Raw genomic sequence first — 72,089 nt, 5'->3', positions numbered from 1 at the left:
ATATTATAGTATCTTCACCGTGTGTGACGCGCTTTAGTCAATTTGAAAGATCTTTCATTATTATCTCTTCTAAGAGTATCGTGGGTTGCTTTAAGATGGTCGAGTTTGGTTGAAATCTGTGCTATGGAGTTAGTTATCGATCCATCGCATTGATGACATGTGCGCGTTGAGAATTCGTCAGATTTGAACGATCTGAAAAAAATTGGTTGAACGTGACAACGTCCGATTGTGATTCTTGGTAACGCTGCATGAGTCATGATTTTTCGCGCGTGCAGCCGGCTTTATCGAATTATAAGACGTTGTCACGTCAAAAAATTATAAGTCAAATGAAATGATTTCATCTACAAGAAAAATTGTTTGTTGATTTCACTTTCATGATCATGTCAAAGTTGGGTTAATAATGTCTTAACGTCAGACAAAATTGCATTTACTTTAACCAGCCTACCAGCCAACCAGCTGATTCATGATAACTAACGCTCACTCAAGCTAACTCACTCTCACTCACGCTCACTCAGGACCACTCACGCTCACTCGCGCTCACTCAGGCTAACTCACGCTAACTCAGGATCACTCACGCTCACTCACGCTAACTCAGGATAACTCACGCTCACTCACGCTAACTCACGCTAACTCAGGACCACTCACGCTCACTCAGGCTGACCCACGCTCACTCACGCTAACTCACGCTCACTCAGGCTAACTCACGCTCACTCACGCTAACTCAGGATCACTCACACTAACTCAGGATCACTCACGCTAACTCAGGACCACTCACGCTCACTCGCACTCACTCAGGCTAACTCACGCTAACTCAGGATCACTCACGCTCACTCACGCTAACTCACGCTCACTATGGCTAACTCACGCTCACTCACGCAAACTCAGGATCACTCACGCTCACTCACGCTAACTCAGGATTACTCACGCAGACTCACGCTAACTCAGCATAACTCACGCTAACTCAGAACCACTCATGCATACTCACACTAACTGAGGATCACTCACGCTCACTCACGCTAACTCACGCTAACTCACGCTCACTCAGGCTAACTCACGCTCACTCACGCTAACTCAGGATCACTCACGCTCACTCACGCTAACTCAGGAACTAACTCAGGACCACTCAAGCTCACTCAGGCTGACTCACGCTCTCTCACGCTAACTGAACCGATTACAATGAAATTAAGCACACATATAGAGGGTAACTTGGATTAACACATAGGATAGGTTTTATCCCGCAAATCCCATGGGAACGGGAACGATGTGGGTTTTCCTTTGAAAAAGCGGGCGAAGCCGCGGGCGGAAATCTAGTATTTACATATTATGATAAGATGCTTTATCCTAAAAATATTATAGGTACTAATCATGATGGCGTGATTTATGATAACTAATTTGGATAAACAGTTTAAGTTTGAAGTTGATGCCATTTCCAATACTTTTTTTCCTTGATCTTATCAATGAAACGTAATACATGTTAGGAATCATATTTTTAAGTAATTTATATAAATCAATATAACTACGTCGAATAAAGAATGTGCTACAAAGATAGGTGGGTAAATGTAACCATACGAATTAGTGCTTAAGAAGATAAATCTACTACTACCTACTTCCGATACTGCGTTTGTATTATACATATTTTGATCGAGTTATTTTTAGCAATAAGTTTGGACAGCGTACGTTGCATGTCAGATATCGCCTATCGCTTGGAATTCATTGTAATTTGAACATAAACAATACAAATATTGCAAATACATAAATATCTACATACTAAATTGCCTTTACAAAATATATAATATGTGTAGAATAAAAATCCTGCGCCTAATTCGTGGATTCAAATGATCGTGCGTTAAATGCACGAAATACGCAATAAAATGTATGGTTTATTAAAAAATTAACGTCAAGGTCGATGATGTCACTTAATTGATAGAGCCTCCTGAGGTCGCCGGTAATTAGACATCACACGAACGCTTGTTTGTGAAGCAGTGATTGGGTCGGATTGTGACAGCTGATGCTATTCATCACGATATGCTTTAACTTGCTTATTAAAAATACTAAACGTAATTGTTAATTTTAATTTTATTTAAGAAATGTACAACGATTACATTACTAGTTTTATAGAAAATTAATTTTACTACTTCTCTGTTGTATAGACATACAAATTACAATGTGTAGGGATTTTTCACAGAAGGTACCCTAGAAAGTGTTCGGAGGAAATAATTATTTGTCCTCGTTACAGCATTGATCGTAGGGATAATATAATATTTCCTCAAACAATAAAGTAGGTAAGTAATTTAAACTCCTCGACTTGTTATTATGTTTACAGTTTAAGGAGAATTTATTGAATGAGTAAGTTGAAATCTGTATCTGTATGGAATATTCTATAGGTAGGTAGTTAATCTGTAATCTGTAATATAAGTATTAAATATGGACTGATTTTTAATTGTTTTTACAAGTATCTCTACATGATCTCTACAATGTAGGTATACTTATCTAGGTACTATGTAAGCATTAGATATATCATGAAGAATGGGTTGGAAATACAATTTATGCTAACACACTGCAGATGCACGTCTTTTGTCTAAAGCTGAAGAGTTTGTTTGTTTATTTGTTTGTTTGAACGCGCTAATCTCAGGAACTACAGCTGATCCGATTTGAAAAATTCTTAGGTGTTAGATAGCCCATTTATCGAGGAAAGCTATACTATAATATCATCACGCTAAGACTAACAGGAGCGGAGCACTGCTGGTAAAATCGCGGGACACAGCTAGTTTCTAAATATGCCTAACAAACAACTAACATATCTATGATATCTGATGTACCTACTCATTCAATTAATACGGTCATGTAGTAAGGTGTTTTATTATTATTTATTAGTGTACCATATTATGCGTAGTTTAGACTTTGTAGTGTAGAGTGTGTACTGTGTAGTGTGCTGACACCCGATACCGCGCAGATGTGACATGTGTTACAATAAACGATTGTTGCGACATCAGACCTCGCTACACATTTGTGTCACAGAAGGACAACTTAATGATTAAATATTATTGCCCTTAGCCCATTATGTATTAAGAACCACTAGAATTAGAGCAATAAAAACCTGCAATCTGAAAATAATTTTAACATACCATTGTAAAGGTGTTACTGTGATTGCGAGAAGAATACATAATTTCTGTTATTCAAATTCAAATTGGCTCAATTTTAGTTCTTGTTAAAATTACAAAAGACAAGTAAATTATTATCGTCTGCATCAACATTTCAGCGAAATTATAATAAACGCTCAAAATAAACAACTAACGATTCCTCGAAAGAAGCGCTGCATGCAACATCAATGAGATGTGACGTCATCGCTAAATACAGAACAGAGGATGTAAATGTTTAACGCGAGATAATGCAAGCAATACATGTGCTTCATGATCCGCAGTCAGCGCTGTGCAGTCACATACGATGCGACGGGATGGGTTCCACTTCCGACGCCGAGTCCCGGCCCTTGCGCACACGCATATATTATGTATATTATGAATCACTTGTTATTCATGTCTCGCATACATTGATCGTAAAATTACATTATATTCGTCAATTACGCTACATTATTTCAGTAGTTTTACAATTAGTTGAAGTACCATTTAAATAAAATAAAAAATATCTCTACATTCTTAACTCTACTGAAAGTCTGTCAAAAGTAACGAGCATTATAATATGTGACTTGCTAAATTATGAAATGGCATTGAATAACCAGATATAACTGGTTACCAAAGTATCATACATCCGATCATAATGGAACAATTGACCCATTGAACGACACGAGTCTTACCATTACAATAAATGAGCGGGCAACAGACATTACTATGTATTTTTAACAATTGAGTCATAGTAGATAAGAAGGAGTACTTTGAGATGGAAACATAAAAATAGTACCGTATATTAATTACAATCTAGCCCACAAGACTTATAAATAATTTAACTTATTCTAGGAGAGTGTTTCATTGTCTCTTGCTTGATGTCTGTTCAGAGGAAGTTACTTTGATCATGTGCTTTGGGAATACAGATATCTGTCACTGATGTAGAGTGTACTCGCTAGTATAGTATTATATTATCTGTGGTACTAACGATGTTTTGGTTGCCCTACATCAGGTACATCGACAGCAGTAGGCGAGTCTCGTCTAGCGACTCCTACGCAGCCTTCCGGTCAGCGTAAATGTATACCCAAGTGATAATAAATAATAGTAAAGGAAATTATGTACATGAAAGTTGATATTTAGGGCGCGTTCCCACCGTGTCGTGACGACAGATAATCGTGTAGTTTTAAGTGTCGTGGCTTATATGTTTAAATGGAGGTGTTCACATTTAGAACGACACAATTTACTGTCGTCTACGACAGTTTTTGCAGTGACGACACTTTGTCGTGACAGTGGGAACGGCAAGCACGACAGTCGTAAAACGATAAAAAATCGTGGACGGCAACTCTATGACGTCCATTGAACTCAGAAGAGTAAACGCACTAGTAATCACCAAGCGAACGCAGAGGCGACTAGATTTGTAGCTTGCTGATGATGTGTAAACGACAAAGCGACTGCCAGGAAACGATAAAATGTCGTCGCGATCCAATAGGAACAGCTAGATACGACAGTCGCTAAACGATAAAAAATGTTGACGACAAACAATCGTTATAATGGGAACAGGTAAAGACGACAGTCGTCGAACGATAAATTAGTCGTTACGACATAGTGGGAACGCGCCCTTATAGTTGTCTTTTTATTATTATAGTCCTTTCCACCTAAGATGATTTCTGTGACACATCGATTTTTGACACGTGTAGAGATGTCTTTACTGAAATCATATCAATTGTTTCCGATAATCGATAATATTTTATATGGAAATGAAATCGATTTGAATAAAGTACCAAAATTAGGTTTTTCGGCATTTCGCCAACAATTAACTAAGGAAACTTAGCAAACAACAGCAACAAAAAGTCAACGATAACAATTAGTAACAATAACAGAATACCACGTAAAGTATCAATATAAAAATACAACTTGTATACAAGGCTCGCACTCGTACTGTGACGATTTACTCGATTGACAAACGATCACAAGATGGGCGCCGATTATATATTTTCCAACTCTATGATTTTTCAACGATCCATTTCATGTACACGATTTGCGCATTTTGTGTTATTTTATTTTATTTTTCATTATATTAAACTAAACAATACTGTTTTGTATTTATAAGCTTAAGATGTTTCATTTTTATATTTTTGGTAATAATGCCGCCATAAAATAAAAATATTATGCACTAAAATTATTTTGGCGTTTTAAACATAAAATACGTAATTCGGAACACGATGAAGTGTCACAGGAATCATCCTAGGTGAAAAGGACTTATAGTTATTCATTTTAATTTTTATCTGTTGTTGTATTGTATTAATTTTATCTTATTTCGTAGATTGTAAGTTAGTTTGTTTATGTTGTAAGTTTGTATTTGTATAGAATTATAGTGTTAGTCAGTACCGCATTGGGTTTATCCTGTAAAGGTCATTGATTTATGTAATAATAATAATAAATAAATAAATAAATAAATATTTCTCAATTTACTTTATTCTGAAATATTAATTTCTTCAAGCGTAGAGTGAACAGGTACCTTCTAGGGAAGCGCGTACCATCTTAGACCACATCAGCTTAACGGCGAGATTGTGGTCAAGCTCTTCCTTCTCGACAATTAAAAAAAAAAAATTCGAAGTAGAATATGGAAGTTCAATTTAAACACAAATATATAATTAATTCATACATAAACTTAGATTACAGAAAGTTCCATACGACTTCTTTACAAGAACTAAACTTGTTTGCCATTGGCCATTGCAAAAACATGTGATACTTATAGCTTTTCCGTTGATCGCTGGCTTCCGGCACACCGCGGCGCGGGCGATCCTTACCCTCAAGTACCTCTGCTTGATGACGCGGAACTCGAGGGGAATTATATTAAATGCTCTATAAAAAGTAAAAACAGAAATATGATAAGTATGTATTTAGTTTTAAAGCGTTCAAATCACTACATACTATAAAACAAAGTCGCTTTCTCCGTCTCTATGTGCCTGTGTATACTTAAATCTTTAAAACTACGCAACGGATTCTGATGCGGAATTTTTAAATAGATAGATTGGTTCAAGAGGAAGGTTTTAGACTTTTAGTGGGTATTTATATATGTATTAGGTTTTAGACAAAGTGAGCGAAGCCGCGGGCGGAAAGCTTTATAAATGAAAAAAAAAAATTAATAGGAAAATTCTATCGATTGATTCTTTTCTATTCTTTACAAATTTCTCAAAAGCAGTTTATAATTATGTACTTATGCAGCAGCTATTGGTATAAGATAGGTATTAAACGTGGAGATAAAGCTTTTCTTTATATTTTAATATTGCATGATATTGCTCATCGTGGATGTAATACATTATTGATTATACATATTACATAGTATAAAGTCTAGAAACATGCCTGTACAGTGTACACATTTAAATCTATCAGCCAATACATTAACCAATAGCTACCAAGGAGTTACTATTTAGTTTTGTAAATATTTTTTTACATTTCATGATATTTTGCATTTTAAACATTTTTTTTGTTTCTGATCACTGCACGGATACTAATCAAGTCAAGGAAAAACATGTTTAAAATAGAATTTAATAGCTACAAAATAAACTGCGTAATATTATGTTACAGACTCAATATAAAGTGGACATGAATTACTCGCTCACTGCAGCAAGCCTGTTTAGGTTTCGTCTCGAAATAGGTGAAGACCAACCGGTCTAATCTGCAATCATACTAAATACTTCTTAAATATTACAAAATGCAATAATACTCTATGTCCTACGCGTGAAATTATTATAACTTAGAATATATCTAATAATTTAGTATCTATAATTTATAGATTTTAATGTATTTTAGGCACGCATATCTACTATTTAATTCGACGCAAAATTATAAATGGCAATAAAAAAATTATATAAATCCATTAGCAAATGATAATATTACTACTACATTACTAGTAGTGTCCTTTATTTATTTGTTAAGTAAACATTCTAACGATGCTAACATGCCATAGAGCAAAGTATTAGTGTATTCTCAAAAGTAAGAATAATTAAAGCTTCATTCATTATTTTAGTAGTAATCGTTCTCATCTTATAATACTATTTGAAAGTTTTCAATGGCCACAACTGTAAGATTAGCCATGACGTGGTGAATGAAATCTTTTAGTACAGCTTATAGTATTAGCAGATAATCCACAAGGCTTCAGGATTAGTGCGCCGCGAGCCGGACGATTATCGGATTGTGGGTTTGGGGATCAACTCACCACACTTACGGCTTCACATACATTGTTATATTTTTGGGGATTAATTTAATATGGTAAATTCAAAGTATTATTAAAATATTATTATTGGATATAATTCTTTAGTAATTATTTACTAATTACATTGTATTTGGCCAACATTTTTAGTACTACATGGGTGGAACTGGCTTATTAGTATACTGTATAGTACATATTATATTATTATCTGTGGTTTAGCGAAATGGTTTGCATGCTGCAATTACCTAGATATACAATTATTTGTTTTTGTTATGACTAATGAAGCTTAAGTATAATTAACAGATAATAAATTCAATAAATTCATTAAGGTTTATAACCAAAATATAACAATTTCGTTAGAGCATTGAAATTTGAAATACATAAGATCTAAATATAGAGAGCTTTATATTTTGTAATGTATTCGAATATAGATACCTTAGAATAGATACTTAATAAAATACATATATGTATTATTATGTCTCTCTCCATAATACACGGGTACCACCAGAAGGAAGATACCCGGTCCTTTGGAAGGCTTACGTGGGGACACAGGTCCAACACGCAGAGGCCCTTAGAGAATTTAATGTGTTGTGGGACACCAGCCGCAGCCTGCCCATGACTGCACTATAGAGATACAGCCCTGGGCAGTCCGCGGCCAATGTAGGACTATTGCAGAAAAATGGAAATGAACAAAACTGGGTTATGGAAGGGGGTGTTAGATGGACTGGTATATTGGTTCTATGGGGACTATGGACGTCTGCCTTTTCAATATTAAAAATTGAAAATAATGGCAGACGGTGACTCGCCAGTTCGGTCGATGGGCTCCCAAAAAGGTTACCGAGAATGGCAACAAGGGGGCAACATCAGCTGAACGGCTAGGGGTGTAGAGAGGTGCGGCACCGGTTTCACCATCACGGGCCTTAGGGCCCGGAGCGGGTTTCCCCGCTATTACGCCATTAGACACTTCCACCCCCGAGCATATAGCTCTGGCGGCTCCACTCTGGACGGCCAACAAAGGCAAGCCAGAGGTGGGGGATCCTGAACCTCGTCATTGTTCACTCCGAACTGCCACTGGGACAGTCCAGAGGTGAGGACAGGGACCTCCCCCGGGAGCGCTCGGTTCCCGCGGGGTCGCTACTCCCCGACACCTCGCCACAAGGTGCCCTGCGGGGTGACTGACTGCACGGTTGGGATATCTATTGTAGATATGCCAACCGGGGGCGATGGGGTCGTCACATCCCTACGCCTGTATTATTATTATTATTACACGAATCACTAAATACTGACTATCTTTTCACCCAGCACAGTATCCCATGAAAAAAACGCATCAAAACCGTCGCGTTCCAACCGCCCGTGTGCCCTGCAATCTATTTACTAATTAAACCGCGTTACAACCGCGCCGACCCAATTAGCAGCTAATTGCGTGCTATCTCTGCATCATCTCGCGCCTGATAGCAACGCGCAACGGGACCGCAGACTCTCCGACGAGAAATCATTGCTATATTGCATCTAATTCTGCAGTGATCAATAAAATAAACAAATAGGAAGAAACTTATGTCATAAGTACACGAGCTTTTTGTGTTTACTGTGGAACCTTAACAATAACTGTATTTTGCTCAAAAAGTTTTTAGTTACCTCATACATGCAGTGTGGATCTGGAAGACATAATAAGAATAATTTGGAAAATCCAAAAGTGCACGCCTCATAATTTTTTTTAATAAATATTTATTAATTATTATTTTTGTTTATTTAATAACAATTAAACCACATCGAATCAGACCCTGAAAAATGAAAGGGTTCTATTCCTGAGCATACTCAAGCGTAAGAGAAAAAAAAAGACTCGATTAGTAAAGTATTTCGGTCGCCATCGTGTTAACAAGAAAAAGGATCCGCACATACAGACACACGGACGTCCAAGACAGAACTTTTTTAAACTGTTTTTTAACTAGTTTAAATAACAAAAATGACATCAAAAATATCATGAACGTTAAAAATAGTGTTTTTTCTTAATATGTATGTGTATGTATTATCTTACAAGTGCAATGTATGATACATAAAGACATTTTAAGTTTGAAAAATCAGATGTTTTGCGCGAAGTGACAGTAGTACCCACCTCAACGCTTCGCTTATGAGGCGTGCAATATGAAGACACCGAACAATGAACATAATTATCGTAATACTAGCATCAAAAGTCAAAACCATACTCTCTCTACATTAAAAACATAAAACTTAAAAATTAAAATAATACAGCTATAAACATGTATGAACTACAAATATGTTTAAAATAGGGATGTAACGATACATGATTTTGCCGATACGATACCGATACCGATATTTGTAGTAATGTATCGGCGATACCGATACCGATACCGATATCGATGGCTTGGTAGAAAAATAAATAGTGAATTATGCATAAAAAGTTACCAACATTTAACAGAGACAACTGTTAATCGTATTCTTTTAAATAAAAATGCCAAATCAAAAAACAACAAAACCATTTATTTTAGTACTAGCGGTCCGCCCCGGCTTCGCCCGTGGTACATATTTACGTTTTCTCTACATAAGAACCATCCTCGTACTTCAAGGAATATAATAGAAAAGAATAATCGAAATCGGTTCAGCCGTTCACACGTGATGCCGTGACAACGCGAAACGGGTGCAGACCCGCCGCCTTTTTATAGCTCAGGCCGCGAAGCGCGTCGAACGCGGCAACTGATACACAAAAATAATCCTTATGGCATGATTCTGTATTCACGCGCGATGACTTATAGCGTATTTCATGTATAACTTTGGTGTTTCTACACCGATTTACATGATTCTTTGACAGACAGACAAAAATTTTACTGATTGCATTTTTGGCATCAGTAGCGATCTCTTATCACCCCTTCATAGTTTTTTTTTTAAATATATTTCATGTACAGAATTGGCCTCTCTACAGATTTATTATAAGTATAGATTATTATTTTACGAAGTCAGTTAAACTTTAAGAAATACACATACAATCAGTACCTAATAAAAGTTTACTATTGGTAGAGTTTTTTCAGAAAACAAAGTGCACACGCGCGGGCGGCCTCCCGCATCGTTCATTGGGCGCGGGTTTTTGAATTATTTGATATCAAAAAAATTGGTTGTTTGTAAAGTAGGTTTACGATCGAGATGTTTACGTGATAACATAATGCAGTGGCAGCGCTCGAGATGAAACGGGAGATTGGTCCGTCTCTCTCTCGTTATACCTGCGATCGCGCTCGTGAGGTTTTGGTGTGACACAAGTTTATGAACATGTCACCCGACTAAAACGATTTTAAAAACGTTATCACGTTAAAAATTAAAAATATTCAAAATTATTTATATCTTTCCTTTACATAAACAAATTTGTGATTGGAGCACTCCTAGTAAGCAAATAAAATGCTTGTGTCAGTAGGTTCCGCTCTTCCTTAACACTATTACAGAAACAGAAATAAAACAATATGAATGAATACAATGCAAAAACATAAAAGAAAAGAAAGAATTTAGTAAAAAAATATCGGTATCGGCTGATTTATTATCGGCGATACCGATATATCGGCTTGCCGATATATCGGCCGATATATCGGTGTCGGTATCGGTATCGTTACATCCCTAGTTTAAAATAATATTATTATGATGTAAATGGAAGTAACACAACGCTAATTGCAAGCGAAGTAAGACGCCTATCAAGTGTCAGCCAACTGGACTGGCAATGCACATTGCACACTGCTCCACAATTACTCAATACAAAACTATTCACATTCATTCATTATTTAAGCTCATTTGTACGGATAATCTAGGCTTTATCTCCAATGATACAGTTATACAAAGTAATTTGTTCCGTAGCATAGATAATATAATGCTATACTAGGATCTGTAGCTATCGAGCTAAATAAGATTATGTATTATTATGTCTACATTTCAGAGCAAGTAGTAGCAAGTATAAATTAATAAAGAATAGAAATGTATAGTAGCGTGTATCCTTGATACAGTTCGATTTCTTTATGTACATATAATATCTATGATGAAGATTTTATTTTCTTGAAGATATTTTGAACAAAAATTTTACGAAAAGTAGACAGACTTAAAATTGGACACGCAAAATAAATGTAATGAAATACTTTGAATGTAACTACTTATATGAGAATTACTTGATCATTACGGATTTCATTCTTCAAATGCTATACTCAAAAATCAGTTGAGTAAGTGTTGTTGGTAAGACTGTGCGGCGCGTGCGCTATACATAGCCTCGGAAGTGGGTCACCCACCTGCCCACACGTGTCTGTTGCTAGTTTACTTCCTTTTAATATTTCTATGGTACATATTATAATCTATTTATCTAAACTCATATCAACAGAGAAGAAAGTAATATAAGTGAATAGGCTCGATCGAGGCAGGCATGCATAGACTGCATCACTACTTACCATCAGCACCATCAGCACAGACTAATAATATACTACGTATACAACCATCAGGTAGGAAAAAGTACCTATCTTAAAAAAATAAACAAATTGACTTGGCGCATCCAAGGCGACACCTGCAGCTGCGCCGGGAGCACAGTAAGAGAAACGCATTTACGGCGGCTATAATTTTTCGCAATATTTTTTTATTTGATAGCAGAAACCATCAGAAATATAAAAAAGCGTGTAAGTTTGTCCATCATTTATCATGATTTATTATATTGACTGAAGAAATAAAATTAAAATGGTGCTATAAATAACGCACCGTTATTAATTGTTTATGAATTAAATATAATGACCAACACATGAAAAATATTTGTATTCACTAGTTCATTCACATAGTACCGCTAAACTAATTTAAATACGTCGAGATGAATGTGTTTTGGACAAAAAATTGTTCGCTATTATTAGATAAGTAAATATTTCTTTTCGCCCACGTTAATTTTGGCAACGGATGTTCTTATTAAGTTTTTATTGAGCCGTTGCTCGGTAGGCGAACGGATAAACGCGTCATTTGCTGGTAAATAATATACATCACTGTTTTGAAGTGATTACTATGAAAAGCTTTGAATATGATGCTTGGATTGGAAGCGGAAGAGATGTGAATATGGGTCACACACGCATCGTAAGAAAAGCGATCATTAAATGTACAAAAATAGTATCTTCTTTCAGTGCGAGATCGTTTTCGGCGAAACTTACGCCACTGTTGATTTTGAATAGTCTTCAACTTTTCAGATAAATGTTTTATACGGCATATTTATTTATTCTATGGTCATAATATTAACCCGTTCATAGATTATAATATGTATACTATGCTGTGATGAAGACATTTTAAAGATATACAAACAACCTACTATTATTCAATCATCTAAAGCGCGCTACAAAAATCAATTTATTTTGAAATAAATAGAGTTGAGATAAAAATAAAATTAATATAAACAAAAACGTATACAGTTACCATGGCCCTGGGTGGCAACTGGATGCTTCTTTTTAAAGCTAATCTTAAGTACTGATTTACTTTAGTTTGTGTCTCTACATTGATAAAGCAATGTAGAGACATGTACGTATAAATGTATACTAGCTTTCCGCCCGCGGCTTCGCCCGCTTTGTCTAAATCATAATAAATTATATACTAAAACCTTCCTCTTGAATCACTCTATCTATTAAAAAAATCAAAACGCATCAAAATCCGTTGCTTAGTTTTAAAGATTTAAGCATACATAGGGACATAGGGACAGAGAAAGCGATTTTGTTTCATATACTATGTAGTGATTAATCAGAATATACTATGCTATTTTACATATTATAGAAAATTTTCAAATTATCCGAAGTAATACGGTATTCATTCAATTGATTCTGTGGAGGCAGATTTATAGGAATAATACATATATTATATTTTTATTCTTAGTAGTCGGAGCGCGGACGATTAAACTAATCTATTTGAAGCCGCTCTATTTATGAAGCATTCAACACGCTGTAATATCAATTGACTGTGATTATATACTTCTAGCAGTGCATAATAGAATTTAATGTCGATTAATTGCCATTTTAACAATATTATGAGAGAGGATATATAATTAATAAGACAGTTCGTACCACTCACATTCATACTATACATATACGACGGTAATAAATATATTTCAATTTCTGTTCTCTTATAGGACTCGTAATTGGATATTTGGGAGTAGCGTTATTACAGCAAGTCAATAACATCGAGTGTGTAACGCTATAGCTGCCGTGTTTGACACAATATTGTGTTCACGAGAGCAAGCGAACATACAGTTCGGACATGGTTGCCATTAAAGCGTGTCGGATACGCACTGCTTGTTGCAGCAATACGTTCCAATATGTTCCCGCTGCAAACAGCGGACAGCGCGCTCAACGCGAGTTGGCCAAGCATAAGTGAATACAACACCGATTCTTGCTTATCACAGAATACAAGATAAAAGTTCGAAGTATCATTTCTCAAGGTTTACAGAAACTGAAATGACTGCAAAAAAGTACAACATGGACACTTTCCACTTTCGAGATATTAGGCATCTAAAGATACATTAATAGGTAATTACCTACCAGCTGAGATCACATTACCATTTCCCATCAAGTGGCACAGTGACCAATACCACCATAGGGATATGAATATTTCATGAGAGCACCTGTAGATTCTAAGGTACATTCTACACTGGTTTCTTTGGGTCATCTCGGTTCTTTATTCATATCAATTTCCATGACAATAGAATTATTCCATAGTGGACATCGAAGAGTTTTTGAAGTGAAAACTTCTTTAGCGGCGTTGGGTATAAAATCTTAAACTCGCGTCAGGACACGTGGCCTGATCGAAAAAGCGTAAAACGGATTTTTTTTAACGTGATAACGTTTTTAAAATAGTTTTAGTCGGGTGACATGTTCAGAAACTTGTGTCACACCAAAACCTCACGAGCGCGATCGCAGGTATAACGAGAGAGAGACGGACCGATCTCCCGTCTCATCTCGAGCGCTGCCACTGCATTATGTTATCACGTAAACATCTCGATCGTAAACCTACTTAACAAACAACCAATTTTTTTTAGCCCTTATATTCCATGCGTAAGACGGATAGGTACCATTCCAAAATATCAAACATGCTGAACGTTAATAATCAAGTTTTCACTTCTGCCGGCACTTCCGGAGTGCAACCCGTCTTTTTTTTAACAATATTATGTATTCAAAATAAGAAACAAAATATAAGGGGGTTGATAAAAATAAAAACAAACAAGTCATTCCCTTAAATAAATGACATAAACATAACTGCCAAAACTGAACTAAACTGACAAAAAATAAATAACTGCCGATAGACCTGCAAAAGTTTATCCAGCAAAGCATAAAATATGTATTAGTAAAATATAATGTGGTTTGAAGTCCCCATATTTGATAAACACACGATCTGTGTACAGTCGATAACTGAATGTAGTTATTGAACCCGGGGTTAAGTCGAACCCAGCTGTATCGCAAATCCTCCGCGTGAGCTCATCCCGGCTGGCGGCCGTCTCCCGCCTCCCGTGCTGGGTTGTTGACCGCTGCCACACGAAACCGCACGCCGCACGCCGCTCCGGGATGGCAATTATTCTATTTGTGGTCGCGATTCTCTCAACTAATTATTATTACAAACAAAACACACTCGAAATCCAGCAAGGGCTAGCGGCAGATTAACTTAGTGTGACGAGATGTTATCATTTCATAGGTACTTGTGTATGTCGTGGCCATATCGTAGATTTGCTCATTTCATGAAATGGCCAATTTAGTTTAGCCAGATCGTTAAATCGTCAACGTTTCACGATTTGGTCATCCACATTTGCGTCATCCACATCCACAAACGTGGATGTCCATTTCACGAAATGCGACCATTATTGTTTCTTTTTTAATAAAACCGGCCAAGTGCGAGTCGGGCTCGCGCACAAAGGGTTCCGTAGCAGCAAATATAATAAATTACAGTTAAATCAACCTATCTCAAAAACTATAAGAGATACTTTGATCAAACCAAAAATCGTTGAAAGAGTTAATTAGCATGCATCACCTCTATTTTTTTTAGAATTTTATACCCCGTAGTTATAAAAATAGAGGGGGGGGGACATACTTTTTACGACTTTGAGAGCTGATATCTCAAAAACCGTTCACTTTAAGAAAAATGTTTTTTAGAAAACTTTATATCATTTTAAAAGACCTTTCCATTGATACCCCACACGGGTATGTACATCGAAAAAAAAAATTTCATCCCTCAGTTACATGTATGGGGGGCCCCACCCCCAATTCTTTTTTTTACTATTTAGTGTCATATTTTTGTAGCGGTTCATACAACACATATTCCCATCAAATTTCATCACTGTAGTACTTATAGTTTCCGAGTAAATCGGCTGTGACAGACGGACAGACGGACAGACGGACAGACGGACATGACGAAACTATAAGGGTTCCGTTTTTGCCATTTTGGCTACGGAACCCTAAAAAGCGATTCGCTTCTGGCACTCGCCGGCCGCTGCCGTGGCACGCTCGCTTTGCTCGCTCGACTCGTGCGTTGTTTATTAAAGTCTAACCTAACCTAACCTAACTGTTTTCTATTGAAAAAACCATTCGCTTCTGGTATTCGCCGGCGCTACCGCGGCACTAAATAAATGACAATAAACAAGTTCTTAAAATATACTGAATTTTTTAATGTTTTATGGACTCTCTAAGATATTTTATACGATCTGGCCAAATGTCGATGACCAAATCGTGAAACGTTTAACGATTTAACGATCTGATCAAACTATGTTGGCCATTTCATGAAATGAGCAAATCTACGATATGGCCACCATATATACGTAACAATGTTTTACCCAATTTAATGATATATGTACTTTATTTACTCCGATAATATGGTACTTCACTATGTAATATTTAGCTTATAAGAAGTAAACGACGCGACGGTAGTAAACATAATCTTACGTCAGCAACAGTAGAGCTGTCTGTTATCAATATCGATTGTAACCTTACTTTTTAATCCAAAATCAAAGTGTAGATATGTAATAGTATCACCTCTGTTTATATTGAATTGATTGATTGGTTTAAATTCATTACAGTTTATTCTGTTGCCTATTTTATTTTAGACTTATCTATAAATTGTAAAATGAATTATGGACTATCTGTGTTTATTACGGATCTTTTATAGTGTAGCACAGAAGCAATCAGCCCTGACTGTAAAGCTTACACATAAAATCTGTTTCCGGCAAGCACTTAGCCGTAACCGCGCTTGTTCAAACATATTGTATACGTTCCACGACTTTATATACGACCACCGGTCATTCACAGTGTGCTATTGAACCCTGAATTACAAACTTATAAATACGTTATATGGCAATCCTTTAATTTGATGAGAAACATAATACAGCGATGAATGAATCGTCAGCTACTAAAACTGTCTGCAGGCAACTAGCAATCAGTCCGAAGAATCATTATTGTCAGTGTGAAGCTGCTAAGTACACATTAATTAAATTATTGAGTACGTTTTGTTAATTATAACAAAACGTACTCATTTCACTTCTTAATTAATTATCTTGTCTTAGTGGCTACAAATAGTCTTGTAATTTATTATCCTTCATACTTTTATTTTGTCTTATCTGCGAGACAATTTGGGTATTTATATGGGCATTTTGTATGAATAGAAAACGTTACATTCTCATCATCAGGTCAGCTTCGTGCTCGAACATCGTCTCCTTCCTCATTACCATTGGTGACATAATACTATGATAAGGTTAATCGAAGAACATCGTGCAAAACTGATTCACGATGTGCGATTGGGCAACACGCATAACTCTCCGGATTGAAAAGTGACAATAATAGATGATTTTGATTTCACATCGCGTGACGTAAGATACAATCAGTCACATTCACAGACGCGTCTTCGCTTTGATGACGAAACGCAAGTACAATAGCTTTAATTAAATAAATCGTTGTAGGACGCGGCCCTGTGCGGCTCCGCCGACCGGTCCGCCGTGCGCGAACCACCGCTTTCTATTTACCATAATACTATCAGGGGAATTGAGCACCAAACGCTCCACACTAGGAGATATATTCGCATGCGACTTATTGTTGTTTTTATTTACTTGCGCGCCGCGTGTGCAGTTCTCATCCGAGCGCGGCGGTTGAAACACAAAAAGTGAAATAAAAAGCAAATCCTTGTACAGACAAGGAATTTCCTGCTTCGGGTTAACTTGTTATGAGGATGTTATCATTTCTTTAATGACAGTAGTGGAACTATAACAAATGTAAGTGTATTCTCTCCAATTATTAAGATTTTCCGGAAATTGCTCAGCTAAAGCGGTAATTAATAGTTTATTGATGTAGTGAGGATCATTAAAAGTTGATATGTATCAATAATTAGCAAAGGCTTTAAAAATTGCATAGATTTTTTATAACCTGCCTCAAATATGTTCATCTGACAATATTTTGTTTTTATAATAAGTATTCCAATAACCCAGAAGATACGGTCAATAGTTCCTAGTCCTGAATAACTTTCTTTTCCTTCTTAAATAATAGTGCAACTCAATAGTTAATTATTATGATGTAAAACAATTTTCCAGTTTTCTTGCTTGTGCTAGTTCAAGTCGCAACTCGCAACGGTTCTGTGACGCTTGCGTTAAGCCAGCTCCTAGTTATTGCTCACTAAATCCGTCTTGAAAGGCAGCTCTATTAACTACACTGTTAAGATGGCGAGTAAAAACTTTATCTGTCCATCAAATAGCAATGGGCCAATTACTGGGATACAGGTTTCAAATTTAATCACCCTGCCTTTAATTATTGATGGCTGAAGGGTAGAAGATACCGAGAAATTATCAACTTATCTGATCAATTTTTACTGTAAGGAAGAAAAAAAAAGTTTATGGCTTTTTTCTGGAAATGTACAACATATCAGAAGCAAACATTATATTTAAACAATAGAAGATTCAGTTTGGCAGGTTTGTTTTTTTAATTATTTACTTATATTAATTATTTGCTTTTAGTTGATGATTATTTAGCAAGAGAAAAATGGTATATCCTGTCCTTTATCCATAGGTCAATGGTTCAAATCCGGCTCGAAGGACCAGAATGTACATGCTATACGTTCTTGTGTATAGATTAAATAAAATAATTATTTATTTTTTAAAACACTTAAAAATTCTTCATTCTTGTATGACACGGAAACTATAATATGGAATGAGTTATGCGAAGAGCTCTTAATGACCGTCGGCGATGAACTAACAAAATATAACATATTGATATAAGTTTGGGTCATGACAAATGCAAGCTAAGCGCCTTGTTGCAATATGTTCGTGCTTGCTCGTACAATCCGAAATAAAAAGAAACAGTTAATGCTATGATCCATATTTCTACCAACTAATGCCGGTACATGTGGTGGAGCGGTACTGCGCCTGTCCCGCTGCCCGGTGCCCGCTGCCCGCACTTTCGCCGCGCTAGCTCAATGCCACCAGCATTCGGCACTGCACAAAAACAATAATTTTATTGTCTTAGTTCGCTCTCCATTTCGAAAACGTGTCGTCATTCACCTTGCCGGTGGTAAAGCTTTTATTATCTCTCTATTATCAAGTGCCCAATCTCGTTTCCTTTCGTCCTTTGCCTTTCTAAAGAATTCTCGTGAACAATGTCCTTTCCTGGAACTTGATAAATATTATGTTACCCAGAATTTTAGGAGATAACTTACAATCAAGTCGTTCGTATACAGGTACCTAATACGAGTACACTAAAGACGTCACAACGCAAAACTGAGGGCAACAAAAGGTGTCAATTAGGCATATCGAATGTTATATCAATAAATTCAAGTACAAATACAGTTCTAACAGACTTGCGGTCTGCAGAAGAGTTAATGATATATTCTACTTACAAAATACCTGGGTAAGGATGAAAAACTAGGGGGTGTGTGAAGATGCGCCTGCGCCGACGGGGTTGGTTCCGAGCTGTTGCGAGGTGCGTGCTGCAGCGCGCAGGGGCCGAGGCAGGGCCGCGGGGGCCGCGGTGCGGGGCGCGGGGCGCGGGCGGTCAAGGCCGCGGGCGCATGCGGCGCTAGCGACTAGTGTTGGCGACGAGAACCAGTTCGCCGTGCGCTCCTGTGCAAATCAGACGCGTCAGTGGTGTCAGTGTGTTCTGTGCTCGCTTGCTTGCTGTACAGTTAGCTGTCGGGTCGACGACCGCGCGAGCATGATCGCGCGCCTTACCTGTTCCCAACTCTGACAGAAACCCACCAGGTGAGTGCCTACTCATCTACGGGACGGCAGATCCCCGTCCCATCGAACGGCTGGTCGTGGACGCTAGTCATATTGATTCACAATTGTCCACTTGGAAGTTGGAACTGGACAACAAAGAACGGTAGCCGTAAAAGTATAAATATTATTGAAAAGAAACACATCCATGAACAACTTTCAAAAATAAATCTTGAAATCTTTCAACTTATGCAAATCATTTAAGTAAAGCACACACGGTCGCATGAATATTAAAATTTTATTAGTGTTTCTATTCGTTACAACCATTAACCAGTAATAGGATTTTAAATAAACATTAAGCGAATGCAAACTGCGAAATGGGTGTCTGATAATGATCAGGTTACAGATAAGATTGGCCATTTGTCCAGTGTTCGATAGGACCGCATTTACAAAAGCTAGCGTCACCCGCCCGTCGACATTCGCCATATCAAATCTGCGAGAACTCGACAAGGATATGAGTCGGTATTGTAACACGAAGTCGTTACACAATAGAATTAGGCTACAAGAGATAGCATCGGTGATGTAAGTGAGGCGTGCATTGAAAGCTGCGGCGAGGCTCTCGAGAGCGCGGCCGAGATAAGTGCTCTCGATCGCACTGCAGCTTCTTCGGGCCAGCCAAGCGCCTGCTGCCGAGCGCTACATATTGTTTCAAGTCACTCTTGGTACATCAAGCTACGAGACTAATAAGAACGAACGTTAAACTACTGAACTGGTATCAAATTTGATCAATAATAGGTTATTGATCAAACAACGTATGAAGTGTAAATTGATCGCTGGGACGATACATTTAGTCATTTGATACACAAGATAACAATGTACACGCAGACGAGGACGACTTGTGATATTTATATAAAGTTTTAAGTCATTGTAAGACTGTTACAATAATATGGCTGTAATGACACGTAATATTATAAAACAATGACTGAATAGGTAGTTACCAAGTAGTTACCGTCACTTCAAGCAACTACTATAAACGTAGAGAACATGTAAACTTTTACAGATGATGGTCAATCCATTGAAAGTACCTTTTCTTGAGATTATTAAAACTCGCAAGATCTGTTCATTATATGTAATTGCATAAGCATTAATGATGGAAGTAAGGCCCTAAAAACTGTTACAATAGTGTAAGATTCGATGCTAATCGCAGGCAAAACAATCACATTGTATAGTGGGATTAGTGGTTATCTGTCACTTATATTAGGAAATAACTAAGTGTACGGAGAACAGTTCCCGATGGTAGATAGCATTGTGGACTAGAGGCGGTCCAGTGTAGAGCTGACATGTATATTTTACCCAGTAATAAGCAGTTTCTTTTTACAAGATTTGCAGCTCGTAGAGTAGAAATGAGTCGATTTAGATGATATATCTTTATACCCCTTAATTTAAATACATAAATTAATTCGAAAACACTTATAAGTAAGTTTACTGCAATTATTAGGTAACTCGTACCATAGATTAATTTTAAAGCATTTTTGTTAAGTAGTAAGTTGAGTAGATTATACGTCAGTAACCTTCTGCGTCAAAAACTACTATTTGAGAAAAAAATGTTTGTGAGCACCAAAAAAAAATTTAACTATCGCTTACATGTAAATGTCACAGCTATGCCGTATGCGGGTGATGCTAATATATAGGTTTGATAAAAAGTGCGTAATTAAGTAAAAGTACACTCGATATAAGCGTATTTATCAAATCACAGAGCTTTATTCATTTCTTCAATATTCAGCAATATAAATAGTTAATTATCGCGATGAATCTTTAACAAACCACTAATTATAGCTTCATCTATAGTTTCCATCATATTATAAATCTAAATATTATTCAAGTAAAGCATAATAAAACTAAAGGATATTAAAGAGACTGCTAAAATCTTATATCATAATCTGCAATTAGATCCTATTATGCGTAAAATATTTTATAGACGCTATAGTTATAAAGACTCGTTAGGCTGAGGCAGCAGATTGGGTTCTAAACGAGCCTGTTCTCGGTTCAGGTTTTGATTTAAAATGAATTCGTACATAATGGCATATTGGCCTATCAATTATATTACAATCTATTTGAAGCTATAATTGCTTGATTTTGTTTTTGGTCTTCCCACCACGTACCTAATGGAATATTTTAATCCAATCAAACCAAAAAAATCTTTGGACATGACATTTACCAATTTAAATTGTCCAGTTTCTTGTTAATAATAATGATATGGGCTTTTTATTTGTAAGAGCTAGTGTAGCTAGCAAATCGTGACTCTGTACAGATCAGTTTTCCAGCAAAGAGTATGAAATATGAATCGTGTTTATTATAATAAATGTATTCCGAAATCCGAAAGTCGGCGCGCGCACCGCGCGGACGCTTTGAAATCATTTCACTTCGTCTTTGTACATATTATGTATTCTCTTCGTCATAATAATTACGTATAAATGTTATAAAAGTAATGTTTTTGTCAATATAGTATAATTAATATCTTTTCACTATTGTACTATTACAATTTAATGAGTTTCTAATTCGATTCAATTCGTTATTTTAATATTAAAAATTAATTCGTTTTAAACGTTTCATCGATTTTTTTCTCCGAATAATAATAAATAATCATAAAATATAATCTATCAGGGTTATCAAAGTTTGATACAAATTGATATTTTGTGATAGCTGTCAGTATAACTGCAACACGTACTTTTGCTAAATATTATGTTAAAAGTTGCATAATCGAAGAAGCGCGACTCACGCTTGACCTGTCGCTGACTTTACAAATATGTCGAATGGCATTCGCTTCCTAACCCGATGCAAATTGTGAAAATGTTATTTGTGAATATGTCATGTGTGCTATTGTTTTAATAATTAATTAGATTCATTTGCAAAACAATCACTTGGAACTTTCTGATCGAGTGAGTGCTAATACCATTTTAGAAAACCGCCTCGTCATATTAAATAATCTATGAACACCTAGCATTAAATATAATAGACGTAAATTGATTTATTTCTATCTTCTTTGAACAACTTAAAACAATCTTTTCGACTTCCGAGACAATAAAATTTTCTTGTGTCGACATAATTTTACACAAAAGGCAAACTGTAATTAATGTCAGTAGTCAGTACTATAGAGAATACTTGAGAGATAAGTCAAGATTCGCTGATATCGCAGAGATTTCGCCAACACAGCGTTTGTTATAAGTCACCATCTCATCGCATCATGCAGAGAGAGAGAGCGGTTGTGTAACCAAGATGTTTCGCGGTGACCCGCACTCTGCACTAAACACTCCACACCACACACTAACGCATCTACTTCACGGAATTATTCATTAAAATTTAAAACACTTGGAGGTGGATAAATCTTGCAGCTTGTCAAATTAAAATTGATATAGCGCTTTCACCTATTATCCTTTCACAATTTATAGTGATTAGTGTTCTAGTCTTGGGTAAAGAATTGATTTAAAATGTGAGTGATTTAAGCGAGGAACTTATTAGTCCTCTCCTGTTTACATTCTAAACAGATCAAAGATTTTCTTTACACTTGCCCTCTTCACGGTAAATGAGCATTCACAATCCGGGTTTGCACATACGTAACTGTTTGCACTGCCAACCAATCATAACACTTCATCAGTCACGCAGATTTGCCTGACAGCTGCATCTGATGACTGCGATCAATCTGTTGCATTAGGCAATACTTCCTCAACAAAAGTGACAGTAAGTGCCGTCTGAGATACAATGACTGTTGTCATTTAATTAACACGTGACATTGAACCTTCAACACAATCTGAGTTATCATTCAACAAACGGCGATATGTTATCTCATATCTCGCACGTTAGATGACGACTGCACGTCTTCATTATGGTTATATGACGTCACAGGATTGTACACATGCTTCCTAAAGTTTAGTAGTTGTAGCTGTGTAGATACGCTGCAGCTGCGATGAAAGCTGTTATCACTCAAAGGATGTCCTGTGACGTGATGTAAGTTTTACAGTTTCTGCTATAATTTTAATTATGTCACTTGATACGCCTAAACTGGAGCAGGGTACTATTGATTTTAGTCCTCTATGAATTAATAATAATATTCTACAAATTCTTGGTGGTGTTAATTCATATAAATCTTGGTGACAATTGCAACTGCGGCATCCCAAGGTTGAGTCATTACGTTTGCGTTTCCAGCCAATATTATCTCAATTTGCGTTTCACGACGCGCCTAGTTCCCTACTTTCTCTGATCCTGGGTGACCTTTAGCGGGCCCTAGACTAGCTCGCGGGTTAACGACCGACTTTGTGCCAATCTTCCGGGACCTTTCACGATCTTGCTTCCCTACCTCTATTTACTTGTTAATAAGTCAAACAAATCCAAATAAGTCTCTCTTATAGTAAATTTAGTCTACCTTGAAAGGCATCTGGCGACCTATACGGCACCTTATTTAGACCTCCTCCAATATTTATTTAATATCTTCTGAATATAAAAATATTTGCCTTAGGGCCGATTTTTCAATGCTTGGATAAAACTTATCCGTCCAATAAAGTATAACACGATAATATTAAAAAATAAATGTCACGTAAACTGTCAAATACGGGCAATTTGAATACGTTTTTAAAATGGTAGTTTTATACATTATTCGACGAATAAGTTTTATCCAAGCATTGAAAAATCGGCCCTTAAGGCTTATACATGCGCTAATAACCTTGACCATACTTGACGGATCTCAAACCTCTCCCGCTGCACCTTCTTTTTTCCTCGCATTTTGTATTTAAAAAGATACCAATCAGTGAAACAAAAAATCCTCGTCAGGGACTGTTGTGTAACTGATAATTTATTAAACATAAAATTTTCAGAGCTCTAAGTCAGCAGGTTACGAAGTTTATAGAGTATTTGCGGAAAAATCGATGACCACGGCACTTTTTTTTTCTAGAAATCTATTAACTTTGGAAAAAATTCCTCGCGAGCAATTAAAGATCAAAGACCATCCTATTTTATATATTTTTTTCGGTATTGTGCTTTATGTTGTACCAGACTTTATAGAGGTTGAACATAGTCGAAATTGCCGGGTAACGCCTTAAATACAATATATTTGGATAGTTTCAAAGGTTACCAGTGCAATCTGCTCATCCTGCGGTGATAACGGTTAAAATTTTGAGATTTTTTTATCTGCTCTCTATATTTAATGAATATCCTTGTAAATACATGTAGTCATCACTCAAACGCAATAGCCGGGCTCACAAGTCACAACAAAAAGTTAATTAGCGGCTATCTATCGATAGTCGTGATCTAAAGCGATGTTGTAGCCGTTATCAGATCAGGATAAGCAGTGATAGTGCAGAGCGACGTGGCGAGGCGCAGCGCCAGTCCGCGACCGACCGCCTCCCGCGCACCACACGCTCAGTCATCAGTGCTGTCTCCTCACAGACCACGGCCCAGGCCATAGACCACACTTGACAGTAACCGGGATTTTGTGACAGTGACACTGACATTAAGTGATATGTTCAGCAGCCCTTTTCATGTAAGAACTTTTTGAATCGTGTTCGTTTAGATCTAAAGTTTAGAATAACTAGTTTTGTGTTGATATGCGTAACTTTCGTATGTAAGTTCTAAGCTGCTATAATTTAAGTTCGAGCTTTGAACTTGAACTTTGAACTTGAATTTAATTTCAAGTTCATGAAAGTTTAAACTTTCTAGTTTAAAAATTGGGATAGTATATTTTCTTCTAAAATGTCAATTAATTATTAATTTGGAAAACTTTCACACCCAAAATAGATTTAAATTAGTAGAATATGTTTACAGCAGCTAATTCGTGCAATAATTCGGACATGGTTCTATACTTTGTGGTTTTTACTCTTTAAGCCGTGAATTTCAAATTTAATGCGTGTAGGCATTCTTTGTGAAAACAACGTGCAATTATTGTTATACAATAGAAATTGGCTTAATAAATTGTTTATTGATTTCCGTAAAAATCGTCATTTCATACATAATAGTATTATTTTTATGTACATACGAAACTAGTATTTTATTTCCGCGTTAATATGATGCTTATATTTTATGCGTAGTTTATTAACATAGATTTTCTGCACAATTGCGAAGTGTTTGTAGTTATCAAATATTAGAACGCAATTATAAGTAAGTTATTTACACTATAATCGTGGTTTTTCATTGTTATATAATAGGCATGACGAAAGATTTTGAAATTCTCTTCCATAATGTGTGTATACGTTTACTATACAAGAAAAACCCTATATTTCGGTAATATACTTAAATTTAACGAAGATTAAAGCCATTTTTCAAAAAATATTTAATATCTGTGCCAAAACAGCTCGCAGGTGTCATGGCGTAGGTGTGACGTCAAACTTTGGTAAATACGTAATTATTTGTACGCATTGCGAAGAAAATTAAAAAAGTCTTTATTTAATATGTGTTATAGAAACGAATTACAAAGTTTATAAGTGGTGTGCAGTATTGCAGTGTGAATCCACATAAAAATAATGCTCAAAAATGTGTTAGTAATTATTTCAAGCGAAAAAATAATAAGAAATTATTGTATAAAGTTGGCGCGGAGAATCCCGAACCATGTATTCGTGAATTCGCAATTATATTTCTGTTCTGAGTCGATAAAGCATACGTGAAACAATAGAAAATAAATAAAAATGCGTATTCTCAACATATTCATAACAACAAAATACATCTGACGTGAGTTGTTTACTTATGCGTGACGTCACGCGTGTTTTAGTCAAAATGGCGAACTTCAGAATTTCAATGTTTTATTTTATTGATAATCTCATTAATCTTAATGTTTTTAAGATTTCTAAGTCGCTATATTTAATTTATTTATTATACATTTTCCCTTAAAAACACTAATACGATCATTTATGGATACTGTCGTCATGCCTATTATAATATTTGTCTGTAAACAGAAAATCAGTGAGACGGAACAAATACAGATAACACAATCTCGTCGGAAACTGTTTATTTGAGTGAGGTGTCTCCATAGAGGGTGTCTCGGTATCAAGCCTTCTTGCTATAACAACGTTCGCGTTGTTTTTATGGCAGCAAATTAGTAACAAACACCACGTTGATAGTACGTTCTAGAGTATAATTATTATGACGATCAGCTAATCTATACTAATATTATAAAGCTGAAGAGTTTGTTTGTTTGTTTGAACGCGCTAATCTCGGGAACTACTGGTCCGATTTGAAAAATTCTTTCGGTGTTAGATAGCCCATTTATCGAGGAAGGCTATAGGCTATATATCATCACGCTACGACCAACAGGAGTGGAGCCACGGGGGTGAAACCGCGCGGTGTAATTTCCTTTATTGGCTAAATGTGTAACGTTTTCAGCGCGGTTCGTAATTTGAAGTTTCAAGTTAGCACCAACAACGAATGTCGTAAAAGTAGATTTTTAATATTATGTTAATTGGATTATCGTATCGTATTCGTTGATATTGTTATCTAAATTACCTGTAAGAACAAATAAAACCCCATTATTATATGCTTAATGGTTGCCTTTGCCGTTCGGTTGATAGGTACCTAATACCTATGCTTTCCAGAATTTTCAGTTTGTTACGGAAAACATAGTTTTAGTAAATAATACTAATCGTAATTAAGTTAATTAGCGAATGCGAGTAGAATCGATTAAATTTAACTAGGTATGCTACTTTTAGATCATTATCTGAACATATTTTGTTCCATTATATTTCACGGTATAAGTGCATAATTTTCTAAACCATTTTTAAACATGTTTTTTTATAGAAAATAAACGTTACAGAGATATAGGTACTCAATACACATGTACCTACCTATGTCTATAATTAGAAAATTCTGAAAAATCATTTCATACACAACATAATATTTTAATATTTATGTAAAACTTTCCTATGTGTCAATCCTTGTTACCCTCCGCCTGTGGCCAAACATGAAAATAATTTCGTTTCAGCAGTTTTTGCGTGAGGCAGTAACAAATAAACATACCAACTTTCGCATTTATAATACTAGTATGATTTCATAACCTGTGTAATATGAAACTGTTCGTTCTGTAAACTGCGCCATACCCTGTAGCTTGCATCAAGTGATCTCCGTGCAATATGATCTGGCTGGACCGTACGTAGCCACGCGTGCAGTACTACTTGCTCATTCAAGCTGACATATCGGCTGTTTCGTCATTATTCAATTAACGCTCTTTATTTTTACATGAATTGATATCGACAGTTAGATACTTAAAAGTATTAATATTTTTGGTTTAATATTTTTTATAAAACTCACCTCACAAGTCATTTTATCGATGTGTATTTGCAGCAAGTGGTTCCTTATTAATATACAAACTTGAAAATACCCGCAAGGTGTTACGTCTCTTTATCAACTATATTCTAACTATAAGTATCTATTAAGTGCACTAGAACTTAACAAAGTTTTTGACTCGCAAATTTAAAGGTATAATAATTCGAATGTTTTAAAATAACATAATGAAAATGTCTGTTTATATGAAACAACCGAGTCTAATTCTGTGCGCCCGCGCCGGTGTCAGCGATCGCGCCTTGATCGCGCCCTTTATTTTCGTGTTCCATTTTATTTTTGCACGTTTGAATAATACCACGATTCGTGTATTATTAACAATTTTATATCAACATCTTTATTTTTAGACCACTTTGCAACGAGCAGTTTGACAATAGGCTATTTGACAGTATAAAAAAGAAATTACTTTTTTGTGTAATCCATATTTATATAAGGTTTTTGAAGCGATTTAAATTAATAAATGATATAAATAATAACTTATTTATTTATAAATCGTCGAGAAAAAACATCATATTTTTTAAAATGACCACGTGACCGAAAACATCCATGATTGGCTGCATCTGCCATGACGTCACAGCGGCGTAAATAACAAGAGATCCCAACGTTTACTCACGTCGTTGCTGAATTTCGCTTTTGGTTTTGTTTCTTGTATAACTTATTTCTTGTGATTCAAGGTGTCTGTAATCAGTTTTGTTCTTTATGTGTTATTTTTGTTTGTCATGGAACCTTATTTCGAAAAAGCAGACAGTAGAAATCTACCTAAAGTGGACGCTATAATTAGGAAATAATATTGTAATACTGTGCTATAAGCTATAATGGTTGGCATGTTCTTTAAAAACAACCAAGATTTTTACGCTCCTCAATTGAGAAATGTGAAAACAGCTACGTAAGTTAATATTTCAATCGTCATTCATTACCTTTTTAGTTAATTGTACCTACAAACATGAATCACAATAGCACAATAATTATGAAGTACACATTTTTTAGATTAAGTCCTTTATTTTTCATTTCAGCCATTCAGTTTATAGGATTTTCAATATCAATACAAACACGTCATCATCAATTTATATATATCATTATCTTACCTCAAGCAGGTAAGTAATGAGACGATTTATACTATGTATTGCAAATAAAATAAAGTGCCTACTAGGTATTCAACACCATTCTTACATCGAAGTGGTCTTCACAAAAAAATATAACTGTTTTAATTGATATTATATCTAATATCACTTGGATTTCTGCGAGCTAACTGCAACCACTTTCTACGCATTTTTATATCTTTTGGAGCACATATAAATAGTTTGTCAGGGGTTTTAATAGTCGTATTTCTGCATCCAGGAACTACACACAACCTATAAGAACTCATTTTCTGGTTTTTAAACAGATTAACTTAATTATACTATAATTAAAACAAAAACGAACAATAAGTACTAGGAGCAAGTTGATGTTTACGCCGCTGTGACGTCACCATGGTCGCGAGACGCCATATTCTTCAAAATTGTGTTTTGGCGGCATATTTGAATATCATGTTTTTATTTTCCATTTTCTCAATGAATAACTACAAAAAATTAAGAAACATGTGTTTTGTGTGCTCTATAAACGTATCTTAATAATTTGAGACAGTTTTCAAAACCTTGTCAAATAGCCTATTATTAATTATTGTTACAATTATCATCACATCTAGAAATTACCTTACAAAATGCAGGCACCTCAAAAACATGTAAATTAATAGATCTCGATAAGCTGATAACGAGCGACAAACTATAATTAGCTAATCTTATCGTATTGTTACGTCTCTTACTTCAATGTTACATTATAAAGCTCGTATTTACAACCAGTGTGATTCATAAACAACTATAAAACAAACATACCCGCAAATCTCCCGTATTTAAACTTGCTCGCAGAAGCTGGAGGTCAGCTGGTCAGCTGGTCTTTAATAAAATATATATAATATGCGTGATTATCTTTCTAGAGTATTAAAATAAACATACATTTCTGAACTTATATAACACTTTTGAAAATCAATTATTATAATGTATACCGTAATCGCACAAAGTATATTAGCACTTATTTTTTATATACTAGACATAATATTATGTTGATGGGATTATTATTAGTTCCTATATTTAAGGTTTGGCGTATACCTTTAGCCATTTGTTATGAATTATTAGTGCCAGTAATTTATTTTTAAGAGTGAAAAAAACAAGTATTTCTGTAAGTATTTCTCAATTCTCAGTCGCGCCTATTGTCTGAGGTGATAAACTTATTTTCATTAGTCATCAATACACCGCAGCAAAAGCTATCATGGAGGCACTGAACATTGTGCCGTCGCTATCAATGCAAATATTGTGTAAAAGCATATAATTGTTTGATATAAAGACGAGAAAGTTTAAACACTACCTTCCTCTAGACGTAACTACACGCTAGCCTGTGCTCGCGTCAATTAAACTGTTTAATTATGTAAACGACACGCGTGCGACCACTAATCGCTCTGCAGTTCTTCTAACGTCGCTATCTGCTCCTTACGTAATTCATTTGGTTACAATGAGGCTGTACTGTGTACATCTAGTGACGATTCCGCAGAAGACAAACAAGAAAGTTTCTGCGGATAATAATTATACACTCATACAGCCGCGGCTGCTCGCCTCGTAAGCTGAACCACCAACACAAACACACGGACACAATGTCCATGTGTACAGTGCATTGTATATCAATATCATGTGATTCATTGTTGTCATTGCCGATTCCAAGAAGTTTTTGGTTCCCTCGCTGAAGGTAACTTAGTATCTGCTACGAAAAAAAATTAATGGAAAATGATATCTGTTTACACTGCAGTCAAATAATTACTTTCTCGTAGTAGTAGCACAGATTACTAAATAGTTACTAGTAGTATGTACAACGTAGCTTTTGGTCGGTGACTCGGTGGTATGTGTTCCACAATAAACATGGCCTTACACTTTATTATACTTGTTATCCTGTAAAGTTTACAACCTGATTCATTTTAAAGTGTCCTATCAATTATCATGTGCCGTTATCTTATGGCATTAGCATCAACGACGCATATTCATCATTGTAAAGTGGAACCGTCTGATAATTTATAACTTGCCAGGAACAGTTCGATGCTGAATACTAAATCGGGTGAATATATGAATATAGCGTACTTATATAAATCATGAAGTTATTGCGTATGTCAGAAGCGCCATTAGCGATTCTGGGCGCGCGCCCTAATGAGGCGGAAGCCGGAGCGCGGTGCGGGGTGCGGGGCCGCCGGCGACCCGCGCGGACGTCCTGCCGCCTGGAAGTGTCATCGCCGGCCCTAGCTGTGGCCGTTGCTCAGGTTCCAGTACTGATTAGTGGCAACCATTTGCAACAATTTTAGGCCCTTTGCACTGGGCAGTGTTTTTTGTCGTCTACAACATGTCTCATGCCAAATTATAAGAGATAGATTAAAATATAATCCTAATCGTATAGGTAGTAGGTTGAAAAGGTTGTAATTTTTAATTTTTACCTCGGAATGAAGCGAAACTTTGGTATGTTGAATTTTCATTATTGAAAGAGACGTGTATGCGTTTATTATGGACAATTTTAAAAGCCTACAGTACGTCTTAACAGAAAATATAGTATGTATGTATCATCACAAACATCTTATAACTGCTTATAAAAAATCTTTAGTCATTCAGGTATCTTCCCAGTGAACATACTCAAGCACACGAACAAGCGCAAAAAGTGGATCAATAACAAATGAGTAACTTCAATCTCGATAGTGAACAAAAAAATTGACTCATGTCTACGTCAGAACGTATCAGAGCCTATCGGCATGTATCGGGCTGACTGGGCAATTCTAACGACCAGAAGAAAAATAAAAGTTTAAATAACCGGCTGTGGCTCGAGGGGCTGTGGGGGGGACAGCACGGGGAGCGGGAGGGGTGTCGGTCGCAGCTTCACGGTCAAGTCGCGGTCGCACAAATATGCAGTCAAAGCTTTTACCCTAGAACATTGACGCACTTCCCTAATCTGTCTTTAAACTTCAATACGCTATACATTGCTTTCTTCGTGACAACATTTAAATGTTGCGTCATGGTAAATGATCAATGTATAAGTCATTCTACGCAGAGTCGCTACTACGTTATGTCATTAGTACCTGGCTACTTATTTACTAACTCACGAGTAATGAGCGAAGTTCGTGAGCGGTGACGTGTCGTGGCCTTACGAGCCACTGCCATTTAGCTTTTACGGATTAGAAATGCAGCGAGAATACATTTAGTTTTATGTGAGATTTAATATAAAACGATTTCCAATGAAACACCTACGCGAGTGATAGTAATAATTTCAGATTGTAAGTTTCGCAATACTTTATCGCTTACTTAGGTAACTACCGACCTAATTTCTTATGCCGAATCAAAAGCACAATTCAATTTCAGTTGGAAATATCCAAAATGTTATGACAGGGTTTGTATGTTTGTGACGACTGACGATAGTGTATTTAAGCTGTTTATATCGCTGAAAATTATTTAAGCAGCTTCATAAACGGAAACATGATTATGAAGTATGAACCTTATCGCAGATATTATCCGAACAAATGTTTACAAGAATTATTAATTTTCCGTTTCCAATAAGTCGGGTATTTTTCGTGGCGATAGCAAGAACTTATCTCTGTGATAAAAATCAATAATTATAATGCGTCTGTTATAAATAATATTATAATAATCAAATAACTTTCATGGACTACCTAATTTTGACTAATCGGATGTCCTTCAAAAATCGTGCAATATAAATTAATAATGCCCATATCTCAATAATACTTTATTTTATGACAACATTAGATTAGAATATATGAAAATTAGCTATTAATTAGATGTAAGTGATCCAGAATTATATTAAGATGAAGGTTGAAGGTTGGTTGTCCGACGGCGCCTGCGAGGTCGCGGCAGTGTTGGTCAGGCTACCTTTATAAACTTTAATTTGTTTACTTTTTCTAGTGTACCAATTGAGATATTATGTAAATAGAGCCTAATCTTTTTGGCATTATAAACACAACCTATCTTTAGTGTTCGAATGATTATTCAGTCTTTTGATTTATGACCACGCGCCACGGACAGATGCTTGTGCTCTAATTAAATACAAAAAACGAACGACCTTATTAATTAGATGAATTTGTTAATGCTAGTAAAACGATCAACCTTTAAACGAGGTAACGGCTTTGGGCGGTAATGCTCATTAATTCATTATACAGCTGAATTAGAGCGCGTCGCTGATTCTGATTGACTTTTCCAAATGTCACCCCTCCTTCCGCGATCATCATTTAAGTTATGACCCAATAAATCTTTGCATTCATTAAAATTGGTGAATTATTACCGCAATCGACATAAAATATCCTCGTCGATAAACATTAACTCGTATGATCGATATTTAAGGAAATAAAAGATAAAAATTTTAGATTTGGACATTTGAAGTGAAGAAAGCATATAAATAACAAGGCTAACGCATGGTTTGCGAAATGAATTTACATAATGTAAATCACGCACTTTCGACACTGATCGAAATTGCGAGACCTCAGGGAGATTATACATTGTGTGTGTAGTTTCAAAACTCCATATCTGTCTTACTATTCGCATTCTCAGGTCTGTTCTACTCGAAATTAAAGGCGCCGATAATAACACATTTATGGTGATTGGTGAGGCACCCATTAGTTCTGCTCGAATTTTTCTGGAGCAACATCGAAAGCTACGTACTCACTGGTTGCGAAACTGCAAGGAGCCGCCCGGGCCCGCCGCGCCGCCCGCCGCATCACACGCCACCACACGCCGCCTGCACTCGCTCTACACCCTCTTACTTTTATTTTTGTATCGCAATGTCCAATCTTGTGTTACGGACCAATTGCAGTGATGCAATTCTTACATTCGGCTGTGGTCTAATCGCATATAAATACGTTTAAACCGATTGAACTCGAGGCTGAATCCTTTCTACTTAACTTTAACAATAATTGTTGACGCGCTTCAACTGAACAATAATAATTATAATATAATGTAATGTTAACTATAGAAGATAAAAGAACAGTAGTTTGCTTGTTAGTTTTTAACTAACCCAGTAACATAATTCTGAGTTCACTATCCCCGGCTAAGATTAGTGCGCTCTATGTAAATATTTGCTCCTAAAATAATCTCGGTAGTTAATCTGTTGTCTCGATGATTAAGCCTTGGATAGACTACCTGGTTTTTCACGCTGATTTCTTACCAACAATGTACAATGTCTTAATAAATATAGTCATGTCTCAGTCATGTTCACCAATGAAGTCTTGTCACAAATGCTCTGAAGGCGTCCCAGATATTCTAACAACACTGATTATCTTGGTCGTTGGAAGTGATTTCATAGCCTGTCTCAACTCTGACGAGATAAGCAGCCGCTGCGTGAGGCGGACGCAGATGACTGACAAGTAGAGCGTTGCTTCAGCTTTAATTGGCGTATTCACTCATCTAGGTTATTCAAGTGAATAATATATCACCTTCAAAAACGATGAGAAAAAACAGGAGCCAAACTTGTTTTCGAATCAGTCTGCTGGTTATTACAGACTATTGTCGTAGGTAATCAACGACGATAACGGTATTGCAGAAACAAGAAATCCAATAGGACAACAAAAGACGAGATTCTGTCTACAAACAAGTACGTGTCCACACAATGGAAGTGGACAGTGGTTCCGTTGTGTCCCCGCCTCCCCCGCAGCACGTCCCCCCGCTCGTCCCCCGCGGCGCCTAACTGTACCGGCTCGGCGAAGCTCACGAGTCACGTCGCAGGAAGTGGCTAGTGGGTGAGACTCAGAGACCATTGTCGAGACCTTGACTTCCAAAATATGTAACCGATTATGTAACTGGCGTGATCGACGGATATCGATAGCATCAATCGAAATTTATGACCGTTTTATGCGATACACTTTTGTTTAATGTTCCGTCGGTTATTTAATTTGCATATTATAATTAATATTTGAACGGCCTGTTAAACTGTTGATTGCGTAAACGTTTACCTGCTTCTATAAGATTTGTGCATATTATGGTGATATCCACTATTGATGAACTAATGATTAATGCGAACTTATTAGCTGTTATTTACAATAGGGAAACCTTACGAATGGTGTCCATTATTAACTGATGGGTTTGTTATTCTTTCATTTTGAAATCAAGAGTAAACATATTCGATTCGTTCAGACTCTATGTCGTTCAGATCCAAACCCAGATAATTAGATAAGTAAGGCGGATATAGTAGTAAAGAATTACGAAAGTTATATAATTTTAGTAACAGCATGATATGTATAACAATTAGCCAGTTGAACGAGATGAAGGGCACAATAAACGAGTGCAGTGAGAAAGCCGAGCCGTCCGAGCCGCCCCTTGCACAACGCTGTGACCCGCTTCACGTCAACAAAACGTAACATTATGAAATATAATGCAGTAATGCACCTTTCCACAACTACGCTGTAAAGTGTAAACACTCCATAGTACCGCACGTTTGTCTTTCCCCAAAGAGACTTGAATGTTATAAATTTTTAATTATCCTTGCCACATCAATGCTACGAACGGGTTTTTAGAAACTTACTTTCGATTGTATCGTTCTAGATAGACTAATTTTAGTTTTAATAGCTGTATGTTTATTTACAAGCGGTTGCAATACCTAAAGAATGTTTCGAATGAAAAACATATTTACTTTGAAAATTATTAATATTTTTTATTTTTCATTTCAGGTAAACAAACACGGATTGTTTTATGCAGTGAGCGGGTAATCCCCTGTTCTAGAAGTTGACGAGAAAATGACTCAGGTTGGAATTCATTTATTAACATTGTAACTGTATTTTCGTATTGTCTGATCTTCCAAATATCCCTTAGTGAACAATGACGCACGTATTACGAAGCTCAAACTCGTTTACATTCAATCATTCCACACAAAGGCTGGTCCCTTCTGACAACACCGAATTCCTATTCATAAGCCAGCACTTACTGGGTAGTTGGTATTAACTGAAGACCTTCACTCGATGTACACAACAGCTATAAATAGCTAACAACCTCTTCCCGACTCCCCACTCGTAACGCACGTGTTCAAATTTCAATATATTCATGTGCAGTGTGTTCAAACGACAATTTCAATTAATAACAACTTCACTCTCGACTGACGATTGTGTCTAATATATTAATAAAATATTAATTTTGATCATGTCAATAATGTTATTACAAAAGTTTTACAATGTTAATGTAATAAACACTGTATCAATACTCTTCGATACTATCATTTGTAACGAGGACTAATCGCTATTTTTGAAATATTATGTCCTTCCAAGCGACAACTACAATTAACGCATCACATTCGATGCTCTAATTGCACACCTCGGACAGGTATTTGTTTACTTCAAACACAACACTAAAAGCTCGGAACATTAAAGTGTAAACATTATTATGTAAAACGATTCAGCTTACGACTTGAACATGGCTATCGACTCTGCATATATCGCAGTCGTATTATGTAAAACTTATTGCGGAAATGTGTATCAAGAAACAAAAATTACATATAATAAATTAATGATTAACGTAAGCAGTGTAAGTTACTGTTTTAAAAACAAATTGTCACGGAAGTTGCTGATATTCGTCCGAATGTGTTTAAAGTGCGTTATCGATATATTATGCGAGTTGAAACACTACGGAAGTATGAAGACATCACTATTCACTAATTTACTACAACTACGTAACGATCGAGTGCACTTGTTCTGTTTGACGTCACCACTCACAGACGAACACTAACTCATCACTAACTACACATTATTATTATACATATTATGTAATAGCAAGAGAACTTTGTTATCGTCGCGTGGATCGTGTTTTTTTTTTCGAAAACAGGAATTAAAAGAGGTGTAAGTACTAGTTTTTAAACACGTTTAATCCAAATAAACTATAAAGGCGGCAGTACCAGTTCTGCCGCGTTACATATTGTGCTCTACATGTTTTTTTTTGTATCAATTAAAATACAATATTTTATTCCGCGCCAATATGTACTATCATACAATGACACAAACAGCTAAAACAAATACGTAATTACAAATGTACCTAAAATCTCTATTATGTTTTTGTTCTGTTCGAGTTGAAATAAGCTAGTTCATTTAGACCAATAAATAATCGCAAGTTATCAGAGCACAGAATAGCCAATATGAAATGTTACATACATTTCAGATGTAACACAAATTTAGCCAAGGCTGGCGGCGAGCGCAGTAGCGCCTGTCTCCCGACCTCCGCCTCCGATGGACCGAGCCGAACCGACTCAAACAAACACTTTTTTATTGTTATTATATCTATACTTACTGATTCTCGTAATTATAGTTACAACAGTCCTCACTTGTGTCAAAACAGAATCTACATTAGCATAGTTTTCGGTATCATCAAGTCATGCACAAAGTGAATAGATGTGGCGTACAATGTACATGTAGGTATTGGTAAAGATCACAATTGTTGCAATAACAAGCAGTTGAAAGCAATCGTTTGCAATATAATTTACAATGAAGAGTGATTATTGAAAGAGTCGTTGACGATGCATTTTGAGGCAAATGAGGTTAGTGTATCATTGGCGATGACGGTGTGGCCCAATTGGCGCAGCTCCACGTGGTGTCGTTGTGATGCGAGTACATTGCGCGCTGCTCACACAATAACTAAAGTTTATCGATCGCTAAGCGGTCAATGTACGTGAAAGCTTCACGACAAACAGTTGTTGTTAGCTTGCAATTGCTCAAGAGCATTTATATTCTCAATTCCCTGCCAAGAGCGAATATTTGCTGTGTAATTTGTTGCGAACTGCGTTCTATCTTTAAGAATCCAAATAAAACCGTATATTACTTTTAAATATTTTAAACTTTGCTCTTATTATGTGCAACTTGCAAGATGAGCACAGCTTTACGTTCACAGTGTAGGTATTATATCTGTAATAATCTGTAAAATACCCTCTTTTGCTGTATGCAAAATAGATCGTTATTGAGGCATTCATCACGATCCTATAGTGAATGTTGGTCATCAAGTGGCATTTCCATTTATTTGTGTTGCGCAGTCGGCCAGGTAACTGCGTCTCATACAAATGCTGATTTCATCCTTCCCTTCATCTCAATACTGTTGTAGGGGCTTGTTATGTGCGGGTGTAATAAAAGATGAATAACTACGCAAAGGTTATATTTCGTTAACTACATATATATATTCGTATGTAATTAATATTCGACCTAATGCGACCAACCCGCGTCCCGACAAGCCCTTAACTGTCCATGCATAGCGCACGAACTGTTTATATACGAGTTACCGTGTGAACCTATGGTGGGAACTTTCTTAGTAGGTACTACACTTGAAATATTTCGGTAACTCGTAAATTGGCTTGTCGTCGCTACACTGTGATTCTCTCTCATTATTTTATAAAGAATCGATCTGATATGTTGTATTTGTTAAAGTTTCTTCTTTTCAGAATAAACATAAGTTTTATCGACTTTATAGATTCAACAATAAAATTTAGTTGAAAATTTGTGGGTTATTGTTAAAAAAGCTTTTTCATTATTACAAATTACTGTTACAATATTAATTTGCAAGTGTCCGTACCTAATATTATCAATTGAACAACAAAACGGACAAGCGACAAGGCCACATTCAGTGACGCATTTCTTCGGCCGTTGCAGCTGCTGCTTTTTGCTTGAACTCAATCTGGACGCTGTAAGTCTTAACTTCGTCGTTATTAGTTAACATAATATAATACATCATTCTATCTCGATGATATAATATTATTCTATGGTATAGCGCCCGGCAAACTTCTTGGCAAAAAAGAAGCGTGGTGGGGGAAGTTTGCGCATCAAGTTTTAGTACATTTTTATATGCGCAAGCTTCCCCCTGCACTACGTTAAAAAGTGGTCAAGTTACGTGCCGACAACTGTAACTTATTGACATAATATAATACATAATATTGTAATACTGTGATAATATCATAATACATAATAATTTTGCTAGTATAATTAGTTACTACGTTTATCTGATATGAATGATAAGACTGAAACAATGCCATATTGTGTTGATAATATTCCTCCGTAATCACTCGCCAAACAATACGCAGCTGTATCTGCTTCAATACAAATTTCACGCTAATTCGCTCCGAATTACATTAAATTATTTACGAAGTTATTTACTGTTATAATTACGTCTCTGTCAAGGTTTCCACTAAACATTCTTAGCCTTGTTTCATACGTAAAATAGATTCGGTAAGTTTTCGCGTTAGTTTAATATTTATGAAGTGAGCAACGTTGAACATTATATCTAAAGTCTAAAATGCCTTATTGTTTAACTTTCTATTTAAGGCTTATACATGCGCTAATAACCTTGACCATACTTGACGGATCTCAAACCTCTCCCGCTGCACCTTCTTTTTTCCTCGCATTTTGTATTTAAAAAGATACCAATCAGTGAAACAAAAAATCCTCGTCAGGGATTGTTGTGTAACTGATAATTTATTAAACATAAAATTTTCAGAGCTCTAAGTCAGCAGGTTACGAAGTTTATAGAGTATTTGCGGAAAAATCGATGACCACGGCACATTTTTTTTCTAGAAATCTATATAACTTTGGAAAAAAGTCCTCGCGAGCAATTAAAGATCAAAGACCATCCTATTTTATATTTTTTTTTTCGGTATTGTGCTTTATGTTGTACCAGACTTTATAGAGTTTGAACATAGTCGAAATTGCCGGGTAACGCCTTAAGTTCAAAGGTATCATAACAGTACGAAAGATTTCTAAATTTCGGTATTTTTAGAGGGCGTTAAACATCTTTCGCTTCTTACAAGAGTTTATTTGCTTGATCACTTGTATAGAGTCGCGCTGTTTGTGTCGAACAGTACAAGCGTTTCGGTCTTTTGACCTGATTCGAGCTGATCTGCGCGGGCGCAGAGGAGTTAGTCAGCGGCCAATTCATTACGATTTACGACCATTAGCCTCTGTCCCAAATTGAAGCGCACACGGGTGAACGCACACTCATCAAGTAACGTTATATTACTTTTAATGACAGCACATAAACAGGTTTATCAAATTTATTAATATAGCTTTATTGTATGATAAATACGTAAAACTCAGGTAAGACGTAAACATATAAATAGAATATAATAAGAAGAAGAACAGTTGAACAGCTGTTATAAACTAAATAAACGCAAAATTGAGATAAAATTAACGCACTACTTCATTCTAATGACTGCAGGGAAGCGACTTGCAGTAGGTAAGAGTAGCTTCAATCAGGTCAATGATCTTTTATTTTAAATATTTATATGTTTTATAGAAGCATCAAATTCTTCTTAATTAGGATCCAACATTATAGAAAGCCATGTCGTGAAGATATCTATTCAGCAGTTTGTAAATATAGGTTTGCGGTTACCTCACTGATTACGCATTCTAGTTAAAATTACAAATTTAATGAAAACCTCACAAACAATAACTGGAACTCGAATGCGCAATGGAACGTTCCGCTCGAACTCGTTTTATTTTCAAGAGCAACAATTTAAAATCATTAAAATTTATAATGTACTAAACATAAAATCATGCTGGGAGCAATTTGAGAAATAGCATTTAATTACGGGTCTTCAGACATTGCAGGCGCTTCGAACATGGCGGCGCTGTTCGGTCGCAACCCACAACGTGCATCGAATGTTCTCTATAATGTAATTTGATATATTACATACTCAATGTTCAGTAATAACACTTTCATTTTCACTGGTTGCTGGGCGTCGCCAGCGCGGCTGCTAATGCTCGATTTTCACTGCATTAGCGACTGATTAATATGTACAATCGCCGCATCTCTCCGCGGCATGCCACGTTCGTGCACGGCTCTTCTGAATTCAATTCTTATTCAAATCATTCGTTGGCATCCGATCTTCTGCGGCTAAAAAACCTCAACTAGTCTTGTAACAAAACTACAAATTGTCATAGCTCCTTTAACAGTAACAACAAAGATTATGTCTATAACCAACGACGATTGCAGTAGTTTATCACTAAACACATTAATTCGAGTAGTGACGATTTGTTGTCATTCATTTGAATAACCGGCTGTCATTGGTTACACTTGGTTTACATTTACAGTCAATAAATGAATAGGTAGTAATTTTTACAAGAATCTAATAAGTATCTTTGATCATTCAAGAAACTGTAAACGTCACACAAACCAAACAACACTGTTTGCCGTCACAATATATTTAGACTACAGTTCAGTGGCCTCTTCGCTTATAGCGGTATCTTATTGACTCTTAAATTTACGATAATTTTAAAAATCAAGTGACGTCACACTATTAATTTAAACGCGTTAAACGTCTGCGGTTCGCATTTCGCAGATGTGACAGCGTAGCGTGATCGGATAGTAGGGTAAATTCTTTATTTGCTTCAAAAGAAAGCCAACATTGCTATTGAGCGAGTAGAAATCTTTCCGTTTTCTAACCAAAGACGGAAGCGCGCTGAAAACCGGTCCCCTTAGCACATTGTAGTACTTGCGAACTGCGGGCTGCGGGCTGCGTGACCCGCACAATGCAGCTGCAGAACGTCTTACAGCCGCTCCAGACTCCAGTGCTCTTTACACTTTCGTCCTCCAAAGCTCTTTGTATATAAACATAAGCTTTTAGGGGAGATAATATGATTTATAACTATCTAACATCTAGTTTTTGCGGTACCTATGCAATAAGGTGCAAAATCTGCATGTACATCATGTAGGTCACTCTATTATGATGTATGAAATCTCATTTGATCTAATTTTAAAACAAAATGTAATCAAAACCAATGTACTGTCTTGTTACTTCACAGATGGGTTTAGTGCATCAGTAAATTGACACAATGGGATTATTTATTGGCACCCGGCGTTACGTGGCCGCGTGCTCTTGTGAGAACCTCGCCACTCGCCAGTTATTGTGCGAGTAAAGACACGCGATTCGATAAAAAGGAAAATTGAATAATAATTAAATGACAACTACAATGCGCGTTAGATGAATAACTCTAAAATTTATTAGTTTCAGACAAACAATTTGATTTCTCGTTAGGAATTTGCGAGTTATATTAAGTTTTTTCTTTTTAATTATAGAATAACAAGCACATTATAGACTGGGGTAGAAGCCTTTAAAAATAATAAAAAGATTTGGTAGAAACTTACTTTATTATGTCCCAAATACACTGTAATTTATTTGATTGAAAATATTTATTTTTTCGCCTTATTTTGAATTAATACCAAAAAAACAACCTAATTTTCAATCGAAAAGTCACCCGTCAAAATATCAGCTTTTTTCAAAAACTTGGGGAGCCTTTTATTCATTGAAATCTCTACTTTCATATGGTGTAAAAAAAATAAACACCACCATAGTAAATGTTCTCAGGAAATGCATACAAACAGTGTGATAATGAGCTTTTACTAAATCAGGCACACTTCTCGAACTCTATATCTTATCTTGTATCGGCTTTTCGGTAATATTTCAAAAGAAAAAAAAAAATATCTGTTCTAAGTATAATATTTTACAGCATATTCAAAAGCAAAATGATGTCGATAAAAACATTTCAGGTAGTTTGAGAAGTGTGCCTGATTTAGTAAAAGCTTATTTTCACACTGTTTGTATGCATTTCCTGAGAACATTTACTATGGTGGTACTTTTTATTTCCTACAACTTTGCCATTGAACTTTTTTCCGTAGGACTTGTAGTTTTGTCGGAAATCGAGAGAGACCATTTTTTTCTCATAAAAGCATCCCCCCTCCCATTTCCCGAACTCGGATTGACCGTAATTTATTTTTCCTTTTATTTTCATCATATTCCCCTCCTTTTCTAATGGGTTTCATCCGAATGCGATTTTTTTTTGTTTCAAAAATTATCTACTCTAGTCTAATATTGAATCTCTCGAGTTCGACATATTCAATATACAAAATAATAGCAATGTACTAATGTGCATATGCCATGTCTGTCTGTCATAATAATATGTAACACTGACCGCGAGCTTTAGGTATGTATTTAGAATTATTTGTACACAAATACACATTAAGTCCACTATATGAAGCTCCTAGTATAGACTACAGAGGTTATAAAGACGCAAGAGCAGCTTTGTTGTACGATTTGCTCATTAATTGAGCGGTAACTGAGTGATGCGCCCTGTGCAGCCGCGTGTCTGTGCCGGCGGCCGCTGGAGCGCCGCCAACCGGCAATTTATTGCCGCTCCTCGTCGACATGTCACTTCAATCCTGACAGATGCACTCTTAATGCGCTCGAATTATTTTATTTCGCAATTCAGTCGAAACTTCAAACGTAATTGATTTGGATCACGTGGCGGCGCTGGCACGTGTGCTGATGCACCCGGTTCCAGCTCGCATCGACACGGCTGTGACATTTAGATTGGTTTGGGTTACACTGCTTCATGATGCCTTTAAAGGTTAACCGATGTGACTAAATTACTTTATTCTTTATTGACATCGCTTCCTTTTCTATTATGTGAAAATAATAAACGTCACTTTGGCTAGTCTTGGCGATATTGTATACCTAAATGATAATATTATGTGGATTACCATAGCAATGAATACCTAATATTGTGTATATTCAAATTCAAATTACATTTATTTGCAAGATTACAAATTATCGATTAAACTATCACTTACCTATTTTTTTTGATTTTCACTCGAAGGCCGTCCACAAACATGTAATATTGAACGTGCAATAAGCATTAATTTCCGGTTTACAAACATTGGTATTTAAAATTAAAAGCCTCAAAAACACGATACATGTTACATTGTTAATGGCTTATTGCCTATGTTAATATGTATATTTAAATAATCCTAAATGAGTCATTGATCCATGGGTGATATATCGAGATGACGCGCAATTCGCTCGCGACTCGCACACTGACTTAGAACTATATGTGTGCATACGTAGTCATAATATAATATTATACAGTATTAATGTATATCTCAGAGCCGAGAAGATCATTAGCCTGTAGGAAGCAGCGTGTACTCATTTACTCTCCATAACGTATGTGTTAATCTGTGCAATTCGTAGCCACATGGTAGCGGTCGCGGACTCGCGGCACACACATGATATCATACAAATATAATAAAGTATGTCCACAGTATGTCTTTCTTTTAATTTAAGCAAGCTGACCCCTGCGGTTTCGCCAAGCGACGCGCTTATTCGTGTTTCTCTTATTTATTTCTTTTGCGTGATAATTTAGAAATGGCTCTTAAAAATTTAAATTATAATGCAACATAATATGTACTGTATTATAATTTATACGGTATATTTATTACATTAATTATATTTGAATTTTACACAATATGTCTGCTGCGCTCGCAAATGTGATTTATATGCTGTTTTTGTTGTATTTTACAAATTCCTGATATTAATTATAATGTGAATTATTGATAACACGCGTTATAGTTGATTTTATTTAGTTCCAAAACATATTAGGTATTTATAATATACTTATTGTATTTCTTAGTGACCACTTGTTTTACTGCAGTAGGTAATTTAAGTAGGTAGGTACTACATATAAGTTTTATTAAGGTCATGACGTCAACCTTTTGCAACATTGTTTTTACATTGGGAATGTCAGCCAAAATGTACGTCAGACGAGCGTAATGTTGTGATAATACCACGCTAATATTTACTTGTTGTATTGCCGTGCTAAATGCTAATACCTGTGCTAATACCGTGCGAGATACGAAAGCGTATTAAGTATTTGTTGTAGCGACAGATGAAACGTGATGGATTTTCATTCACATAAGTTAAAAGCCAAGTTTCTAAAATGAATATACTGCAACAACATATTGTCATGTAAAATAATAATGTACTTATCGAAGCGGATTTGCTTATTGAAAGTGAAACTTTCGTCATAATGTCATCACGTCACAAGCGATTGAGAGGACACACACAGACACGCGCGCGCGCTCTTGCGACAACACATACTCAAACACATTGCAAACTGTCTCAACCAAATAGAATTCATTTTAGGACTTTAATTGAATGTCTCTACTTAATAACTACGTGAAAATACTGGGAAAACTGTCAACAAATACGTAGATATATTTATAACCGATTCGAGTTTGCATTGATAATCTTTGGAATGATAGCTAAAATATTGATGCTTTACCTAAGCCTTGTCAGTATCGTCAGACATAGCTAGAGTCATGTCGTCATGTTTATTTCCTTGTGCGGTGTTCCTTGTCCTCGGATGATGTCAGTGAGCGCGCATCACGACTCGTGGTCACGCCGCGACCCGCGATCAGACGAGCCAGCTATTGGGGTCCTTCAAGGTTCCGACAATTCGTGTGCAACTCAATTACCAATACCAATATATAAAAACTTTAAAAATTTCCATAATATCTTTAAATATATAGTTATAATTAAAAAATTATACATATAAACGAATGCAGTATTATTATATTATGTACCTACATTATTTGTGAGTCGTTATATAAAGTTGGTATCTGTATTCTATTAATAAATGCACCGAATGTTTTTAATCGAAGCAAGTTACATAAAACATGAATAATCAGAGCAGTGTGGGAATAACTAAGTATTTCTAACATGATTACTAGCGGTGACTGCACGAGCCGCTGCTTCTGTGCCCTCCAGCCTCCGGTCACGTTGACGGTCGACTCAAGGAACGTCACGTACGGGCAATATGTTAGATATCAATGACATTGATGCGGAAAACAATGTATATTTACAACAATGTTATAAATGTAAGGCAAACCGTATGAAATATAATGCAGAATAAAGGCAGAATATTACTGATTTTCAATTCTTCGAGCTTTTAGTATCTACCACATATCTACACAGCCAAGCGACTGAAAAGACATTGCTTACTACTATTTAACATCTTAAAAACATTGTTAACATCAGTCGCAATAACATAAGCATTTATAATAGGAAGATGGCCTCAAATAATGCCTTGTAATCGTCCTAGGGTAAAAAATTACAGTGATGCTATATGGATTTCAAATTTTCAACCATTATACCTACTATGTTTCAACAATAGATACTCAATCACGTTAACGATCAAAACAATACATAAGTGCTACAAATAGCTGCCGAAACCTTTGATCGAGACGCAGATACAAGAACGACACGCCGCGGCCCGCAGCAGAGCGGAAAGGTTCGCGATATAAAACTAACTTGCGAATGCTCATCACGCGGACGCATTTGCACATTCCTCTAATGGCATACCCGAGCCCGGCCGCGCTGCAAACCAATTTACATGTTATGTAATTGTCTTTAGACTGGTATTCGCCTAAATCATTTCGGAAATGATATTCAACATTTTACCGCCCGTACTTCCTCGGCCGTGACCGATTCGCTCGGACTGCAACTAAGGACAAAGCACATCGCTTAATTCTATTCCAGTGACTCTCCTCGATGTGACGTGACGAAGCTTATTTACTAGTTTTTGTCTATTCATCTTTATTAACAATATTATACCACCCAGAGTGCCTCTACTTCGCTCACCTTCTGGATACAAAAAAATGTTGTCTTCTTTATGCATCAATAATTATTATAAAATTTAGTATCAATCTATGATAATTAATAATGAGAATACATTTATAATTTGAAATAAATCATAAATCAATCGTTATTTAGTAGGTCAAGTGATAAAATTCGTATAAATGCTTAAAATTATGTGAAGATTATAAACAAAACTATAAATGCCATGAATCGATCACCGAACGCGTGGACCGGTCCGGCAGCCGACTGCTCTGCACTGTATGCTTCCAAAGTTGATTGGTTTCCGTTTCACGAGTTATTAACCTACAATTAAGCAAATGTTATCACAGCTATCAACAAAGCGATGCGACGCTGACCTTCGATTTTGAATTATTCTAAAGTCCCATTACAAAATACATAAGTTAAGTACCTATATTATTGTTTAAGTTTGAGTGTTTTGCAAGGCTGTAGTCGTGATAAATATAAGTCGATCAAGCAAATGTTTTTCAAATCTCACGGGAAAACAAGAAACTGTAGCCTTAGATAGAGTGCAGCTAGTAGCCGTGATACATAAGTGCACATTCACTATAGTCCTTTCCACCTAAGATGATTTCTGTGACACATCGATTTTTGACACGTGTAGAGATGTCGGTTACTGAAATCGTATCAATTGTTTCCGATAATCGATAATATTCTATATGGAAAGGAAATCGATTTGAATAAAGTACCAAAATTAGTTTTTTCGGCATTTCGCCAACAATTAACTAAGGAAACTTAGCAAACAACAGCAACAAAAAGTCAACAATAACAATTAGCAAAAATAACAGAATACCACGTAAAGTATCAAAATAAAAATGCAACTTGTATGCAAGGCTGACGTACTCGTACAGACGATTGACTCGATTGACAAACGATCACAAGATGGGCGCCGATTATATGATTTTCCAACTCTATGATTTTTCAACGATCCATTTCATGTACACGAATTGCGTAGTTAGGTATTATATTTTTGTGTTATTTTATTTTATTTTTCATTATATTAAACTAAACAATACTGTTTTTGATTTATAAGCTTAAGATGTTTCATTTTTATATTTTTGGTAATAATGCCGCCATAAAATAAAAATATTATGCACTAAAATTATTTTGACTTTTCAAACATAAAATACGTAATTCGGAACACGATGAAGTGTCACAGGAATCATCCTAAATGAAAAGGACTATAGTGGGCTCTGAAAGGCGAGTCGACCTCCGCGGCGCGGTGCGGCGGGCGTCGCGCGGCACAATACGCTCTACGTCACTCTCGATTGACGACACGTCGGCTAATTTATTCACATTATTCCCAACTGAATGTCAATAACCCACATCGCCATAACCACTTATCGCCCCACTTTGCGGGTAACAAAAATATATTGTAAGTAAATGAGGAACATAAAGACGGTGACGCCGATGCAACTTCGCATTTATAATACCTAGTAATCGTAATTAATAAGCAATTTTCTTAATCCAAAAGAGAAACTACAAACCACAGAACATATAAATGTTCTGTGCTACAAACCCACTTAAAACTGTCCAATTAATAGACAGATTACTTTAAAATATTATTATGTATGTATAACTAGCTTTTCACCCGCAGCTTCGCCCGCGCAGTCAAAGAAAAACCCGCATAGTTCCCGTTCCCGTGGGATTTCTTGGATAAAACCTATCCTATTTCCCGGGATAAAAAGTAGCCTATGTCCTTTCTCGGGTATCAAAATATCTCTATACCAAATTTCATGCGATTGAGTAACAGACAGACAGACAGAGTTACTTTCGCATTTATAATATTAGTATGGATATAATATAATATTCTATTATAATTAAATCTATTATAGAAAGCGAGAAAATACGTTTAATTATTATGATAACAAGATTAGCATTGTACCTACATTTTTTTATTCTTTTTATCTTTATATTTTGTGTTTTATAATTGGATAAAACACCAAAAAGTTATATTGTAATAATACATCTGGCTTATTATTTCTTATATGCTTTCTTAGATACTTTATCTAAATAAAATATGCAAGTGGTCGCTATGTTGTTTTAAATATCAGTCTATTTCATCGCATAATTTATTTGGTTACACTACCTTTGTAGAACCAATGATTATGATTTTAGGAAGGTTTAAATTATTACTTAAACATTCTACAAGAGCCGCTCTATCTATAAAAAAAGCTCATCGAAATCCGAAGCGTGGTTTTAAATACCCAAGCCATTGAGTAACTATCGTTATTAGCGTTTAGCTACTATTATGTATTCTGTGCTACCGTGTAAAACCTTTTCGATGTCCATCGTCAATGTTCATGTCAGTCATCTGCCAGAGGACAGACGTAAACATTTCCATAAAATAAGCAAGCTCTATAAATCTAAGTTAAAGCATTTATCGTAGGGAATGTGAAGAGAAATCCAAAGTCATTACTTCAGTAAGGGATATGGGAGTCGTCCGCTCTCTGACGTGATGTAGCGAAATTTGGGTTTATGAGCACAGATTGATCCACAACTTGGAAGTCATGTAATATTTACTTACGACTTGAATTAATTAGGAGTCGTTGAAATACATTAAGATTTTGTGTCACAAACTCATTCCTTTATTGAATAAATGAAGTGTACCTACTTAATAGTTTTTTTTAAACTGCTATCAGAGTCTGTATTCTGCAAATTGTCTCAATTTGTGTATATTAAAAAATTGCATCCCTTAATAATTTTCTAAGTTATATTAATACCGGCTCTGTTAGCAGTTAGACGATGGAGAGTAACGTGTGTGTGTGTTGCGTTGCAGGCCATGCGGGGGTGGTGCGCGCGGTGGAGCGCGGGGCGGGCGCGCACGCGCTGGCTGGCGGCGCTGCTGTGCTGGTGCGCGCTGGTGGCGCTGGCGCTGCCGCGGCTGCACCCCCCCGCGCGCCGCGCCGCGCCGCACCCCGCCCCGCCCGCGCGCCTGCTGCTGCAGTCCGAGCCGGCCGCGTCCACGCCCGCGCCCGCCTCGCCGCCCGCGCCCTCCGCGCCGCTGCCCGCCACCGACACGCGCGTGCTCACCGAGGAAGAGCTGCGCGCCGACGCCGAGCGTCGCCTGCCCTCGCTACCGCTAGCCTACTGGCACCGGCACAAGGATGACAAGAACAAGTTTTACAAAAAGAAGGACTGCGCGCCCTTCCCCTCCATTTACGATCTCGAGTTCCACAACACGTACTGGCAGACGCTGCGCGCCAAGGGCGAAGTGTTCCACCTGTACGGCGCGTACATGGACGCGCGCAACGCGTCGCGCATAGGGCCCGCCGTGCGCGTGCTCGCCGTGCACGACCGCATCAAGCCCACTCTGGCCACGCACTGCCAACTGTGGTTCGAAGAGCGCGAGGCGCCCGTGGTGGTGCGCAACCTCGAGTATAAGTACGTGTGGAACAGCAAGTGGGGCAACTACCGCGACGGCGTGCTGCAGCCGTACCTACTGGCGTGCGTGCTGCCCGCTGAGGTGCGCCACCTGGTGCCAGCCTCCGTGTCGCTCGTGGCGAGCCCGTGCGACCGCGCCACCAACAACCTGCGCGTGCACAACGACCGCCCAGCCGTTCCAGAGGAGCGTAAAGACTTTGCCGTCTGCGTCAAGGGACTCGACTTCCTCCACGAAGACTTATCCGTGCGTCTCGTCGAGTGGATCGAGTTGATTCGCCTACTGGGCGCGGACAAGATATTTTTCTATGAACTGCAAGTGCATCCGAACATCACCAAAGTCCTCGACTACTACAACAGCATAGGCGTGACGGAGGTGACGCCGATAACGCTGCCCGGCGGCCAGCCGAACCTGCCGGGCCTGCAGCATATGTACCTCAAAAAGAAGACGACGCACAAGCGGCAGATGGAGCTGATCCCGTACAACGACTGTCTATACCGACACATGTACCGCTACCGCTGGCTCGCGCTGCTCGACATCGATGAGGTGATCGTGCCGCTGGAGGACGGCGACTGGGCCGGGCTCATGCGGCGCGCGCTGCCGCTGGCCGCGCCCGCGCCCGGCAAGCCACCGCGCTCTTCGTACCACGCGTCCAACGTGTACTTCCTGGACTCGCTGCGGCACGAGCACGAGTGGGAGGAGGGCGCGCCGCGCTACCTGCACATGCTGCAGCACGTGTACCGCACGCGCAACTTCACCAAGCCGGGCCAGTACGTGAAGGCGTTCCACGAGACGGAGCGCGTGCTAGCGCTGCACAACCACTTCCCGCTGGCGTGCCTGGGCGGCGCGTGCTCGTCGTACGCGCTGGAGACGCGGCACGCGCGCCTGCAGCACTACCGCGCCGACTGCGTGAGCGCGCTCAGCAAGGCGTGCGCCGAGCTGCGCGCGCAGCCCGTGCGGGACACGGCGCTGTGGCGGTGGCGCGCGCCGCTAGTGGCCGCCGCCGACGCGGCGCTGGCGGCGCTGGGCTTCGTGCCGCCGCACCGGTGACCGCCGTCCGGCCCGCCGGCCCGCCAGCCGCCCGCCGTCCGCCGCCAGCCGCCTCATACGCTTAGTCTATTAAACATATTAAACTCTAGTTAATAAATGTATTTTTATAGTTTATTTTGTGTTTTATTGACCCCACTCCGACAATGGTGATAAACAGAAACAAACTATAAATAGGAGTGGAGTAGATCTCACCCTGAACAAAAATATTATCAATTTTCATATTTATCTGGTTATTCATTGAATTACACAATAGGCATTTTATTTTTATTTTATTTTATTTTATTTATTTGATTTGCCAACAGATGTACATCTTATATTTATAATATATTTTGAGTATGTGACATAATTGGCATGCATAGCAAGATGTAGATCCAATTACAGGCAAATACAACATGCGTTTTTGAGTTGAATTGTATCAAATTATAGCTTCTAATCGTAGTGTAAATTCTAATCAGAAAACATTATTCTTATCAGTATAATTTTTATGTAAAACGTTTTTATATGCAAACAAACTAAGGAAGTTGATGTCAACTTTTGTACTATTGAATAATCTATTATGTTCCCGACAAACTCTAGCAATGACACTGTTGAAGCCTAAATTGGTTCTATATCTTTTGACAAAAAATACATTAGTTTTCCTAGAGTATCTCCTCGGAACAGCTATATTAATTTTTGATAGAAGATTAGGACAAATGTACGAATTAGTAACAATTTTGTATAACAACATTTGATCTGCCATCCATCTCCGATGTTTAAGACTTTCCATTTTAAAAAAGTTCAATCTGAGGTCGTATGATTTGAAAGATTTAAGTTTTTGTTGATGAACAGTAAGGAGATAAAGAAATTTTTTCTGGACAGACTCAAGTCTCTTTATATGACATCGATAAGATGGATTCCAGACTGGTGAACAATATTCCAAGAGAGATCTTACTAATAAACAGTATACAATTTTTAAGGGTAAAACACTTTTAAACATTTTGCAATTCCTCCATATAAATCCAAGAAGTTTTAGAGATTTCGTAACTATATTATTAATATGATGAATAAAACCTAGTTTTTTATCGAATGTTACTCCTAAGTCTCGCACCTGGGGTATCTCCTCAAGGGTGGTATTATTTAAGGAATACGAAGATGAGTGTGGCTGTAACTTTTTCGAAAATTTTATAAATTTGCATTTATTTATATTTAACGGTAGCTTGTTAGAAACTGTCCATACTGAAATTCTATTTAGATCGTCTTGAAGAAATTTAGCATCCTCTGAATTATTTATATTTTTGAATATTTTAAGGTCATCCGCGAAAAGTATAAATTTTGAGTAATTAATTTCATTGGACAAATCGTTAATAAAAATTAAAAACAAAATAGGCCCCAAGTGCGAGCCCTGAGGAACACCCGAAGTAGCTACAAATGGCTGCGATTCATAGCCATTAACCGTAACTTTTGACGTTCTATTGTCTAAGTAAGTTGCAAACCACTTTAACATTAGACCATGAACACCAACCCTTGACAACTTTCTAAGCAGCAGCGAATGATCCACCTTATCGAACGCCTTACTGAAATCCATATATATTGCATCTATTTCTTGGCCACTATCGATAATATCACACAAATCATCAGTGTAAGTGACCAGATTAGTTAAGGTAGACATCCCGCCACGGAAACCATGTTGCTCAGGTATTAAGTGGGACTTTAAGTGGTATGTTAAATGTGGGTATATCAACGATTCAAAACATTTTGCAAACACAGATAACAGTGAAATGGGTCTGTAGTTTTGTATATCTCTAGCTTCGCCGCTTTTAGGAATAGGGACTACATTAGATTTCCTCCACTGTGAGGGAAAATAACCGCTGTTTAAAGATTTATTATATATTATGTTCAATGGCACTGAAAGGCAATCAGCACAACGAGAAACGAAAACAGGGGGGATACCATCGGGTCCAGCGCTCTTATTAATATTTAATTTTTTAAAAGATTTTACCACTGAGGCGTTATCTAATACAATTCTATCCAAAATATTATTGCAAGGAGAAGATTCATCTATAGGCGGAACTAAATTAATCGAATTACTTTTGGTATACACGGACGAAAAGTGTTGAACAAAGGCACTGCATATATCTGCAGGAGAAGAATAAGCAACATTATTTAGAAGCATTTCCTCAGGTATTGTACCTTTCGAATGACGAAAGATTTTCAAAACCTCTTCCATAATGTGTGTATACGTTTATTAAACAAGAAAAACCCTATATTTCGCGAATATACTTAAATATAGCGAAGATAAAAGCTATTTTTCAAAAAATATTTATTAACTGTGCCAAAACAGCTCACAGGTGTCATGGCGTAGGCGTGACGTCACTATTACTTAAATACGTAATTATCTGTATGCAAAGCGAAGCAAAATTAATAATAATAAATAATAAATAAATATTATAGGACATTATTACACAAATCGACCTAGTCCCACAGTAAGCTCAATTAAGGCTTGTGTTGTGGGTACTAGGCGACGATAAATATAATATTTAATAAATACATATATAGATAATAACACCCAGACCCAAGAACAAATAATTGAGTTCATCACACAAATATTTGCCCTGACCGGGGATCGAACCCGGGACCGTCGGCTCAGTAGGCAGTTACTTTACCACTGCGCCAACCGCGTCGTCGCTAAATTAAACAAATATTTAATTATTAAGTATTATAGAATCTAATTTCAAAGTTTATAAGTGGTGTGCAGTATTGCAATGTGAATCTACATAAAAATAATACCCAAAAAAAGTATTAAAGAGAAAATACTATGAAATGATTGTATAAATTGGACGGAGAGAAACCCGAACCACATATTCGTGAATTCGCAATTATATTTCTGTTCTGAGTCGATAAAGCATACGTTAAAAAATAGAAAATAAATAAAAATGCGTATTCTCAACATATTCATAACAACAAAATATACCTGACGCGAAGCTGTTTACATAGACGTGACGTCACGCGTGTTTCAGTCAAGATGGCCGACTGCAGAATTTCAATGTTTTATTTTATTGATAATCTCATTAATCTTAATGTTTTTACTATTTCTAAGTGACTATTTTTAATTTATTTATTATAAATTTTCCCTTAAAAACACTAATTCGATCATTTATAGATACTGTCGTCATGCCTATTATACGTTTAGACATAACAATAAAGAATCAGCCGTCCATATCAAACTAGCATTATCAGCCATTACATCATAATAAAATTGGATGCACTGAATGGCTGATGCTTAGGTTGTTCATGTAACTTATCAAGGTGTAAGTAGGTATACTGTAAAAGTGACAAATATGTAAATAAATCATAATAAACTATGGTTGGTTTGTTTTCTTGTTTATTCCTGTCGCTTGAAGCAAGCTTTTAGCATTTAAAAAAATGTGTGCGCGTGTACTAGTGTACACACGTAAGAAGTGAAACTTCTTTATGACCTTATTTTTCAAAAAATAATTTACTACATATATGCAACTTTACAGACAACATTAAAGGAACTACAATAATCTTAAGCGCATAACTCGAGAACGGCTGAACCGATTTCGATAATTCTTGTTTTATTATATTCCTTGAAGTACGAGGATGGTTCTTATGTAGAGAAAACGTAAACATTTACCACAGGCGAAGCCGGGGCGGACCGCTAGTTATTAATATTTATGTAATAAAGCATGCCGTTGAATGACGGCTAAACCTGCGTAATGAGATAATACCATAGAATAATATATACTCTAACGCGACGTAATTCTGTATAATATTATATATTATATTATTTATGTTATTTTTCTGTATTACCATTAATTTTATTTGCAGTATGCGATTTATATATTTAAAAAGAAATACTTTGTAAAACTTTGAATAAAGTTTTTGAATGTGAGTTTCAAAAATACCAATTATGTTGGCAGACGACAGTAGCTGTGACAGTAGGCGTAAATAATTACCTACTTTATATTATGTAAATTATGTACTACCTACTACACGTAGTAACTTAATCCATAGTAATATTACCATAGCACAGACTATGGATGGACTCAGCCCGCGGCTTCGCCCGAGTTAAAGAAAAACCCGCACAGTTCTCACCCTAAAAACCTATTCTATGTCCCTTTTCAGGTCGCAAACTACCTCCGTACCAAATTTCATTCAAAACGGTTCAGTGGTTGCGACGAAAAGAAAAGACTGACGGAGTTACTTTGCATTTATAATTTAAGTTAGGATGTCAAAGTTTTAGTTCTGAGGGCTGGATAGAAAGTGGAAAACTTTCACACAAATACAATACCTACATAATATTGTAACGATTTTGATAAAGCTTTTCACTAGATAAAGAAATTTTCCTGGCGTATATAATTTTTCCTGACCTATACAATTATATATTTTCTTTCAATTAATATTTTCTTGACGTACAGAAATTTTCCGGACTTATGGAAATTTTCCAGCTTATAAAAATTTCCCTTGTTTATAGAAATTTTCCTGGCGTATAGAAATTTTCCTTTCTTATGGAATTTTCCAGCTTATAAAAATTTTCCTTGTTTATAAAAATTTTCCTGGCGTATAGAAATTTTCCTTTCTTATGGAAATTTTCCAGCTTATAGAAATCTTCCCGACATGGATTTTTCCTGGCGTATAGAAATTTTCCTGACGTATTAAAATTTTCATGGCTTTTAAAATTTTTTCTGACGTATTAAAATTTTCCTGGCTTATAGAATTTTTCCTGACGTATAGAAATTTTCCTGGCGGATAGTAATTTTCCTATCTTATCGAAATTTTCCTGACGTATAAAAATTTCCCTTGTTTATAGAAATTTACCTGGCGTATAGAAATTTTCCTTTCTTATGGAAATTTTCCAGCTTATAGAAATTTTTCCGACTTATGGAAATTTTCCTGACTTATAGAAATTTTTCCTGACTTATCGTAATTTTTCTGTCAATCGAAATTTCCCTAACTATTGTTAAAATCATTTTTCTAGTAGTCCTAAAATTGAAAATTTTTATGACTGATTAAAGTACTACCAACCACCCACCTATTCCCACCCACATCCCGTACGCTATGCTCTCTATCCACAGGCCGCGCGTGCGCAGAATGGCTCAGTATCTGCATAGCTAGCGAACGTATAAACTGGCCCGGTCGTTGGGCGCTTTCACCAGGGCCCTGGAATTATGGAATTACATATTATTAATTTCATGAACAATATCATCATCATCATTTTTATTGAAAACATTATTCATATATTTTTCTTTGCCCGCGGATTCCCCTGATGTTAATAGTATAATTGGTCTAAGATCCGAACATAAGTCGACCTGCACCGGCGCGGCGCGGCGTGATAATAGAATGAGACCAATTTTATAATAAATTTAGTGGATTAAAAAATGTATTAAAAATGGGTTGACTGGGAAAATCCTTTACAGGATATTTTTTAATTAATTATTAAATAATCTTTTATTTTCATTTTTTATTAATTGCAGTTTCGAGTAATAAAACAATTTTGTAATAAAACAGCGCTGACATAATTTTTTTTTTCATCATCCTATCAAGTGAAAGTAACTGTATATACCAGTATACCTGCCAAGTGAGCCAACCTAGCCGTTTGTCCCGGTAAATATTAGAAAACTACTATGACTGCACATTCTGTAGGTTTCATACTTTAAGCATTTAAGTCTATTATTTTTTTTATTATCTTGATACTGCAATTAATTAAAAAAAATGTCCTGTCCAAGATTTTCCCAGTCAACCCATTTTTAATACATTTTTTAATACTCTAAATTTATTATAAAATTGGTACGCTATTATCACGCCGATGCAGGTCGACTTATGTTCGGATCTTAGACCATAATATGAGTCGTTTCACCGCTGTCAAAAGTTACCCATGGCCATGTCACATTAAACGAATAAACACTCTTTCGCATTTATTATATTACTAGAGGTCCGCCCCGGCTTCGCCCGTGGCACATATTTCGCAATAAAAGGTAGCCTATGTCCTTTCTCGGGTATCAAAATACATATCTCCATACCAAATTTCATGCAAATTGGTTCAGTAGTTTAGGCGTGATTGAGTAACAGACAGACAGACAGAGTTACTTTCGCATTTATAATATTAGCAGTTAGCACAGACTAATAATAATATACTAGGTACGTATACAAATATTAGTATGGATTATAATATTAACGTTATATTATAATACTACGATATAATTGAAGAGTTATTAAATCTATATATTCTTATATATAAAATTCTCGTGTCACAATGTTAGTCTGCATACTCCTCCGAAACGGGTGGACCGATTCTCATGAAATTTTCTGTGCATATCGGGTAAGTCTGAGAATCGGCCAACATCTATTTTTCATATGTACCACGGGCGAAGCCGGGGCGGACCGCTAGTATTATATAAAAATGAAACCGGTTTCGCGTTGTCACGGCATCACGTGTGAACGGCTGAACTGATTTCGATAATTCTTTTTTTATTATAATCCTTGAAGTACGAGGATGGTTCTTATGTAGAGAAAACGTAAATATGTACCACCACAGACTAATAATAATATACTACGTATACAAGTACCACGAGCGAAGCCGGGGCGGACCACAAGTATTGAATAAAATGCCATCTTTGCAACATTAAATGAACTGCGTGGTTTTTAGAATATCAGTCACCTAGTAGTCAATACTTAAGTACTACATAGTATGTCTAGATGGCGCTTCGATAAAAAATAAACTATAATTTATTATCAAAACGCACTGGCAACATGAAGCACCTCATCATAATAAATTATTACTCGAACATACATTTCTGTGTTATTTATTTACTTTTTTAGATCAAGTTCAAGGTTCGAGGCAGGGTCTCATAATATTATTATTTGATTAGAATTATATAGGAAAGGTGTTTTATTATTATGCAGTGTGAATGGTAAACTGTAATAAAATACGGAATTGTATGTAACTTATAATAACAAGTAAATTCATAGTTCTACGTGAATAATACTAGTCTCTACTCTCTAGCTACAAATTAGTTTGATGCCCGCAGCCATAGAGTAACTTATATAGGATGGGTACCCGCAGCCCGCGTCTTCAGTCGCATGACGCGTGACGCGTCACTGCACACACGCTTTGCCCACGAAAATATAACTTCAGCTGACAGCAGCCCTTATTACTAAGCTACATAACTGACCTTTCTTAAACTTAAAAATGAAGAATTAGTTAATTGTGTTTCTCAGAAGACGCAATTCTGTTTTATGGATGTATAGGGAGGGATAGAAAAAGTTTCATTTCAAGTTCGTTTGGTCTATACCTCGGGTTGCCAACCGTACCGCAATATCATGTAGTTGTGCTCCATAATCTAATATCTAATATCTAATCTAATATTCTAATATTTCTAATATTTTCTAATATATATATATGTAGGAGTATTACTGGCTGATGAGAATTACATCGGAACGAGATTTGACAACAGCTGTCGATCTGGCGGAGCATGGCGGAGCGTCGCGTCGATGGTCGGCTGCAGACGTTGCTTGGTTACAAACGAAGAACGGCTAGAGCACCACGTTTGCGACGAATCGCTATTGTTCCGAGTAATCTTGTGCATTGTTGTATCGAAACTAATTAAAAGCGATTGATCAAGTGATTCCCTAATTACTAGCGCATAGATTTGTGCGATTACATAACATTTGTTGTAACATTGATGATTCATTTGTTTCCACCAACATTATAATTTACTGAAGATATGGGTGATTCTGATGATTATGGCCATCCGCCCATATATATATTATAAAGGCGAAAGTTTGTAAGGATGTATGGATGTATGGATGTTTGTTACTCTTTTACGTAAAAACTACTGAACCGATTACAATGAAATTTAGCACACATATAGAGGGTAACTTGGATTAACACATAGGATAGTTTTTATCCCGGAAATCCCACGGGAACGGGAACTATGCGGGTTTTCCTTTGCAAACGCGGGCGAAGCCGCGGGCGGAAATCTAGTCTATAATACTAATAAAGTACGCTAAAGAGAAACAGAGCTTCATAAAATTAATGGAGCTCTTAAAAATATATTCTAGAGTTTGAGTCATTGAGTGTTTGGACTCCTATATAATTTTTCTCCTTTAAAAACAATGAAAAATTGATGTGTTGCTTAAATGGACAAAAATTGAGGATACAATATAAGGCTGAGGCTCACCTATAAAGATTGCATTCATCTAACATTTGATATTCAGATGTTAGGTGGATACATAATTGAATTAATATTTGCTTGTTTTAGGAATCACAAGTGTTTAGTAAACTCTGCTTAAATCAGAAGCTATTATTATAAATTGTAATGTCATCCGTTAATCTAAAAGTTAAAAAGGATTAACAAGGTCAGTCAATGAATGAGCAATCAGCGGACAAAGAGCGTCGCGCCCAGAGCAACCAGCGCAGCGCCGTGCATTGCTCTGTGTTCTATACACACACACGCATACACAACATTAAAATTAATAATATAATATGGACGACACGTACGTGATTGTGTTATTGATCACCAATTGTCAGACATAAGGAACTACAACGAAAACAAACACTTCGCTTTTGGTGTTGATTGCAGAGGGCACACTTTACGATTTGTTTTCTACATCATCACTACATAGTATAAAGCAAAGTCGCTTTCCCTGTCCCTATGTCCCTTAAATCTTTGAAACTACGCAACGGATTTTGATGCGGTTTTTTTTAATAGATAGAGTGGTTCAAGAGGAAGGTTTATATTATGTATAATAACATCCATCAAATAGTGGAGAAGTACTGTTATTTTTGAGGTATCTAATGTAATGTCGTAAAAAATTACATTTTTTCCGCTTACATTGCAAACGCAGGCTGAACCCTACGAGTTTTATCAAAATAATGTACTAAGTATTATACACATTGAAAAGTTCTACAGAAAAGTCCGCGGTGATAGATGTCTATCTCTTATGGATAACCCACAATAACTTTTTTTTATCATTTACCTTTTATACAATACAGCATTAATCCTTAACCAATTAAATACCTTGAATACATTGTTCATTTAATATAGAATGATCTATATGGCGCTTTACACCGTATGATTTAAGTGAATATTTTCGAAGATATTACAGATTTAAAATTTGCGGGACGTAGCGTTTGCGGCGGCACCGGCCGGCCGCCCGGCTATATATTTTATACCCGTGCGAAGCCGGAGCGGGCCGCTATGTTTTTATACCTATACAACGTTCACAGTTTTTCTGTAGTGTATTTAGTATCAGCATTGCACCCGTGCGAAGCCGGGGCGGGTCGCTAGTAATAATATATTTCTTTTGCTTGTAATTGTAATACCTAAGCCACATTATTGAGAAGTAGCATCAAAATCCGTTTGTGTTTATGCGTTGATGCAAGCGCTGAACTATACATCTACAATATGTCGTGGCCATATCGTAGATTTGCTCATTTCATGATATTATGATCGATCATTTCACGAAATGGTCGCATTTCATGAAATGGCCAACATAGTTTGATCAGATCGTTAAATCGTCAATGTTTCACGATTTGGTCATCCACATTTGGCGAGATCGTATAAATATATTATAGAAAGCCCATAAAATATTAAAAAAAATGCAGACTATTTTAAGAACTTGGCGAATGCCAGAAGCGAATGGTTTTTGCAATAGAAAACAGTTAGGTTAGACTTTGATAAACAACGCACGAGCCGAGCAAGCAAAGCGAGCGTGCCGCGGCAGCGGCCGGCGAGTGCCAGAATCGAATCGCTTTTTAAAAAAGAAACAATTATAATATTACTAGCTTTCCGCCCGCGGCTTCGCCCACGTTTTCAAAGAAAAACCCGTTCCCGTAGGATTTCTGGGATAAAACCTATCCTATGTCCTTGACGACGCGGTTGGCGCAGTGGTAAAGTAACTGCCTACTGAGCCGACGGTCCCGGGTTCAATCCCCGGTCAGGGCAAATATTTGTGTGATGAACTCAATTATTTGTCCTTGGGTCTGGGTGTTATCTTAATACTATTATAAAGGCGAAAGTTTGTAAGGATGTATGGATGTATGGATGTATGGATGTATGGATGTATGGATGTTTGTTACTCTTTCACGTAAAAACTACTGAACCGATTACAATGAAATTTAGCACACATATAGAGGGTAACTTGGATTAACACATAGGATAGGTTTTATCCCGGAAATCCCACGGGAACGGGAACTATGCGGGTTTTCCTTTGAAAACGCGGGCGAAGCCGCGGGCGGAAATCTAGTTATCTATATATGTATTTATTAATTAATATTATATTTATCGTCGCCTAGTACCCACAACACAAGCCTTAATTGAGCTTACTGTGGGACTAGGTCGATTTGTGTAATAATGTCCTATAATATTTATTTATTATTTATTTATTTATTTATGTCCTTTCTCGAGTATCAAAGTATCTCTATACCAAATTTCATGCAAATTGGTTCAGTAGTTAAGGCGTGATTGAGTAACAGACAGACAGAGTTACTTTCGCATTTATAATATTAGTATGGATAGTAGGATATAGGTAATTATAATTAATATAGTTATATATAGGATTTTAGACGCATTTTTTCTTCAATATAAGATATCCACAGTTTCCATAGTACTCGAACCTCTTCGTTGTAAAGTCTTTGCTATGGCTTTCTTCATATGGTAATTAAACGAATTATGAAGTATTTAACTGCGAATAATTAAATTTTCGCCAGCGGCCGCCATCTTATCACATAAACACAGCGCTTGCTATAGGCACGATTATAGGCCAATTCAGTATGGTAACATTTACTATCGTTAGATCTTCGAATGGAATAAAAAAAGAATAAAATGCCAAGAAAGATAAAATTACCCAGTATGTTCACCACTTCAAGGGCCCGTAAAAAATAAAATCACATAAAAATAAAACGTGCCCGGGTGGCGTATCTATACTTGAAAAAAATCATTGCAAGCGTTCCTACAGCTACATGATAATATTTCATAGCGTTACATCTGTGCTTATGGCCTTTCACGATACTTCTGAATGAATTCATATACCTACTTGAGTTTGGACATTATAAATAAGCATATAGTTTAGTAAAATATGACCAATTGACCATCACGTAATATAACTCTCTGCTACGCACAACTGTAAGCCAAATGTCACTGTGTGATTTTGATGACATTGATTGACATTGACAATGATTTTCACACAGAGATTTTCACACAGAGATTTTCATATGATTTTATTTTTTTACGGGTCCTTGAAGTGGTGAACATACTGTGTAATTTTATCTTTCTTGGCATTTAATTATTTTTTTTATTCCATTCGAAGATCTAACGATAGTAAATGTTACCATACTGAATTGGCCTATCTTTTAGCTTAGCAAACAAAAAAAAATCAAGCATCTAGCGCAATAATTGACGTCACCATGAGTGAAAATATCATCGTACTCGGCGATAGGTGAAAAATTGAAAAAAACGTCATAACTCCGAAAATACGAAAAATCGTATACATACATGGGTGATTCGGATAGCCCTCTAGGTCCTCTACCTCCCAGCTTCCGTTCATCACTACTTTTTGGGACACCCTATATATATTTTTTTTATATACATATATATATTTTCGGTGTACCGCAGGGTTCGCATCTCGGCCCCTTATTATACAATGTATTTCTTTACGATTTATCTGATTGTTTTCTTGATTCCAAGTTCCTTGTATTTGCAGACGATAAAAAACTTTACAAAAAAATCAACAGTCTAGAAGACTGTATTAAGCTGCAACTTGCAAGGCGATCTCGATTGACTGACACTGTATTACAAAACTAATAAAATATCTATTAATATTAGCAAATGCCAATTAATTACTTTTACCCGGAAAAAAAGGATGTCATTAATTTCAATAACAAACTAAACAGTGTATCACTCGAAAGTACAACACAGGTCTCTAAAGACTTAGGTGTTATTCATGACATTAAACTTACGCATAATGTTGAATTTATTATACAAAAAGCGTTCAAAAATTTAGGTTTCATACTTCGGACTTGTGATGCATTCACAGATATTTTATGTGTAAAAGTGCTGTATTTTTCGTATGTGCGAAGCGTTCTAGAATTTGCGAGTCCGATCTGGCGTCCCTCTTATCGCTGTTATATTGACCGCTTGGAAAATATTAAAAAAAAAAAAAAAATAAATAATTTTAAAATGAAACTTCATTTTATATCGAATACCTCTTGTGCTAATTACCTCGAAGGATCCAAAGGATCAATACACTCGAACAACGGAGAGATAATATTATCGACATGATGCTGCTTTACGACATAATGCGTAATAGACTGGACTGTCCAAATATTCGCTTCAACCAAACACCTGCAAAATTCTACACTCTTCCGTCTACCTGATATTTATAACAAGAAATTCTCAAGTGTTGACATATTTCATCTCTCCCGTAACAGTTTTAAAAAAGCAGTAACAGACATCACCAATTCAATAATTTCTTAGTTTACTTTTACACATTCTCACCATACTACACCATTATACACTACACAAATAAAAATAAAATAAATAAATAAATATCATCAAATAATTTTGATCATTTCATGAAAAAACCGCGCGTTTAGTTGGCCATATCGAGAAACGAGTTCTTATCAATTATCATTGATATGCTCAAACCACATCATGATGTGGCCAATAGACATTCAACCATTTCATGAAATGCGACCATTTCACGAAATGCAATGTTCATGGAAACGCACAAACTCCTGTTTGGTTCAGTAACACCCTTAAGAAATGTCTGAGAGAAAAAGAAAAATATCACACAAAATTTAGAATATTCGGTAATCCACGGGACTATGATACTTTTTCTCTTTTACGCAAGCGAGCAAAACGCCTTATCAGAACGTGTGAACGTAACTATAAGAAATCAATAGAAGAATCTTTACCCCAATCTACAAAACTTTTTTGGTCTTACATTAAAAACAAAAAACGTGCTTCGTCCGTTCCTCCCACGCTTACTCTGGGTAATCGTTCAGCACATACAGATATTGAAATAAGTAATATGTTCGTAGAGTTCTTTTCATCTGTCTGGGAAAAAGACTCATCAGATAATCACATATTAGAAGTTGATAGTGTCGATAGGTCTAATTTTACATTGCACGATATTCATATAGATAAACTAAGCATAAAACAACATCTTAAAAATGTTGATATTAATAAGGGTCCAGGTCCTGACCGCATATCCCCTTTATTTATAAAGGAGTGCATGCAAGGTCTTGTTGAACCTCTTTACATTATTTATAACCTCTCAATAAATCAAGGTAAATTTCCGACTATCTGGAAAACTGCTCACGTAGTACCTGTGCATAAGGATGGTGATGTAACTAGCTGTGAAAATTATAGACCAATTAGCATTCTTTCATGTTTTTCAAAAATATTAGAGGCTTTAGTGTATGATCATTTATTCTTTTTTATTAAACCGGCTATTAGCACGAAACAACACGGCTTTGTGAAACAAAAATCTACAACGACGAATCTTTTAGAATATACAAATTTTATTCATGGGGCGTTAAATAGTCAAGTACAAGTCCATTCTATATATACAGACTTCAGGAAAGCCTTCGATAAGGTTAATCATAGGCGACTACTTGGTAAACTATTCTGCGAGGGAATCCGCGGTAATTTGCTGCGCTGGCTCTCTTCATATATATTAAATAGATCTCAGATAGTAAGAATACTTGGAAGTTAATCTCGTCCTATATCTGTACTATCGGGTGTTCCTCAGGGCTCAAATCTGCGCCCTTTATTATTTGTGATTTTTATAAATGATTTGTGCAATAATTTATCATCAAATTGTTTACTTTATGCTGATGATTTAAAAATATTTAAAAAAATTTTCACTATAAATGACTGCATTGAACTGCAAAATGATTTGAATAAATTAAAAGATTGGTGTGATACAAATGCTATGTTTCTTAATGTAGATAAATGCTATGTTATGGAATTTGGTAGTACGACGGTAAAAATAAAATATAATTAACTAGTCTATAAATGCTAAAAATCTGATATGGAAGTCAAACGTACGTGATTTAGGAATTATCCTTGATAGCAAACTCTCATTTTTGGACCATTATACACATATTTATAAATCATGTAACAGATTACTAGGGTTTATTTTACGTTCATGTAAGGGTTTCCGGAATCCTAAATCTTATATTTGTCTTTTTAACTCTCTCATTCGTAGCAAATTGGAATATGCAAGTATGATTTGGTCCCCCTTTTATTTGATTCATATAAAAAATATAGAAAAAATTCAAATCAAATTTATGAGAATACTTTCATATCGGTTTCATCTAAACAAAACGCTTCATACTTATGAAGAAAGATTATCTTATTTTAAACAAGTAAAACTGTCAGATCGCCGAAAAATATTGGAATTAATATTTCTAAATAAAATTATATGTCAACTGTCCACTGCAGCTCTGTCCCAAATTTCCTTTCATATACCACTTAGAAGTAATCGAAATAATCGAACTTTCACATTACCAGTCCACCGCACCCAATGAGCATATTATAGCACTCTAAACAGAATCTGCACAAATTACAATAAGTTGTGTGAGATAATACCAGATCTTGACATTATCGGGAGTAAACCTATTAGATTTCGGAAATGCCTATTTGAAAACCTTACTTTGCTGTCGCAAGTCCTTCAATAGATTAGAAATTTGTCCCTTGTAGTTTTTATACCATTTTCTTTTTTTAAATTATCTGTTATCTATAAGCTGTTAGTATATTGATAACTCTTTATATTTATTTTATTTTATTTTATAGTCTAGTAGTCAACACATGTTATTGCAATAACAATTAGTCATTAAGGTTTAAAGTGAAATAAGTATTGTACCTATATTATTGTTATAACTATGTGTTTGTGTTGCAAATAAAATAAAAATAAAAATAAAATAAATCGAACTAAAATATACCTAAATACAGTTTTGAGATTAGCCCGGACATACATACAGACAAACATACAAACATTGTTGCTCTATGCTTCGAAGTTCTAAAAGATTCTTAATAAAAATTGTACGTATAAATGATAATAATTATTATACTTTGAATACAACATCATAATATTGTGAGGAGTTCCGAATAAGGTGTGCGACGTGCGTGCGGAGCGGCGGCGGTGTGGTGGCGTCGGTGTCGGTGGTGAGATTGGTGACCAACTGACCAGTGTCCTGCGAGCCTCCCGACGCAACAACGGCGCAGCTGCCACCAGGTAACATTTTATCTATTTCATAGAATTTTCCAAAGAACCTAAGTAGTTACATTATTTTTTTAATGTAATTACATATTATTTTAGGCTGTGCAGTGTGCTCTAGTGCGTAGTTCATTTTTATCCGACTCAGAGTTCGACTTCTGATGAAATTAATTCCGATAGGGAATACGAAACAATTTCGTCAGAATTGAAAAAGTAGAAACAACATCGCGATAACGTGAAACATTCCATATTCATAATTATTATAGTAATTAATTTGTTTATTTATACAGTGTTAATGATCCTAAAGATTAGCAAACATAATAAACGGCGATAGAGGAAGGGTCACAAAGCAATATAATAAGCATGTTTGTTGTGAGCGCGGAGCGGTTGCAGTGTGCACTTTACCCGGCACACAGCTGAGCGGCTCCGGCCGATAGCGCTTCCGGTTCGCGATCTCACTAACCTATAATCGTTATCACCAATATACCTATGCAATTAATTGTAATATCATTATTAATTGCATAGTTATAAGCGTATCAATATTTGCTTCGATCGACAAATTCAACATGACTGCATGCAATCTACACCACATCTACCTACACATTGCACTAATGAAGTTAAGTATTTAAAACGAATCAATAATTTCGAACATAATAATATAGTAATGACTTATCTTTTTCTATTCAGACATTATTTATGCATATTTAATGCTGATAACGAATATGCAGGATAGGTTTAGGACGCCGGGCGGTGGAACGGGGAATGTAATCCATCGTCCGGTGCGGTGAGGCGACTTGAGACGTGTTCCGCTCATGCCGCCAACGGGAGGGAAGAGCAGGCAAACCACCTTTCCTGTTCTTGGCTTGCGCCTGGCCTGGAGATGGGCTGCCGCCGAGGGGGTCGCGGAAGAATTCCAACAAATACCCGCGGCCCCATCATTAAAGCGGCTCGACGGAACACAGTGGGGTTTTAGTCGGTAAGAATCCGACATAACCCACGGCTCCTTCCCCGGGGGCCGTGGGTATCTTTGGAAGATTTCCCCACTATAAAAAAAAAAAAAAAGGATAGGTTTAGGACGCAATAGACCAGTGCCGATAATTTTTGAAACAAAAAAAATCACAGTAGGATGAAACCCATTAGAAAAGGAGGGGAATATAATAAAAATGAAAGGAAAAATAAAATACAGTCAATCCGGCTTCGGGAAGTGAGGGGGGGAGGGGAATTTTTTGAAATAGATAAAAATAAAAAACCAAAAACTTGGTTATTTCAATTTTTCACCTAAATTTTGAGGTAATGTGAATAAATTGTAAATACAAAAGTTGTAGATCTTATTGCCTACAACTTTGCCATTGAACTTTTTTCCATAGGACTTGTAGTTTTGTCGGAAATCGAGAGAAACCATTTTTTACCCTTAAAAGCTCCCCCCCCCTCCCACTTCCCGAAGTCGAATTGACTGTAATTTATTTTTCCTTTCATTTTTATCATATTCCCCTCCTTTTCATATGGGTTTCATACTACTGTGATTTTTTTAAAGTTTTTATCATTTTGGAAGGGATTGGCACTGGTCTACAAGTACTTAGTATAGGTATGATTAATTTCATATATGTATTTACAGCAAATGAAAGGAAGATTACTGAAAGCCAAAACACTCCTCATAATATTTTATTATGGTGAACAGATGAATAAGAACCATCATAGAACCGTAATAAATACAAATGAGATAGAATCAACACGCAATTCTGATCTACAATGAATGTAAAATGTATTTATCCGATAACGATTAATAATAATCAATACTTAACCAAATAAAAAGAGCTTCGTTACGATAACCTAATAAAGAAGATAAACATTACAAGTTTATAACTTATTACTGATTGAGACAAACAATTATTAATATTATATGTAATACCTAAAACATGAAATTTTTACTTTAATATAATTATTACAATTTCCAAATAAATTATAAGAATCCGTCGCGGTCATTATAATATTAGAGTTACTCAATATTTAAGGAGTAGAGTTTTACAGGTTTGAATTATTGTTGTAACTAATAACAGAGTCTATGCAATTTTGATTATTTTATGATAGCTTATGATAATTTTTGATTGTTCGGTGCACAGAAATAATAATTAATTAATGGCGTCGATACTAGCTTTATTAAGTACTATAAATAGAACAGTGTTTGTTTGTTTGAACACGCTAATCTCGATACTCACTTGACTGTTTTCAAAAATTCATTCAACCTTGGATTTATACGTGATCTCCGAGTGCTACAGGCTATTCAGTGTACACAATACACATAGGTTATAGCATAAATAGGTAGGTACCTATGCACCACGGACAAAGCGGGGGCGGACCGCTCACGCTAGGCTGAAGGAAAAACAAAGCATCCGGCTCAAAAAATTGTACATTGTTACGACCTGTGGGCTGTGGTTACGACAATCAGTTGATATACCTAAACGTAAGGAAGTACTGAACTAATCTAAGTGTTTATTATTAAGTTTCGCTAAAACTTGAAACACTGAAAACGCTAACTGAAATTATACAATTACATACCTATATAAATAGGCCTTTTTAGCTACCTACCTATTTCTTAAAAATGAGAGTGCAATAATTGTTTCTCATGAGGGTTTGCAGTTTTCACTTCATGAAGGTGAGTTAACACCTACAGAAAAAAATCCATATTTTGAGGAGTGGGTTAAATTAAGAATGACATAAACAAGTAAATAGTAGAGACCGTGACCCTTGGGGGCCGCACTGCGCCGCACACGCAGCACACGCCTCACACGCCTCACACGCCGCAGTCACAGGCAACGCTAAACAAACAAACTAACAATTTGAATGAATTACAATGAATTTAATTGAAATTATTATATTAAAATTTAAAATTATTATTATATACTTAAAAAATTAGTTTAAAATTATATATTAGTCAGCAAATTAACATATTGAATTTAACTTAATGTAATGTTGTATTTTCCTGTTATTGAAGGTGCAGTAGACCATATTGTATTCAATTGCAAGCTATGTAAAATAATATAGACTGTATCCTTTGTTGGAAAATCATAAATATATAAATAAATAAATCACATTATGTTATGTGGACAGAATATTTTGTTTAATAATAATTAATGTCGATCCCTTCAAAAATGATAATAAACAAAAAAAAATCACAGTAGGATGAAATCCATTGGAAAAGGATATCATAAAATGAAAGGAAAAATAAAGTTTCGAGTTTCCGAGTTCAGGAATTGAGAGGGGAGCTTTTAAGGGTAAAAAATGGTTTATCTCGATTTCAGACAAAACTACAAGTCATATGGAAGAATGGAAGAAAGTTAAATGGCAAAGATGTAGGTAGGTAATAAAAAAATCCACAACTTTTGTATTTTTTCAATTTTTTCACATAGATTTAGGTAACTAAAACTTTTAAATACACAAGTTTTTGGTTATTTAATTTTATCTTTTTCAAAATTTATTTTTTCTACGAAATTTGGTGAAAACTTAATTTATTTTATGTCCCAAATACACTGTAATTTTGTAACAAACTAATTTTGAATCGAAAATTCTCTCGTCTCGCCTTTTGCAAAAAGGAGGGGGTTTTGTTTGTTGAAATCTCTACTTTGTTGGTGAAAAAATATACCATAGTAGGTAAATGTTCTCAGAAAATGCATACAAAAGTGTGTCAGTGAGCTTTTACTAAATCTCTGACTCGTAAAGTGGCTAGATCAGATAAAGACTAGGTATGTGGCATGTGCAATGTTTGTAAAAGCAGCTAATGCTAGTATTTATCTACTACAATAAATGAAAAAATATATTAAGCAAGTGCAATATTATAATTTATATTATAATAGTACCTTGAGAATGAAAAACAAGCCAATATTTTATTATTTACCATAATAATAAATAGTTTGGAAAATCCAAAAGTGCACGCCTCATAATTTTTTTTAAATAATTAGTTATTTATTAATTATTATTTTTGTTTATTTAATAACAATTAAACCACATTGAATCAGACCCTGAAAAATGAAAGGGTTCTATTCCTGAGCATACTCAAGCGTAAGAGAAAAAAAAAAGACTCGATTAGTAAAGTATTTCGGTCGCTATGTTAACAAGAAAAATCCTCCGCACACACAGACACACGGACGTCCAAGACAGAACTTTTTTAAACTGTTTTTTAACTAGTTTAAATAACAAAAATGACATCAAAAATATCATGAATGTTAAAAATAGTGTTTTTTCTTAATATATGTGTGTATGTATTATCTTACAAGTGCAATGTATGATACATAAAGACATTTTAAGTTTGAAAAATCAGATGTTTTGCGCGAAGTGACAGTAGTCTGTAGTACCCACCTCAACGCTTCGCTTATGAGGCGTGCAATAACTCATGAAAGAGTTAAGAGAAGTAGTTAGGTTGGTAAATTTTATGAGCCGAGATATTTAAATAAAGTTAAATATAAAATTATATTCATATTATTTTATTTTTCTAAATATTGTTAATATTACTCACGCCTTTATGGGTACGAAAATATGTGCTATGAAATAAATGACAAGTTCAGTTACTCAGTCCGGGTGCATCGTTACACAGATGTAGCATCTCTCTCGTTGAAATAGAATAATCGGCAATCAAGAAGTATCGTCGAGAAGTAGGAAATTATGCAGCAAGTTACTTACGTTTAATCGTTTAAGTCGCGACTTCCCATCGGCGACACGGCCGAGACACGCTCGAGCAACAATCAGCGACTAGACGAATCGCCGGGCCATTAGCGGCGGCCGGATCCTCGTACAAACAAACAACTCAGCTCATTACCTAATTACTGTGTGTACACTGCACGGTTCATAGGGCGTTGTTGATCAGGAAAATTTCTCCAGGTCCGTTATCAGCCGCCACCCCCCGCCCGCCGCCCGCTGAGCCTCTCCCGGCGCCCGCTACATATAGCCTCGCGCCGCCCGACTCCGCACACTCCTCCCGACTCCCAGCTCATCACCGCATCAGCACCGACACCGCAATGGCTGCCAAGTTCCTAGTTCTCTTTGCCTTAGTGGCTGTGGTGAGTTCCACTCCTTATTAATATTTTTTACTGATCTTAGATTATAAAATTTTATTAAAAAGTTTATTCGCAATGTCAATATGTATAGTTATCCTAATCGTGTTCAATACGCTTCTCTTCGTCACTATGAATTAATTTTTAAATTTGTTCTCATTATATCATAATATACTAGCCATGCCGCGCGGTTTCACCCGCGTATCTCCGCTCCTGTCGCGTGATGATATAATAAATTATTCTAACACCGAAATAATTTTTCAAATCGGACCAGTAGTTCCCGAGATTAGCGCGTTCAAATAAACAAACGAACAAACAAACTCTTCAGCTTTATAATATTAGTATAGATGCGACGATTAAAAGAAATTTAAAATCGATCAAAAAGTTTATTTCCCAATGAAGGGGCTCTTTTATGGTAGAATTGAATTTTGTAAGTGATTCGTTGGATGTTGCAGTGTTCAGCGCGCCTCGTGCGTCGCGAGGCCGAGGGCGCGTCGCCGCTGGACGCGCTGCAGAAGCAGGCCAGCGAGTTCGGCAAGACCTTCAGCGAGCAGCTCAACTCGCTCGCCAACTCCAAGAACACGCAGGAGTTCAACAAGGCGCTCAAGGAGGGCTCCGACTCCGTGCTGCAGCAGCTGTCTGCCTTCTCGCAGTCGCTACAGGGCGCCGTGAGTCACCTTTCGCTCTGCGTTATCTGCCGCTCGCCCGGTTACTCTTATCGACATTCACCCGCGGGTCGAGGCCGGCGAAAACTTTGATAATATGATTAAGAGTTGATTTATCTACAATTTTACATAATCATTTTTAATTATTACCGGCCAGCCGTCGACCGACTGTCGCTATTCGTTTTAATCCCCGATTCTCCCGTTCACGAACACTCATATGACGTGGCCGTGTAAAGCTCTAGGCGTGCGTTTCAGCTGAACGACGCCAACGGCAAGGCGAAGGAGGCGCTGGAGTCGACCCGCAGCAACCTGGAGCGCACCGTGCAGGAGCTGCGCAAGTCGCACCCCGAGGTGGAGCAGCAGGCCAACGAGCTGCGCCAGAAGCTGCA

The 72,089-nt window shown here is 36.4% G+C and overlaps 2 protein-coding genes across 5 annotated transcripts in view; both read left to right on the top strand.

Moving 5' to 3' along the window:
• Positions 1-17,469: 17,469 nt before the first annotated feature.
• Positions 17,470-50,879, top strand: LOC149898827 (uncharacterized). Of its 4 annotated transcripts, none has more exons than XM_090114711.1 (3): positions 17,470-17,578; positions 35,556-35,630; positions 49,113-50,879. In XM_090114711.1, the coding sequence occupies exons 2-3, from the start codon at positions 35,622-35,624 to the stop codon at positions 50,763-50,765; spliced, it is 1,662 nt and encodes a 553-aa protein (XP_089970837.1). In that variant the 5' UTR covers positions 17,470-17,578; positions 35,556-35,621; the 3' UTR covers positions 50,766-50,879. The 4 variants fall into 4 exon arrangements, with proteins under 4 accessions (XP_089970837.1, XP_089970836.1, XP_089970838.1 ...); XM_090114710.1 differs by lacking the exon at positions 17,470-17,578 and adding an exon at positions 19,387-19,552; XM_090114709.1 differs by lacking the exon at positions 17,470-17,578 and adding an exon at positions 24,886-25,040.
• A 20,001-nt stretch (positions 50,880-70,880) lies between these two features.
• The window catches only part of LOC149898826 (uncharacterized), a 2,345-nt gene continuing 1,136 nt past the window's right edge, over positions 70,881-72,089 (top strand). Inside the window, exons 1-3 of the mRNA XM_090114713.1 lie at positions 70,881-71,041; positions 71,491-71,703; positions 71,956-72,089. The exon at positions 71,956-72,089 is cut by the window's right edge and continues 25 nt beyond it. Coding sequence (XP_089970839.1) covers positions 71,000-71,041; positions 71,491-71,703; positions 71,956-72,089 — 389 coding nt within the window. The 5' untranslated portion in view covers positions 70,881-70,999. The remainder of the gene's footprint in view (positions 71,042-71,490; positions 71,704-71,955) is intronic.

This window comes from Colias eurytheme, chromosome 21 (genome assembly GCF_061535395.1).
Source record: "Colias eurytheme isolate Ceu_HAF_F1 chromosome 21, ilColEury1 Martin Lab GWU primary, whole genome shotgun sequence".
NCBI lineage: Eukaryota > Metazoa > Arthropoda > Insecta > Lepidoptera > Pieridae > Colias > Colias eurytheme.
Note: the sequence above shows the minus strand (reverse complement) of the source record. Positions and strands in the feature narration are given on the sequence as shown.